The sequence below is a fragment of the Chenopodium quinoa genome, unplaced genomic scaffold (genome assembly GCF_001683475.1).
Source record: "Chenopodium quinoa cultivar QQ74 unplaced genomic scaffold, ASM168347v1, whole genome shotgun sequence".
Classification (NCBI taxonomy): domain Eukaryota; kingdom Viridiplantae; phylum Streptophyta; class Magnoliopsida; order Caryophyllales; family Amaranthaceae; genus Chenopodium; species Chenopodium quinoa.
Genome location: NW_018745684.1, coordinates 4,591,793 through 4,663,208, shown reverse-complemented (window position 1 = coordinate 4,663,208; position 71,416 = coordinate 4,591,793). Strand labels below are relative to the sequence as shown.

The 71,416-nt window shown below is 37.9% G+C and overlaps 6 protein-coding genes across 10 annotated transcripts in view; 3 read left to right on the top strand and 3 right to left on the bottom strand.

The window, feature by feature from the left end:
- LOC110717638 overlaps positions 1-7,454 on the bottom strand; it is a 13,132-nt gene extending 5,678 nt beyond the window's left edge. Inside the window, exons 1-6 of one of the 4 annotated variants that reach the window (XM_021896386.1) lie at positions 7,192-7,454; positions 6,063-6,227; positions 3,468-3,972; positions 2,930-3,077; positions 1,655-1,765; positions 1-520 (exon numbers count right to left, since the gene is read on the bottom strand). The exon at positions 1-520 is cut by the window's left edge and continues 399 nt beyond it. In XM_021896386.1, the coding sequence (XP_021752078.1) occupies positions 1-520; positions 1,655-1,765; positions 2,930-3,077; positions 3,468-3,972; positions 6,063-6,215 (1,437 nt within the window). In that variant the 5' untranslated portion in view covers positions 6,216-6,227; positions 7,192-7,454. The other 3 variants (XM_021896389.1, XM_021896388.1, XM_021896387.1) reach the window with 3 other exon arrangements.
- Positions 7,455-15,354: 7,900 nt separating this feature from the next.
- On the bottom strand, positions 15,355-22,024 carry LOC110717546 (pentatricopeptide repeat-containing protein At3g59040-like). Of its 2 annotated transcripts, none has more exons than XM_021896274.1 (7): positions 21,504-22,024; positions 19,940-20,249; positions 19,181-19,471; positions 18,533-18,781; positions 17,693-17,817; positions 16,541-16,639; positions 15,355-16,089 (listed from the first exon to the last, which is right to left on the bottom strand). In XM_021896274.1, the coding sequence occupies exons 1-7, from the start codon at positions 21,626-21,628 to the stop codon at positions 15,519-15,521; spliced, it is 1,770 nt and encodes a 589-aa protein (XP_021751966.1). In that variant the 5' UTR covers positions 21,629-22,024; the 3' UTR covers positions 15,355-15,518. The 2 variants fall into 2 exon arrangements, with proteins under 2 accessions (XP_021751966.1, XP_021751965.1); XM_021896273.1 differs by having other exon boundaries at positions 19,940-20,252; positions 21,504-22,022.
- Positions 22,025-23,343: 1,319 nt separating this feature from the next.
- Positions 23,344-30,022, top strand: LOC110718299 (endonuclease III homolog 1, chloroplastic-like). The gene is made up of 11 exons (XM_021897140.1): positions 23,344-23,590; positions 23,734-23,837; positions 25,341-25,407; positions 25,564-25,629; positions 25,894-26,042; positions 26,521-26,587; positions 27,293-27,384; positions 27,570-27,707; positions 27,779-27,883; positions 28,936-29,019; positions 29,584-30,022. Exons 1-11 carry the CDS (start codon positions 23,443-23,445, stop codon positions 29,725-29,727), a joined length of 1,164 nt encoding a protein of 387 aa, XP_021752832.1. The 5' UTR covers positions 23,344-23,442; the 3' UTR covers positions 29,728-30,022.
- A 1-nt stretch (position 30,023) lies between these two features.
- LOC110718300 (protein farnesyltransferase/geranylgeranyltransferase type-1 subunit alpha-like) lies at positions 30,024-42,991 on the bottom strand. The gene is made up of 5 exons (XM_021897142.1): positions 42,671-42,991; positions 41,718-41,827; positions 41,244-41,364; positions 41,039-41,134; positions 30,024-30,617 (listed from the first exon to the last, which is right to left on the bottom strand). Exons 1-5 carry the CDS (start codon positions 42,899-42,901, stop codon positions 30,183-30,185), a joined length of 993 nt encoding a protein of 330 aa, XP_021752834.1. The 5' UTR covers positions 42,902-42,991; the 3' UTR covers positions 30,024-30,182.
- Positions 42,992-65,035: 22,044 nt separating this feature from the next.
- On the top strand, positions 65,036-66,039 carry LOC110717967. Its single transcript, XM_021896769.1, has 2 exons — positions 65,036-65,728; positions 65,815-66,039. The coding sequence occupies exons 1-2, from the start codon at positions 65,036-65,038 to the stop codon at positions 66,037-66,039; spliced, it is 918 nt and encodes a 305-aa protein (XP_021752461.1).
- Positions 66,040-66,222: 183 nt separating this feature from the next.
- LOC110717966 lies at positions 66,223-68,680 on the top strand. Its single transcript, XM_021896768.1, has 6 exons — positions 66,223-67,149; positions 67,233-67,258; positions 67,346-67,669; positions 67,760-67,859; positions 67,965-68,143; positions 68,245-68,680. Exons 1-6 carry the CDS (start codon positions 66,223-66,225, stop codon positions 68,678-68,680), a joined length of 1,992 nt encoding a protein of 663 aa, XP_021752460.1.
- The last annotated feature ends 2,736 nt before the right edge of the window (positions 68,681-71,416 follow it).

The following is a 71,416-nucleotide window of genomic DNA, read 5'->3' as shown; positions in this document are numbered from 1 at the left end:
AGAGGTGATCAGGAATGGTTCCTTATTTACTTGAAGGATGGTGCCATTTTTTGCAGAATTGCTCAGGAGTGTTTCCAGCATTGAAGAAGAGCCAGAGAGATTTTCAATTTTATTTGCTGCAATATGGTTTGAAGGATTTGATAGTTGTTCCGGCCTTATGTGAACACTTTTGCAATTTATATCATCCTTTGGCGCTTCGACATGTCGTGAAGAATTTCGGGGAATGTGTACAGGATTTGATAGTTGTTCTGGCCTTGTGTGTAAACTTTTGCAACTTCCATCATCCTTTGCTGCTTCAACATGTTGTGAAGAATTTTGGGGCATGTGTGAAGGATTTGATGGTTGTTCCGGCCTTATGTGAAAACTTTTGCAATTCCCATCATCCTTTGCTGCTTCGACATGTTGTGAAGAATTTTGGGGCATGTGTGAAGGATTTGATAGTTGTTCCGGACTTATGTTGCAAGTTCCATCATCCTTAGCCACTTCAACATGTTCTGACGAATTTTGGGACATTACCCTACTACCATGCAAAGGAATTTTTTTTTACAAACATTGAAACATATACATAATTATACCAAATACCAAGTACTAAGTACTAAGTATGATGTTCGAAGAGACAACGATAAACTGAATATTCCTACCCCATCAAAAAATTGACACACACAAACCAACATTCAGTTTGCTAAATGTGAGTTTTTCCCATATTTGATAAAAAATTAAAAACGAAAAGGGGGAAAAAAAAATAAAGGTAAACAAACCAAAATTTCTCCTCACCTATATCTGTCAGTGACTACCTCATTTATGAGTGTAAAAATGATATACGTGAGTGTGTCACCTATATAAAAATGGAGTCGGGAGTCCTACAGTCTCCATCCCAGACTCCCAAAAAATTCAAGGTATCTAAAAGCCTCAATTGTTTTAAAAGATTACTTGACCTTAAGCATTTGATGTCAAAAATTAATAGGTTCCGAAGGGAGTCAACAAAGCCATTACCCTCCAAAAGAGAAATTTTAGCACTACACTTGTCCTTGGTCTTAGCTCATAAGATTTCTCTCCCTTTTCTCCTCCACCCAAAAATCAATAAGTACTCCCTCCGTGTTTTAATAAGTGTTACACTTACAAAATGCGGTCGTGTTTTAATAAGGTTACACTTCCTTTTTTTGGCAAAAAGCTACATTTAAATATTATATCTTTATCCTCACATGGTCCTCACCCAAACCTACTAGACCACTACTACTTTTTTTATTATTATTTCTTTCCTCTCACATTTATTTTTTAATAAACTATTAACTTCACTATCTTTCTTTTACAATTTTTAATACTCCAACTACCCCACTTTACCTCTTATTTTATTTAAGTTAATTAAATTGCCTAAAATCATCTGTCGGTCAGAGTGTAACACTTATTAAAACACGGAGGGAGTAAATTAATTAATTGAAATTTAAATTAAAAAAATCGAAAACAAACTAACATTACAAGGAAAAGCTACACAAACAAATACCACCTATTCATTAATGTTTCCTCCACCTATTCAGGCATCAGAAAACATATACATCAGAAAACATATACTGCTTAAAAAAGCCAAAAAAGGAGTTTCTGGATAATCATTCATAATGCCATCACAAATGCTGACTTAAGGAATTAATAAGTATACCTTGTGAGGCAATCTGACACTTTATCGGCAAATGGAAGCAAGTGAAAATATTCGACAACAGGTGTAAATATCCAACTGATGGAATCTTTTCTAACCAATGGACCTTGCAAGCTGCATCATCAACAAAATCACTGCTCAAAAGTGGAAGTAATATATTAAGATAACTTTATTCTTTACTCCAAATCATAGCATCTTGAAGAAATTATCTATATTGACCAATAAATTCTGTTACCGCACTAAGTTATATAAATAGCTCACAGTTTCAGAGCATGGGGGGTTGGGGGGGGGGGGGGTGTTAAGACTAGCACCCCTAAATATGTAAACTAGAATAGAAGTTACCCAACGAATTAACAGGCACTAGAACTTCATCTTATAAATCATGTGATTCTTTATTTAAGGCGTTTTCAGGATATACAAGTCATAACTTATATATAATGATTGCTTCAAGCCCTAAAGAGGAATCCCAAATAGGGACAGCTAATAAAACTAAATATGATTCAAGTCCACTCTTATCACCCAAGGAGAGGAACAGATACCAGTCAATTCTTCGCACTTTACCCACAGAAAAATTAAATAAAATGATGGGATTGAGTATCACCATAGAGGTGAATGGTCAGTTAACCCTTCCACATCAGAAATGAACCACACAAACAGCATAAACTCTGCTAGCATCTTTAAGATTCCAAGTTTATGACACTCATATCCCATTATACTTGACAAGAGTCAAAGACTGCCCAGCACAAAAAGGAGGAAGACAACATCAGCCTTTAAATCTGGACTACTATTGATTGGTATGAGTCACATGACCAATTTCAATTGGCTCAAGCTTAAGTCTTTTGAAGATGTATGATATCAGGACAAATACTAATGGTGTCTTCAATAAGACCTCCCTTCTACCAGTCTCCAAGAACCTAATATTACAAATGAGGAACTTTAGTAGACATAATAGTTATTCCTCCCTACCTTTCCCTATATTCAACTTCATACACCCATCATTGAAGCTCTCTGAATTCTTCTTCCTAGGTAACCCAGAGAAACACAAATATCACCATCTACTGTTAAACATCATACCCAATGATACATAGTAAGGAATAAGAATTGTTTTCTACCATTCGACTGAATGATTTATCCCATCTCTGAGCTATGCGAACTGAGACCACAATCTGTACAATTTCCAAATTTGCTCACATATTAACCCCATATTGCATTACCTTTTCCCCAAAGAAATAGCTAGCAGAAAACCAGAAAAAGACATGTTAAGAACTAGGGCCAAACCTGTCCATGACATCATTAATTGGAACCAGGTTCGCATGCTGATTGGTTTGCGTGCATTGCATTATAAATAAGCGAACAGCTGTCTTTGGTTTGCTTGTAGAATATACCAAGTGGGTCTCCAAGATTTTAAGATCACACTGATTAATACCTGTTCCTCGTGCAAAAGAATGACAACATAACTACATAAGAATTTAAAAGATAATACCGAAAAAGATGCACTCCTAGGTTGGCCCATGTAGTAACAAGAAAAGGATGGAAACCTATTATAAAGCTGGTATAGTATATTTAAGATGAATATGAATTAAACCACAAATCATGAAGGAAAAACCTACCCCCTGATATATACACTTGACTAAACCAGCATGTATCCTTCAAAAGGTCCAAAATTTCAAAAGGAAGTATATATGATAATGCGATATACTTTTTAAAGCAAGATAGAGTCACTAACACAGGAATCGGACACACACACCCAACACCAAGAAAAAAATATATCATATAAACTTCTTAAATGAAAAGCCATGCAAACATAATAGCGTACCACATGTTTCTTTGACAGCTAAGTAGGCAAGCTGCTGAAGACCAGTAACATCAGCAGTTTGATTCTCTTTCGAAGCCTTTTTAATGACTCGTTTCTTTTTATTTACAGCTTCTGATCCTTGACTAGGACCATTAACCTCTTTTTCGATTGTTGACCATACTCCCTGTGTGATGGAACCATGGAACAAATAGCAGTTTTCTTTTCTGTAATCAATTAAGAAAACAGCAACTTTGGCAACAGGCCAACCTTCAATGATCGGGTAGTTGCTAGATGCATCTAAACTTTTGGAAATGTCACAAGCATTCATGATCGCTTTCTCGGTCAATGAAAGATGTTCATCTATATGTTCCAGCTCAGCATCTGTCCTTTGCATGAGCTTAAAGTATAATTGCAGACTTGGTTTCAGAACCACAGCCAGCTTGCAAAAAGACTGAAAATCCAAAAATTTCAGATCTGGATGTTGTATTCTGTGGTGGTAATTGTACAGCACTACTACTGCATGCACCTATGTCAGCATTAAAGATGGCAATTAGCAAAAACAGAAACCATATAAAATTCAGTACTGCTAATACATGTACTCGTATATCGAGCTTAGACTATTCATATAAAGTATCTAACTAGAAATCTATCTTAAGCAGCATAATGACAGCCTCCATTTCCCAACTACCAAAAAAAGGGAATAGACTGAGTGGGAAGGGTTTTCTTCTCTTATTATTCTGTGTGTATGTGTGTGCATACACACCCTGAAGTACTCTAGCTTCACTCCAGGCGTCTGATCACTTAAAGTCAAGAAACAGAAACTAGTATCATTTAAGCAACCAATTTATCCGCACGGAAATCTTGAATACAGTAACAACCATAATGCTAATACTCTAAAATATTGTCAACTCATCCATGAGGACAAAGTTCATTACTGTAGTCAACCAAATGAGAATTATTATAGATACTAAGAGTCTAATTATCTAAGATGTTGGCTTTCAAATTAATGTACAGATTACAGAATCATTGGTACAGAGAAAGAAATTTGTTCCACAAGATATACAAGCCAAAAATATCGAAGTAATAATGATCCATCATGAATTACTTTAATCACTTAAACAACCATTTGTGAACTTTGTTAAATTGCAGAATGCAATAGAATGTACATGAGAATTATAAAAACAGGTTTCTTTTGTTTTTTCATTTGTAATAAATAAGGCCCAAACTATACTTTAAATGTATAATTTCATCTGGAAACTCATCCAATACTTTTGGCATTATTGCAGCCACAATATTAAGAATGTTAAGTATTAATTTTTGCAATTCAGAATTGACACGCTCGACACTTTAAAGAGAGCGAAAGTGCAGGAAAATTAATGCAGACTTGATACTGAACCAAAAGTTTCCCTGTTTCTTCCAGATTTTTGGCAATTTAAAGAGTAAAACATAATATTTCCTTTGAAATGTTGGCTTGGAATTAACAATTTAAGTCAACCATTAAAGTCCTACCTTAATTGAAACAGCCATAAATGAAGCTCCTAGTAGCACAAGCTTTACCTCGTTCCAAAATTCAGGAGCTAATTATAATTCACCTTTATTTCATTTATTATTTTTCCTCTTACAAAAAAACATACAAATTTATCAAATCTTGGCAAGTTAACAAGTAGGCATCATCTTTTTGCTACAATAAAATTAAGAAAAGCCTGAACTGATTGAACATAAATCAAGAGGAGCCAGATTATGGTTTTGTCTTATCCTATTATTATGTGACCATGCCTTGCAGGAGATCTATAAACGCAATCTATATAGTTTACTACTTAACTACAAAAATTTGTAGTAATCAGGAAGGCCCCATCACATCCCAACTTTTGAATTATATAATGAAAAGAATTATATGCAAGCTTGATTAATAGTCAATATAGGTTATCATGTTATAAGCCTCCATCCTAACCAATAACATTATTCAGGTTTTTCGATACTTCTTATAGTATACGATATCATTCATTTAGACGGAATCTATTTAATCAAAACTTCTACAGAGTATAATTCACGAGTGATGATCTTCAACTTCTTTTTACCAATCCTTGATTTACTTATAAAATGTACTTGTAGCAAAATCTAACCACAGATTCTCAAAAGTTGCTTTTGCATTTCTATCTTTAAAGACAAACAGACATTACTCAGAGTAGAAACACTATGAGATCTACCTACGCCATGATTCAAATCCTTCTAAAGAAGGACAAAATATTAGGTTGTCATACAGCATTACATGTACAAGGCTCAAATTAACAACTACAAAGAAGAATATCCATATGGATCCTACAAAACAACTGACTACCTACTACACCTCCTTCATGAGTGAACAACAAGAAAAAATTGCAAATTTAAAAAAAGAGAAGTTTCTCTTAATCATGTCCATTCAACAACAGACCCTTAATAACCAAGAGATTATAATTGCTCTAATGCTGATTCCGAGGACGATCAAAACCCTTTACCAGCATTAAAAGAAATCACATCCAAAATTACAAACCAAAATTCCAAAAAAATAATACACCAGACAAACAACCCAAAAAGAAGTACTAAATAAACAAAATTAGCCAATAAAAGATGATCAACCTGTTTAGCAACCAAAACTTCCTCAGAGAGAGTTATAGTCTCTCTTGAAGTTGTTCTGGCAGGAAGCAATGGATCAACCAGGAAATCCAGCAAAGCCAGAACAGCACCCTCAGTGGGACCCATTTCCTCTGATGCTGAATCCATTCCAAGCATCAAACCTACACACTACAATGCAGATACAACAAACATCAAAATTCACCCAAAATAATCCATAAAACTAGGATTATAGCATCAATTTAGTAAATGGGGACACAGTAAAATAAGCAAAATCAGGCAAAAATAATTATGGGTCTCTTACATTAGTAGCAAAAAAAAAAAATCAACCCCAATGCCCAAGTCAAAAACTTTTGGAAAAAGGGAGAATTGGGAAATGCAATTCTCTAGATTTTCAGCAAATCATTTAAAAAAAAAAACACATCAAAATAATTCTGGTATAGCAAAACAAAGCAACCCAAATGCCTAAATCAAAGAATTCAATAAAAGAAAACAATCAACAAAAAAAAAATATTTAAATAGAGAATTGGGTGATGCAATTTTCTGGTCTTTCAGCAAGCCATTATGAAGGAGACAATAGCAAAACAAAGCAACCCAAATGCCCAAATCAAAGAATTAAATAAAAGAAAAAAAAAATTAACAAAAAAACTAATATAAATAGAGAATTGGGTGATGCAATTTTTCTTGTCTTTCAGCAAGCCATTATGAAGGACACATCAAAATATGCAAAATTAGGCAAACATGATTACTGGGTCTTACCTGTAGTAGCAAAACAAAACAACCCAATTCTATCAAAATAAAAAATAAAACAAAATGAAGTAAAATAAAAATAAAAACAAACCAAAATCCCAACTCTATCAAAGAATTCTGTAAGAAACAGATAATTGAGCAATGAAATCTTCTACCCTTAAGCAAAACATTTTAAAGAACACATTTTTAAAATAAAATTAAAAAGAAGACACCAAAATAGGCAAAAATAATTCTGGGTCTTACATAAAACACCAAAACACAACCCAAATGCCCAAATCAAAGAATTTGTAAACAATTTAGAGAATTGGGCACTGAAATCTTCAATTTTTTCAGCAAAATAACGATTTTTTACAGTTTCAAAGTAGCAAAATTGCTTGAAATTTACCCCCAAAGATCAGTCTACTAGTAACAGCAATGAATAGGAGTGGTTGAGTGAAGTGGGGTAACAGAAGAAGAAGAGATACTGAAAGAGACAAGTGAGTAAGAGTGCTTTGGAATTCGTACCAACAAAAAAAATTAGAGTAAATTTGGTAGGCAGAATTTTGGGAGTGTGAAAAAAAAAAGTGATGGGACGTTTTTATTTGTAAGAACTCTAAGAAGCTTTAGAAGAAGAGCGCGAAGTTTACACTTGTCATTGTCCTAAAAACATGAATTGCTTAAATTAATTATTGAAATGGGGAATCATGGAAAGAGGAAAGTATCCATCTTGCATCTTATCCAATCTCCTATGTGAGCTATCTAGTGATTGTTTTGGCCGATGTCCTGCAGAAATTACGATATCTTAATATTATATGTGAATTGATTAATGATGTCTTTTAGGAACACAGTATCTTATTATATGCGAATTAATTAGTGATGTTTTTTATGGATACGGTATCTTATTATGCGAATTGATTAAAAATGGTTATTCAGTGTGAGACCTTAAGTTTATTAGATGTCGGTATTATTGCTAAATTTTTGTACTTCGTAATTACTATAAAAGTAGGATAGATATTATTATCTAAGTATGAGGTTTAAAATTGGGTGTTAATTGAAAATTGCCGGTTCATCTCCTTTTTGATTGAATTATTTCTCAGACTTAATTGTGCAATTATGTAATCTCTATTATTAGAGGGAATCAACATATTATGGTAACTCATCAAAAGTGATAATGGATAAATTGGTAACTCATCAAAAGTGATAATGGATAAATTAATGTAATGATTTACCAAATCGAAATTATTTGTTGAAATTCATGTAATCTCTAATGTTAGAAAGAATCAACAGGTTATGATAATTGATCAAATATGATAGGAGCAATAATTTGCCAATTGATATGGAAATGGATCATAATCAATTACTTCATCTGTTTTCTATTAAATGCAACACACCTTTTTGACACACTTTTTTAGGAGTTGATTAGAGTAGGTAAATGAGCGAATTTAACAAAATAATTTAAACACTATGATTAGAGAAGGGTAATGTACTACGTGTATAAATTATTTTGATTAATTTGTTCGTTTACATTGTTTAATCTCTTCCTTAAAGTGTGTGCCGATAAGGTGTGTTGCATTTAAAAGAAAACGGAGGAAGTATAAGAGAAAGGATAGATACCTCATTTATTAATTTTAAAAATATCTATAATATTATTAAAACTCAAAGGAACAACATGCTACCGCCACGTGTCACCATCCTCAATATGATTTGGCGCCACGTGAGCGCTATGTGTCACCTTATGTGTCATCACTCATCACCCTAAAAATCTTTATATGTGTAATCTTCGTATTTTATTTATAAGACATTAATCACACACTAATGGTTGTTGATTCCTTGGATACTAATTCTCTAGATTTAATACAAATTAAGCAATTATATAAAGTAATCTTACATAAGTTATCATTTTATTATGTAATATAAAATTAATATAAAATGAATATAAACTAGCAACCATTAATCTTAAATTATTATTATACTTTTAATCACTTATAAATATTGTTGAACACTAACCTTCCAATTTTAATTTTTATCAAACTTACAAATTTATAGTGATTCGGGGCATCGCCCGAGCCAATTACTAGTTTTCTACTATATCCAATGATAAACCATAGTTATGAATTATGATTGATCAATAAGACTCATTACAGAGTAAAAAAAATTTAAGTTAAAAAACATACTTTTAGGAAAATACAATAATTTTAATTAATGAAGATTAGTAGTATGAAAATAATATTCAATAACTTTATATAATGAAAATAATATTTTCACACTAAGGACAAATGGTAAGCCAAGATTTAATACTAACAAATTTTGACATTTTAAATTGTTACTTTAAATGACTTCAACCAACTAAGTTAGCTAACATTTACGACTAAAGTCAAACATTAAATAATTACGCGTACTTATTGGTAGAAAATAGAGTAAGTATCATCTGGTTGACCACATGAAGTACGATCTTCTTGGATACTCGTATATGTTTGTCAATGGATTTTCATTTCCTATAAAATTCACCAATTTGCTTAATTGGTCATAAAAAAAAGGGTTCAACTTTCATGGAAAATACCACTTTACTAAGTTGCTTAGGTAAATAAAGCTCTTCCATTTGGGTAGCGGGACCTTATAGAAAGTACATGTTCTTATGTTTCAGACTTCAGTCAAACAAACTTCATTGTTCAATTTTTTATGCTTTTATCAACCAAATAACACAGAGTAGTATAATTATTTTCAAATATTTGAAGTTTTTGTGATTTGTACTATAGTTAAAGATATTAATAGTCAAATGACTCGAACTCATGCATTGGCAAGTATATTAATGATGCATCCACTAAGAAATGGAGTACATATGGTTCCCAATTTGTAACTAATTAACTACGAAGCTGGAAATAATTACTCCATACTATAATTATATTGCTATGTGTTGTGCGACAGCGGAAGCAAAGGTCGTAAACAAACAAGAAAACAATAAAGAAATTCAATGCAAACAATAAGAACAACACCAAGAATTTACGTGGTTCACTATCGATGTGATAGCTACGTCCACGGGCACCGAGATCGAATGATTTCACTATAAACTGGCAAAGATTACAAAGATTACAATGAAGAACTTAATCACTCAAAGTATTCTCTCTCTTGTGTTTCTCTCTCCGTTACCCTAATAATGATAATAGGAAGTTTATATAGTAGTGATTCCTAATTAAGATATACTTAGGTTACAATATCACAATATGATAAATATTAAATTCGTAATCGCTGAAAAAACCCAGATCGCCCGGTCGGGCGAAGGCCCGCCCGATCGGGCGCGAGAACACGTCTTTTCCAACAACCGAAGTACTCCAAAAAACCCCTTCCGCCCGGTCAGACCGGGCAATGTCCGCCCGGTCGGGCGAAGGCTCGCCCGGTCGGGCGAAAGCTCGCCCGATCGGGCGCGCGAGAGCAGCTTCTTCAACGAATTTGCCAGGCACCTCTTCTTCTTCCGCCCGGTCAGACCGGGCAATGTCCGCCCGATCGGGCGGACAAAGCTACGAAGTACGAGTCACCTAATATACTTATCAACAATCTCCACCTTGACGAGAACTCGTAGTCAGCAAACGACCCCATCAAGACATAGTGAAAAAACATCTCAAGCCAAACCCGATGCAAGACTCATGCATAAGCCATACATCCCGATAAGTCTTCAACCAAGACCCATCACATACTCGTCTCCAAGTATAACAACTCATAATGCTCCACCTGCATCACAAGCCCCGGGCAAGCTCCACCTTAATGCCAACACACCTACACCAGGAGCTCCCCAACTTCGCCCCTCAGGGCCTACTACATCACGTAGTAATCAATATTTAACAAGTCTAAGCAATGTTTAAACTTGCTAAACGGAACAGGCTTAGTGAAGAAATCAGCCGGGTTGTCAGCAGTCCCAATCTTCTTCACCTTAATCCTCTTGTCAGTACGCAAGAAATGATACCTGACATCAATGTGCTTCGTCCGATCATGGTGTACTTGATCTTTAGCTAAGCAAATCGCACTTAGACTATCACAATACACTGTAGCAAAATCCTGTGCAATACCCAGTTCACCTACTAGGCCTTTGAGCCAAATAGACTCCTTAGCTGCAGATGTTAAAGCCATATACTCAGCTTCAGTAGTTGACAACGTAACTGATGACTGCAATGTAGACTTCCAACTAACCACAGAACCACCCAAAGTGAACACATAACCAGTCACAGACCTCCTGGTATCCACATCAGCTGCATAATCAGAATCACTGTACCCAGTGACCAAGCATTCCCTACCATTCCCGTACACAAGACCAATATCAGTTGTCCCTCTCAGGTAGCGAAAAATCCTTTTCACCCCTTGCCAGTGTTCCCTCCCAGGTTGAGCCATAAACCTGCTTACAACACTAACAGCATGCGCAATATCCGGCCTAGTACAGACCATAGCATACATCAAACAACCAACCGCGTTTGCATATGGAACTCTAGACATATAAGACAACTCCTCCTCTGATTGAGGTGACATAGACAAAGACAACTTACAACTAACAGTAGTTGGCGTACTTATAGGCTTCGATTTTTCCATCCCAAAACGAGACAAAATCTTTTCAATGTAGCTTTTCTGAGTCAAGAAAAGCTTACCTCTAGCCCGATCCCTGTAGATCTCCATACCCAAAATCTTCCTAGCTGCACCCAAGTCTTTCATGTCAAACTCCGAGTTAAGCATCTCCTTTAATCTAGCAATATCAGATTTATTCTTTGTGGCAACCAACATGTCATCAACATATAACAAAAGATAAATCATGGAACCATTATCCAGCTTACTATGATACACACAGCAATCATATGAATTCCTGTCAAAACCTTGTGAAACCATAAAAGAATCAAACCTTTTGTACCACTGTCGGGGGGATTGCTTAAGTCCATACAATGACTTTAGCAATCTGCAGGCATAGTGTTCCTTTCCAGGAACTTCGAATCCTTCGGGCTGCTTCATCAGAATCTCCTCCTCCAAATCGCCATGAAGGAAAGCCGTTTTAACATCCAACTGCTCCAGCTCAAGATCAAAATGTGCTACAATTGACAATAACACACGGATAGAAGTATGTCGAACCACAGGTGAGAATATCTCAACAAAATCAACCCCTTCTACCTGACTGAACCCCTTAGCAACTAGCCTAGCCTTAAAACGTATTTGCTCAGTTTCCGACAACCCTTCTTTCTTCTTGTAAATCCATTTACAACCCACAAGCTTCCTCCCTTCCGGTACCTTTACCAGTTCCCACACTCTGTTCTTGTAAAGAGACTGCATCTCTTCACCCATTGCGGCAAGCCATTGCGCAGACTCACTACAACTAATTGCTTGTTTATATGTGGCAGGTTCAAATGACTCTACATCATCAGCTACACTCAATGCATAACCTGTCATCGCATCAACACAGCAATTTCTTCCCTCCATCTCTTCAATCAATCTAACAGGCTTCTTGATAACTCGTTTAGGCATCTCAAGAATGGTGTCAGGTTGACTAGATGACCCCTGATTAGATTGCTCCACCTCACCCCCAGAGTTAGAATGAGTAGGAGTAATCTCAGGTTCAGGAGTACCCGGCACTGGAACATCAGCATCATCATCAATATATTGTACCCGAGGTAAATCAGCAATGGTAGACTGATGTACCTCAAGTACCCCATCTGTCTGTAATAAATTGTCTCCTTCCCTTCTCAAATCTGAAATCTCTGCATTTTTAATTGAATACATGGTGTTTTCATCGAAAGTAACATCCCTACTAAGAATGACCCGACCCTCCGAAGGTGAAAAAATTCTAAACCCCTTCACACCATCCCTGTACCCAACAAAACACCCCTTCTTGGCTCGTGGATCCAGCTTACCCTCAATAACATGATAATAAGCAACACAACCAAAAATCTTCAAATTCGAAAAATTAGGCAACTTACCACTCCAGATCTCAAACGGAATTTTGGAATCAATTCCAGAATGAGGACCCCTATTAATGACATAACAAGCTGTTAACACAGCTTCACTCCAGTACCTCCTCCCAAGCCCTGCATTAGAGAGCATGCATCGAACTCTCTCTAGCAGTGTCTGATTAACCCGTTCTGCTACACCGTTCTGCTGTGGTGTCTTCCTGACAGTATGATGCCGACCTATACCCTCATCCGCACAGAACTGATTAAACTCGTCTTTGCAAAACTCTAGCCCATTGTCCGTTCGTAGCTTCTTGATCTTCCTTCCTTGTCGATTTTCCACCAAAGCTTTCCATTGCTTGAAAACTTTGAAGGCCTCATCCTTTGACTTAAGCAACCTAAGCCATGTGTATCGGGACTTGTCATCAACAAATGACACAAAATAGTGGTAACCTCCCATACCTTCAACTCTAGATGGACCCCAGCAATCTGAATGGATGTAATCGAGCACTGCATCAGTAATGTGAGCACCCTTGCTGAACTTTGACCTGTGTTTCTTACCAAACACACAATGCTCACAAAATTCAAGGTTGGCAACCTTGACCCCGGATAGAAGACCCCTCTTGGACAATAGCTGCATCCCCTTCTCCCCCATATGACCAAGCCTCATGTGCCAAATCTTAGTCATCTCCTGGTGAGATACAGATGCGCAAACCGCAGAACTAGGCAGTGTAACACCCTCAAAAACATAGAGGGTGTTCCTTTTGATACCCTTAAGTACCAACTCAGAACCTCTGAAAATACACAACTCCCCATCTGAAAACACACCATTGTACCCCAATTCATCCAGGGTACCCAATGAAATCAGATTCTTTCCTAAAGCAGGAACATGCCGTACATTAGTCAAAGTTAACCTCCGCCCATCAACAGTCCTCAACCTCATGGAACCAATACCTGTGACCTTACATGGAGCATTGTTACCGACTATAACCATACCCCCATTGCGAGGTTCATATGTATCAAACCAATCTCGACGTGGACACATATGGAACGAACACCCTGAATCTAGAACCCAGTTATCAGATAAATCATCAGACCTAGCAGAACTGACTAATGCTAAATCTTCCTCTGAATTATAGCTCTCATTCGGTTTCTCTTCAACTACAGCAGCCTGGGACTTGTTTTTCCTCACCGGACAATTATTCCTAAAGTGACCCGGTTCTTTACAGTAATAACATGTTTTAGTAGTAGTTTTACTAGATCCATCCTTGCCGTTTCCAGCACCCGACCCAGCATTGTTCCCCTTGTTAAACCCCTTATTCTTTTTAGACTTTCCGGACTTAACAAACAACCCACTACCATTATCCCCATTATCACTCGTAGCTTTCATTCTGAGTTCCCTAGTATGAAGTGCTGCCTTCACTTCTTCTAAGGTTATAGAATCCTTACCAACAACAAAAGACTCTACAAAATTCTCAAAGCTAGACGGTAGAGATACAAGTAAAATCAACGCAGCATCCTCATCATCAATTTTAACATCTAAATTACGTAAATCAAGCAAAATAGAGTTAAGTTTTTCTAGATGTTCCCGTAAGGAAGTACCTGACTGCATCCGGAGGCTAAACAACCGCTGTTTCAGTAATAATTTGTTGGTCAACGACTTAGTCATATACAATGACTCCAGCTTCAGCCACAATCCAGCCGCCGTTTCCTGATCAGCCACCTCCGTGATGATTTGATCATCAAGACTAAGTAATATGGTAGAGTGTGCCTTCTCTTCCATAACTTCTAACTGCGAGTCAGTCGGTCCCTCTCCTGACTCCGAAGTAGTACTCTTTGGAGCCAACGGACGCCATATCTGCTGTTGTTTTAACAGAGCCTTCATCTTAATTTGCCATAGCCCGAAACTATTTTTCTCGGTAAACTTCTCAATTCTTATTGTTGAATCTCCTGCCATTGTTATCTTCAAGAAACTCTCCAAGGATTGAACCTGAGCTCTTGATACCAATTGTTGTGCGACAGCGGAAGCAAAGGTCGTAAACAAACAAGAAAACAATAAAGAAATTCAATGCAAACAATAAGAACAACACCAAGAATTTACGTGGTTCACTATCGATGTGATAGCTACGTCCACGGGCACCGAGATCGAATGATTTCACTATAAACTGGCAAAGATTACAAAGATTACAATGAAGAACTTAATCACTCAAAGTATTCTCTCTCTTGTGTTTCTCTCTCCGTTACCCTAATAATGATAATAGGAAGTTTATATAGTAGTGATTCCTAATTAAGATATACTTAGGTTACAATATCACAATATGATAAATATTAAATTCGTAATCGCTGAAAAAACCCAGATCGCCCGGTCGGGCGAAGGCCCGCCCGATCGGGCGCGAGAACACGTCTTTTCCAACAACCGAAGTACTCCAAAAAACCCCTTCCGCCCGGTCAGACCGGGCAATGTCCGCCCGGTCGGGCGAAGGCTCGCCCGGTCGGGCGAAAGCTCGCCCGATCGGGCGCGCGAGAGCAGCTTCTTCAACGAATTTGCCAGGCACCTCTTCTTCTTCCGCCCGGTCAGACCGGGCAATGTCCGCCCGATCGGGCGGACAAAGCTACGAAGTACGAGTCACCTAATATACTTATCAACACTATGTGTAACAATTCTTTCACTATCTGAATACATTCCTGGAAATGGTTCCTTCTGAACCAAACTAAAATATGGGTTGGTAATGTACAAACAAAATTGTTGACACTGATTTATATGTTATCACATACAGCTGAGACTGTGTTATAACTTCAGCATCAGCATGCCTCAATGTCATGAACTTTTGTTAGCTATCAACTCATCCTGTATTTCAGAAGAGTCAGAGTTAATATACAGTTCTGTTTCGTCATCAGAATAGTCATCATCAGACTCATCACTGACTTCATTTATATCGTCACTGCTGTAATTAGAGAACCGGGGGGTTTGATAGCTTGCATTACTTCCCACAAGTTGATTAGCTTCCTCTTGTTCTTCTTCTGTTTTAGCCAGTGACAGGAGGATGTTCTTTGCCTTTTGATCAGGAGGACATCCACGATTGTCCATCTCCTTATACCAATGCACAGCACTAGCAAAATCTTTATTCTTTCCATACCCATCCATCATTGTGGTCAAAATTGTTTGGTTTGCTTTGATCCCATGTGTTATCATATCTTCATATGTTTCCATCATCTTCTCAAGATTATTTACTTTAGCATAGCCTTTCAACAATGTCCCATAAGTAACTACGTTGGGCTGAAGTTTATCGACTCGCAGTCTCTTAAAAAATTTCTCAGCGCCATCCATGTCAGAGGCGTTTATATATGCTGAAAGCATACTTGTATAGGAGCATAGATCAGGGGTAAACCTGTAGTCATATGAGAGAAAAGTGGACACACAAACTTCGTTAGTAGCTGCAACATGTAAGTTATACTGACTAAAGGGCAAACAGAAGATGCACCATATTAACAACAAATCCATGCACAACTCACTGTTAATATGAGCTAAAACTGAAGAGGCAATATGAAAGTGTATTCCAGGTACATATAGCTGAACCAGAACGTAGTACATATGCAAAATTGTTTCAAGAACTCGATGCTTTACTAACAATGATTTTTTTCTTTTTTTTTTTCTTTATTTTGGTGGAGATAGAGCTCTTCTATTTTGAAGCTAATAAAATATAATACGAGGCAATGGGGCATAAAGGTAATGTTTCTGTTTGCATGAAGGCAAAACAAAACCACAAAATCCTATCTAATGGCTGAAAAGATATGTGGCACAATCAGATATGGGTATCCAAAATCAGAAATTGAACCAACCTATCTCGCCTCATGCACTTAAAGACATTTCGAGCTTGCTCCACCATCCCGGAGATAGCAAAAGCATCAAGCAATATATTGTAAGCTTTATGAGTCGGCCTGGGAAAAGAAGGAAAAAAAAAAAAGACAGCAGGAGAATGTGATAAAACAGAAAGACTGGCATTCAGCATCAATGAACAGAACCAAAAAAAAAATTAATATTACTTATTATAGAACTCCAGTGTCTCGAATTCCACCTAGATATCTTCCCTTTTTAAGGGCATTCTTTACATTTATAAGGTTTCAGCTTACTTTCCCTTTCAACTTTTATCACTAGCAGAGTTATATGATCCTAAATCTTTAAATTCTGGTACCGCTTTGATTATGAAACAAGACAAGTAATATGTAGGGCTACGGAAAAGTTACACAAAGTATTATCAAAGAACCACTTGGAGCTCATTAGACCATCCACTTATGGTCAGACAAAGCTCTGCATGGCTGTATGCACCTCCTCAAAGTTATGTGGAACCGATTATTGCAGTAATGTTGCGCCACTGGGCATGAAGAAGCCCATTTTAGCACTTTTTCTATTTTTTTTTTTTTTTAATTTTAACTACTTCTAGCCTAATTTTGAGGAGAAAAAGCATAGTTACAGTTACAGGCTCTTGTCCATGTGCTTAGACTTTCCAATTTGAACTATTGTCACAAGTTAGAGCTAATTTTGCAAATGTAAGTCAATTTTCACGGAATATATGAGAAAGCGTCCAGGATTCCCAGGTAGACATTGAACAGAGAGCGAGAGAGAAGGTGCAATTTAGTGAATTGAAAAGTAAGATATGGTTGTGAATCTGAGGTTGATGCTCGATTTATTAGACTAATAGCTCAACCAAACTGTTATTTAAACAATGGAAAATGGATCCCTTCCTCTCCCCAAACTACCCTCCAAAGTCCAAATCCTTCATTCCAAGGAACCCTAGAATCAGACTACACTTCAAGTGACAAAGAAGAAATTAAATCCCACTGAAGATAGATACCTCCCCTTCCTTCCCCAACCTTTAAGGGAACTTGTTCTTCTTCCTATCCCTTACCTCCCATCCTCTCTATATCCTCTTATCCAAACAAAGTGTAAATTTGCTGACAGAAGCCAAAAGATGATTTCATTTGTCACAATACCTGACACCAGCATCCAGCATTTCCTCAAAAACAGCTGAAGCTTCCTCCTCACGTCTAGCTTTCCCATAGGCATGGATGAGTAAAGCATAGCTAACAACATCAGGTCTGAGACCTGCCTTTTGCATCTATTTACCACCAAAAAAATTTAAAATTATTATTTAACGAAAAATAAGAAACACCATTGTTAAGAAAAAAAAAAAACAAAAGCAAAATCCTGCAGGGAAAAAATGTGGGACATACATCAGATAAATCTACTTCTCAATTTTTATCATGCAAGTATTGTCTTCAGTTCTTTTTAAGCGTGATACGGATACTTCAAAAGAATTCTCTTCACCAAACAAAACTGAAAACCTCACTTTTAAAAATATTTATTTGAAAAATCTCTATAATGCCTCATAAGATTTTGATTTTTGACACATCGCCACCTAAGGCATACTTGTATATTTTGATAAGTTGCCATCAGAGGCCCGGGTATAATCATCAACTAAAAAACGAGAGGAACAGGAAGAGAAAAGAAAAGTGGAGGAACCCCATCACCCCAAGGGGCCAAGACCATTTTTTTTTTGGGTGCAAAATTACCCCAAGACCATATGATATTGTGCCCCATATCCCTCTAGTTATCCTATATTATTAGACATAATCCAATTTGATGCACGCCCTAGGAAAGATAACAGGGAAGCAAAGGACGCGAAACAATAAGAATGTATCTGACAGACTGACGCATGCACAGCAAAAAATTTGAAGACTGAGAAGAATGCAAAACACGAACACAATATACTTAGTAACAACTCAAAAAAAGATATCTAACGAACACTATGATGACTAGTTCTTCAACTTTACCTGGTCATAAATACGGGAAACTTCCTTATAGTTGGTTTCAAACGACATAAGACTATTAAATGTAACTGTGGATCGTTGAATCCCCCGTTCAGCCATCAGACAGAAGAGTTTATGGGCCTTCTCATAGCTTCCAGCCTTCTTATGCATGTAAATCATCATATGGAACATCTTCTGATCCGGTTTCAAAGGAGATTTCTCATCATTTGTCAAATTCTCAAAAATTTGTTCAGCTTCCTCGAACTTGTTTCCCTGTATACATAAATATGAACAGGAACAGGAACGCTTTTAGATCTAAAGATACACTAAAAAATCTTCATCAAGCACCAGAAACACTATAATATAATACAAAATACCAAGCAGAATGCAAACAAGCCCCTCTTTAGATCCTATTATTTTTCTAAATTAACCAAAGAAATTTAACTGATCGTAAGCCTAAAATGACTTGATATGATGGGAAGATTTGACAGCACAAGCATAGTCTTCCATTTGAGAACCATTTGGCATAGTTTTGCATGCTAATCTAATACTACATCGATCAGCAGGCTTATACTGCAGTGTTATCTTTCTCAAATCAAGACACAAAAGATCACGCAATAAGCCAACAGGCAGGGATAAACAAAGATTCATTACTTTAGAAGCATGCATTACCTCAACAAATATCTTGAGGATTATTTGATATGTCAAAGCAGAGGGTTCGGGACCTGAAGTCTGCATTCTCCGAAACACAGACTCGGCTTTACTGTATTGGCCTCCTTTTCCATATGCTTCCATAAGAGCAGTGTAGGATACCACATTTGGAGTGTAGCCCTTCTTATTCATGAAGCTAAATATGTTCTCAGCTTTTACAAAGTCCCCTTGCTTCCCATAAGCCGTGATAAGCATCACAAAATCCATCTCATTGAAGTCCCACCACTGCTGAGTCCTTAGCCATTCAAGAATCTTGAAAACAGAAGGGATGCTAAATTGTAAGTCGCAACATAACGCACATTTACTTTTAAAGCATATTAAGTTAAGATTTTACAAGCAAGCAACTTTGACAGAGAAAGCGAAGGATTATAAGCTTTTAACCAAATAAAGAAGACTCCCCCCCCCCCCCAACTCGCACACGCACACACACCAACACACACGGTAAGACAGAGCTCTATTGGTATACCCAACTTTAGGTTACCATGTGGACATAAAATGTGTACGAGAGATTGAATGCTTCAATCGAGAGTTCATTTTCATTTGAAGTACATAACTTATTCAGGATGTTCACTGAAGTCCACAATTTTTAATCACTCTCCAGTTAGCAAGTTATGATAGAAAGTTCAGGTCATTGTAGTATAATTTAGTATTTCCAACTGAACTTCTGGCAAAAGGCCAGGTGAATAAGAACACAGGGTGGAGGACAGGAGGATAAATCACCTCACTAACAAGATTCCATTTCTTTAACTGCTTCAATCTAACCAAAGTCCCAAGTACAAGATCTTTAGGAAGAGAATCATTGGAAGCCTTTCGACTTCTCAGAACAGGAACTGCAGAACCAGTTTCATCAATTTCCAGCATCAATTTCCTCCAGTTTTTTTGATCTGCTTCATGGGCTGCATCTTTGAATAATTCTATTTTTTTCCTCTTTTGCATGAACTTTCTTGGTGATAACATACCAAAACAAACAACCTCCAGTCTTCTATGGTTATTAAAGTTGATATAACACAAGTTTGAAAGTGTCATCTGTCTTCTGAAGCAGAAACATCAAAAGCACGTATATGTCAAGTATTGCAAAACCCCCATACACCACACAAAACAAGAACAACAAATAAAGAAGAATTCCAATCTTAAAGAGCAAAGGTTATAGTCTTACAGCCAATAGTAAAGTGTTACATTTTTCATATTATTTATACTTTTTCCATTAACTTTTACTTGCAACACACCCCTTCACCGATAAGAGAAGAGGATCGGATTATTATGGTTAAACTTATATTAAATAATGTTTGTTTACCTTCTCTAATCACTTCCTTATGGTGTGTTCTATTCACTTGGTTTTACTAATTTGAACTTATCTAATCCCAACTTAACTGAACTAATTAGACATCATTAAAACTTACTTTAGTTGTAATTTGAACATGGGTAACTTTATCAGAACTTATTTTTGTTGAACTAATATTATTTGAACTTAATTGAACCTATTAGACTTGAAATAAGTGAAAATAAGGTAAACTATTCAAGCCCTTATACAGGATGCTAAAGAGGTGTGTTGCAAGTATTAAAAAATTAAACAAAGTATATTTTTACCCTTCTCCATTATACATGGAGATGACAAATAAATGGATAATTTCCTAGCACACCCCAAAAAGCATTAAAGGAAACGAACGGAAACTAAGTCCTCTTTAACGGCCTACAAATTATTGTACTGTATTGTGGACTCCATTGCAATCCGGGCATTACTTCAACTCATGTATCATAAACCCCAGACGGGGATGTACATCCAGGTCCATAAGTATACTAGTCATTAATCATTATTGTGCCTACATGTTCTTCTACTACATCACTATATCCTTTTACCATACCTTCACGGTACCAGAACAAGGATATAAATTTCATTTTTCGCCTACCGGCTACCTCTACAGCAACAACTAACAGTTATTACAACAACTAGTATCACCAAGCAGACCCTTTAAGTGAAGTTTATGCCACTCCCAATTTCTCACTCTTATCTAACTAACCTAATCATGAAAACCTTGTCTGACTACAATTTGTTTAATTGTAAGTTCATAATGTCACTAATATACATATAATAAAAAAATAAAAAATAAAAAAAAGCATAACCCACAAAAATTAAGTACAATTAAACATAAAATTCATCTCCTACGTTTGTTCTCTATCATCAAATAAGTTCACTAGTAGCAGTTTAACAGTAAAATACTTTAAAGCAAGCAAAAAATTTGGGAAACTCAGGAATAAAAAAAATGGGAATTAAAATTACACTTACTGGGAGGTGGGTGTAGCCTGAAAAGCTTGACAAGCGGCAACGTCGGAAGGAGGAGGAGGACGCGCGTGAGAAAGAAACGACGGCGCGTGAGTATGGATTAGGTGGCGCGTTGGCATCCCCGTCATGTAGCTGAAATGGGGGTGGTTATGTTTAGTAGTGAAAGCAGTGTTTGGAAGAAGAACAAGATGAAGAGAGATAGTGTTGGACTGTTGGGTAGTTGTTAAAGATTTTTTTTTTTTTTTTTTTTTTTTTTTTTTTTTTTTTTTATTGTATTTTGATATTTCAAATGGGGTTTTATGGATTAATTGTGTTTCTTTATGTGCTATTTACTAGTTGAGCTTTTTTACTTCTGGCTTGTGGGTGTACTCGGGGGAGCAGGGAGATAAGTTAAATAGGGACTAGGAGGGGTGAGCAAATTGGGTACTCGGTCAAAATTTTAGGATCCGGATCTGAAATTAGTTGGGATTGAGTCCTAAAATTCGGAACCGGAATTGAAATTGATTCAACCGGGTCCTAAAATTTAGGATTTGAAATTGAAATCACCGGGTACCGGTTCCGGTTCCGGGTACCTACTTATGTATATAATTGTAAAAATATAATATAAATTATAGTACTTATTTTAGTCTATTTACATTTTTAGCATTTAACACTTGTATTTATATATACATTAAGCTATTTTATTTATGTTAGGTATTAATAATATTTTTTTTTATTTTATTAACTAGATACATTTAACATAATTTTATTTTTAAAAACTTCTTTGGTGTAACATATATTGGATAACCAGGTACCCAACCGGTTTCGAATCCAAAAAATCGAGAATTGGAATTGGAACCGGTTGCAACCGGTTCCTTAATTTATTACCCGAAATTGGAACCACCGGGTCCAATTCCGGTTCCGGACCCGCCGGTTTCTAACCGATTCCGGTTCCAATTCCGGGTACCCGAAATTTTTGCTCACCCCTAGGGACTAGGGAGTAATGAAATATATAGTACTTGTAAAATTAGTTCAATAACCTGTCAAAAAAAAAAAAAATTCAATATCTCTTGTGAGATTTGATTTGCAATATGTACCTAAGATGAAAGTCGGATATGCAACATATACCTAAGATGAAAGTCGAATAAATGTGTGTCACATTCTTTGAAAATAAGTTGGATAATTGTGTCACATCCATTGAAAAGTGTGTGCAACCAATGTTAATTGTTGTTCATTTGATGATTAAACAAACAATAATATTTAAGGCAAAGTTAACAAACGCTCCGGAGGCGTTTGATAAGATAGCTAAAACTAGATTTATTAAATTAAAATGAACATTAATTACAAATCGACGTGTGATTTTGACATACATTCCTAAATTAATACCATTTTAGGATGTATTTTAAATACTTAGGGGTGTTCGCTAGCAAAATCCTAATCATAAAAATGACATTGAGTTAACAGTTTACTAGTTAATAACACGACACGACACGAAAGTACGAGACACACATGACACAACGCAAAACAATGGACTGACAAGTAGACTTAGGTCATACTTGAGCCATTGTTTTGAATATTGTGGCATGACACGTACGGAGTAGCTAGTAAACCAAAGACACTCGAGTTTGACATAAAATACAACATGGTACAAAACCATCTTTAATTTTACAAGAAAACAACATAAAATCATAAATGGTGTTAGGATAATTACTCGTTGAAATAAAATATACTCCATAATACTAGTATCAGTTGTATGAGATATCCTATTCATTTACGCATTACTCGGATTCTAAGAAACCCAACATTGATTAAATTGAACAACATAGGTTATAAGACGTGGTGCATTCAACAACATAACTAAAGAGCGATCACCAAATAAACACCAATTTAGTGTACACTGTCTTCTCTTATACCCAAAAATTATGGTGCTCCAAAAAATTAAACAAGTAATAAATCCCCAAAAATGTTGGTTAAATTCCCAATTGGGCAGCTAAATCCTCTTCGTTACGCAGAAATCGGTTTGAAAATGCCCATCACTCGATTCTCTTCAAAGGCTCTTGCCCTCAATGTTAAGCAAGAGCCCCAAAATTTAGAGGCAGTCCCAAATCAAGGTATGACCTTTTGAGTTATGACAAACAAAATTACAAGAAATATGAGCAAATATTTACATACCCTTTTGAATTTTCTGCACACTTTTTTTTTGCATTTTATCTGTTTGTTTCTGAATTTTATTGGGTTCATGATTTGTGTACAGGTTCTGAGTTAAAAACCGCAGTTTCTGGTTCAGAAATTCAAGTTTTTGTTAGGAAAAAGAGGGTGAAAAGAGAAGCAGATGAAGAACATAGTCATAGTGATACAGTGAGTATGAATACCCTTTAAAGATTATGTCTTTTGGTTTTAATTTTGTGTTTGATATAATAGTTAAAGTGGGTGATTTTGGGCATGCCTTTATTATACCCAATCTGTTTGTTTTGTAGGTAGTATTTCCTTCGTGTCTAAAAGTTATCTCAAAAATTCAAAACATGAAGAAGTTTAAGAGGCGGGGGGAGTATTAATTAATGTTAATCTAAAAGGTTGAATTAGTTAGTTTAAGAGGTGCTATATTGTTGCTGATATAATGTGCATATATGGTTCCAAGTTTGGTAATTATTACCTATTAGGGTAATATGGAACAATATGAGTAGAATCAAAAGTGTAATTTTAGGATATTCGGTCTTGTTTATACTTCACTCATCGCTAGGCTATGTTTTTAATACACATTGTGCTTTTATGAGTTCTAAGTAGGTTACATGCAAATTCAACCTTATATAGTTTTATCACTTATATGTGTTTTAATGGACTATGTCTTGAATTAATGGCGTTTTCTCATTCAAAGCATTATGCATCTAAGGCTTTTTATCAATTACTTTGTATCATGTTTAAGCTTTTGGTTTATGATGCTAACACGTTCTTTAATATTTTTCATTTGATTCTTAGGGAATGTTATTATGTTTACCAAGGATTATTATTATGCTTGTTACATGTTTTCACTAATGTTAAAATATATAGTATGCAAGCTTGTCTTCAACACATCATTGATGTACCTTGCTGAGGCTCAGGGTTTAAACTGCAATATATACTAAGAAACTGAGACTCTAGATTACAATAGGTGCCCCTCGTCAAGGTTTTAAGGTCCTTTTTTGGGCTTATGTAAAATTGGAGTTAAGTATTAGGTTCTGAGCGATACTTGAAGTTTCTTGTTTTGTATATAAATTGCTTCAAGATAGATCAAGGGTATGCGAATTTTTTCATCCCTAGCACATCTATTTGTATATGGGTGGCACCCCCTTAGTGTCTTTGTAATATATTGCTTTACTGCTTACCTAAATAAAATAAATAAAAAAGGGGCTTCCCCATTTTTGAAGCACTCTCTGTGAAGTTTGAATTGATATCATGTCACTGTACTGTTATCAGCATTTGGTGCAAACATAAAATTTATATTTGATTTTTTTTTTTTTTTTTTTTTTTTTTTTTTTTTTTTTTTTTTTTGCAATTTATATAAGTTACATGCCATATTCTGTGCTGTGCCACCAATCAAATGCACCAGCTAAAAACTTTCCAATATAGTTCTGAATTAGCTAGTGGGTTAAAGTTATTGTCTCGTACTTTCACTCAATTACTTGATGCTATTTATAGGACATTAAATTTATAGCCACTGAGGACTGAAGGCTTTCAATTTTTTAACCCCTTTGGTTGAGAGTATTAGATTGCATTTTCTTGTTATTCTGATCTGAATAGAGCAGTGTTTGAATCATATTTTCTGATAATTTCCTGTCCTGCATAGCAAAGACATTCTATTCTAATTCACTCCTCATGATGTAGAATTCTGGCCTGCCTGATATTGAAGATTTCACCTTTCAAAAGTGCAATGCACAATCATCTACAAAAGGCAAGTGCTTAAGTGCTATATATAAGAGCTGTTTGTTGCTAGAATTTCATAATTTTCAAACTTTTTCACATCAGTTATTTGTCACGATTCGTGACTTCTATAAACTGATTTTTTTTTTTTTTTTTCCAAATTTATAATGACTACATTTGTTTTCAGGAAAGTCAAAGCCTATGCCTCAAACACATCCTACAAGAACTGGTGTTGTTTCTACTTTAAAGCGTGGTAGGTGTGTCATCATGGATTCATAAAATATTGAAGGAATGATTGTAGTGATGATTGACATGAAAATTGCCTAATTATAACTTAGTATTTGAGTTTTTCTGAATAGACTAATCATAAATTTTCTCTCTGAAACATGTCTCTATCCATCTTCCTCTGTGTTTAAGTTTCTGTGTTTGTTAGACCGTCTATAACAAGTAGGAAACTTTTGCTTACAGATGAATTTTTTTTCAAGGTTGTTTTGTTTATAAAGTCCATTTTCAACAGAAAGTGTTACTCTGGGATCATTTGCTTCAAGTGAATCTCCAGAAAACTGGGAGAAAGTTCTTGAAGGAATCCGTCACATGAGATCGTCTGAAGATGCACCAGTAGACTCTGTTGGATGTGAGAAGGCTGGTAGTTCTCTTCCCCCAAAGGTATAACGCCTTCAATTCTGATGTTCTTTACTTTGGAAACCTACAGTGATATGCTTTCAATTTTCATTCCCAGATTTTATCTAATTTAGATGACCAACATACTGGTGATGCTGCCTGTTCATCTGCAATATCACAATTTTTGGACGATTGTTTTATTAATTCAGATGCATTTTCATCTTATCACCCACTACTTTCTGAGTGATGAGTTGAAGATTAAAAGTTAGTTGTTACAAATTTCTGGAGAGCTGATAACCTATTATAGTATGTCAAAATTATGTTCCATTGACTTGCTAATTTGTACTCCCTTCATTTCTCATGATGGTCATAGTTGACTTATCACTTATAGTAAGAACATTGAAATTCTTTTATAGCAATAAGTATTAATGGATTAGTGATTTACTGGAGATAGAATGATAATCATGACAAGCATGTTGAAATGTGGAGCTTTAAAAGACTGATTATATTGCTTTTCTTCCAGGAAAGAAGATTTGCTGTACTAGCTGGTACACTTCTTTCAAGCCAAACCAAAGATCATGTTACTCATGGCAAGTTCTTGTTCCTATCTAAAAACTTACCTGTTTGTTTTCATGATAGTGAAGGCATTATGAGTGGTTGAAGATGTCAAAGTTTCACATACAAAAAAAAAAGGTTTTTAAATCTTTATTTTAATCTTATGCTCTTAAAAAGAGTCTTCTCTTTGCTACTCTGGAGGAAAAAAAGATGTGATCAGAGTATTCTCCAGTGAACACCTCTTCTTGTAGTAACTTGCTTGTTTTCATTCTAAAATGTAAATTTGACTATCGAGTGTTGGAAGCACAGACACTCCAAAGCCTGCATCCTGGTTGTCTTATTATTCTTCTAATATACATCGTTTTAATACCTCATGTTGTGTATTGAGGATTTGAGGCCATTAGCAATACATCTATTTATGGTTTTTTGTGATGTTAAACAATTTATAATGTACATTAATGTACTCCTTGTTTATAGTCTTTATACCTTGGCTTGCTCATTTATTCTTCTGCACGTGTGAACAAATTTTCATTTGTTTTCCAAATAGAAATTTTTAGGTATGGAATCGATGTGAAATTTATGTGGTTTCCCAGCTGGCATGGTGAGAATGCTGTGAGATCATATTTCTCACAGAGATTTTGTTTGATCTAATGTTGTAAGCCAGTTTACCTAGTATATTGGGTTTACCCATATTACCTTACTCCTTTCTTTTTTAAATGTATGGCTCCTTGGCATTCCAGGAGCAGTGCAGCGTCTCTTGGAAAATGGACTTCTTGATCCCTACTCCATTGAGAAGGCTGATGAGGATACAATCAAGAACTTGATCTACCCGGTAGGTTGATGAATAAGATAAATATTCTTGCTTTTATACTGTAATGTTGCATTGCTATTGGTCTGGTGGTATCTGGGGCATGGGAACTTGGGAAGTTTTCATAAGATTCTTAGATCACTTTAACCAATGCTATTTTATATGTAGTTACATGAACAAGCTTTTATATATCACTAGATTCATTGTAGGTGGGGTTCTACACCAGGAAGGCCAGTAACTTGAAAAAAGTTGCAAACATCTGTATTTTGAAGTATAATGGAGATATTCCCAGTTCCCTGGAACAATTACTTGAACTCCCTGGGATAGGTCCTAAAATTGCTCATCTGGTGCGTCTTTGAACTTTGAATAATTTCGTTTCAAAAGTTGCTTTGATTGCTAAATTCATGTCACAATGTAGGTTTTGCACATTGCCTGGAATGATGTCCAAGGAATATGTGTTGACACTCATGTCCATCGCATCTGCAACAGACTAGGATGGGTGACACGACCTGGCACTAATCAGGTAAACTCTTCATATATACTGCAATAGCAACACTGGCTATTTCCTCTCCCCCTTTTTCATCCTTTTTCTGCTTTGCTTTTATTTATTTATTTTATGTATATAAATCCATTAAATTTTCCTTTTTTGTCATATTATATCACATTGTCAGACTGAACTTACGTTTAGTTGGAGCAATGTTATTATTTATTCACCTTATTTAGATTTTTTTGTTTAGAAGGCTTTATGTCTGGGATTTCAATTTTAGTTATGGACAAATCAGATGATATGTTTATGTAAGATTCCTGTGTGATTCCAGGGCTTACTGGGGGCATCTTGAACTTAATGTGTTTATGAAACAAGAAAAAAAAAACAAGAATATTGTGCATATATATATTTATATATATATATATATATATATATATATATATATATATATATATATATATATATATATATATATATATATATATATATATATATATATATATTGCTTAAAGCCTTTTTTTCCTTTGCAACTTTAGACTGATATGTAACATGAATTTGGGAAATCCATTTTTGCCCTCTTTCTAAATTCCATTGAATCCGGTTTGATGTTGTACCTTAGGGTAGGCCTAGAAGAATATGGGAAAAGGTAATAAACTTTTGAGAAGCAACACCACCACCCCCCCCCCCCCTCTCTCTCCCCCCCAAACCAAAAATGTTGCATAGTGGCTTGCCTACACGTCACACCTATTCAGAGTTTTCAGTGTTATTCTGTGCTCCTTGAAGGTTGTTTTGTGATTATTAGTTTCAGATACATAATTGATGCACACAACCTTTTCATTGTTGACCACTGTTTCCACCTTCAGCTATTTTGAACTAAATCTGAAAGCCAGGCATTGTAAATGTGATACTTTAAGAAGTTAAGATGATATAAGATATTTATATTGCATTTGTAGTCTATTACACAGTTGGACCCTTCTTTCCTTGTCCCCTGAAAAGCCAACAGTAGTGAATTTAGTATGATAAACTTTTTTCGTCTAACCATTATATGTATGCAAATATGTATTTTAATATTTTTGTTCATGTTATAGAAAACTAAATCACCGGAGGAAACTAGGGAGGCACTGCAGAAATGGCTTCCCAAGGAAGAATGGGTTTCCATAAATCCACTTTTGGTATGACTGCATCTCACATATATACTTTTCAATCATGAATGTATTTTAATCAAATATTTGTTGTATATTGTTTAAAAAGATCCTTCACATGTCCCGGGAGACCTTTTTTTATATGTAATGTTTTATAATTTCTAATGAGGCGTCATATATTTTCTATACCAGGTCTTGAAATCATACATTAAAACTTATTTGCCATCTAGTACTTTTTATGGAAAATCAATAACATGCTTATTTCAAGACTCAAGACTCTTCTCATGCTCCTGAGTATGTCGTCTGAATTTGCAAATGAGATGTCATATAATTATGTTATTTACCAAGCTTGCCTTTGTCATGTCAAGGATCTGAGATGTCTGATACGTGATATGTTTGTGGAAAATTTGAACCTATATGCATTGAGATTATTCCTGGATATGTGTTGTATACAGTATATTTCTTCACTGTACTTGATATCCTAAAATTACCCTGTTTCAAGATATTATCATTCGGTTTAGTGCCTAAATTGTGTACCCAAGTGAATTATTCTAACCAATTCACATTTTGTTATTTTTGGTTGATGTTCAACAGGTAGGGTTTGGGCAGACCATATGTGCACCGTTAAGACCGCGATGTGGTGTCTGTCAGATTAATAGCCTCTGCCCATCTGCTTTCAAGGAGGCACCTAGGCCATCATCTAAATCGAAGAAATCAGTACGTGAAAAGCTAGAGTAACAGAAGAATTTCATTGTGGATGTCCAGATTCTTGTAAATTTGCTACCAATTGTTAGGCCTGAAAGACTCAAGCAGTCTGCACTCTGCTGCCATTTACTTTGTGGCTTCATTCTGATGTTTTTTGCTGTCGAAACAAAGTTTGACAGCCCCCTACTTGTTGCTATTTTTGCTTTTGAGGGGAAGAATCATTGCAAACTGTAATTTGAGTGTGATTTGTGACTTTCGTGAGATACAAGGATGTAATGTACTAATTAGCTGCATTTAGTAGAGATTGATATTGATTTATGCAAAAAAAGTCCAAAAATCTATCTCTTTATAATATCCATCTCTTTATAATATCTATTGATGTTCAATCAAATCCACAACATTTTTAATCTTTCATGGGTAAAAGTAAAATGCCTAATCAAATGGTTCAATCCACAACATACATAAGATGAAAAAGTTAAATATTGACGTTAAGGTGTTAAAGCAGGGATGTGTTCCTTGCGCCAACTCCAATAATTCACTCTCAAGGGATCCATGCTTTCCAAAACTGAGCATATTGTTTCCGCTAAGCCAGAACTGCTTGATTCTACATTTGAACTCTTCAGAGCATCAACTGCTTCTTTAAACTCAGAGCTTGGTTGAAGACCTTGGCAGATGAGGTCCAAAAGAGTACTTAAGGCAAAAATACATCTACCTTTGGCGCTCAAGATCTTTAAGCATACAGACGAAACTCGAGGATCATTTACCCAAGACTTCAAGTCGTTTTTGTAAAGGCCACGAAGGTATCTCCATGAGCTTTCATTCTCGGGATGTTTTACAATGGCTTCAATTGTGTAATCCACTTCAGAGTCTCTCATGGCATCTAGGCCTCCTAGCAAAGGAGATCTTGTGACAACAAAATGCCTCTGTATCACATATGTAACAGAGGAGTGAGTTAGAATAGTATAGTAGCAAAATAAAGAGTAAAGCATATAAGTGCACTTATTGGATAAATCTACATCACGGACATTATTAGCATCAGAAGAAGAATTTTTCATAATGAACTGCACAATTTAAGATCTCACCACCCTTTGATAATATGAACATCTAGAAAGAAAGTTTTTAAGCACATCCAACTATACAACAATCTTTTGTAAGTCCCATAGCAAATAAGAAAAGCCATAACGTGACGACACCCTGGATTCAGAATAATGCATACATAGAGGAAGTACTTAAAGATTATAAGAATATAGCTTTGTAAGATAAATGAGAAAAATATAAAGTGGAGATACCCTCGAATCAGAAGAATGCATACACAGACAAGGATGTACTTGAGATGTATAAGAAAATCACTTTGTAAGATGAAGCAAGTAGAATATGATGGAGCTCAGTAAAGGTAAAAAATTTCAGCAATATGATTTATGGACTTCCTTTTTTTTTTTTTTTTTTTTTTTTTTTTAGAAAAGGTAAGAAAAATTAAACATTAGGATGCCCTCCTCACAAGGGAATTCTTAATGTAATTTATGGACTTCCATGTGCTGTGTCGAATATACAAACTATAGCGGCCTCCTTATCTCACATGAAGCTGCAATGATCAGTGCAGAAGGGAAATCGATCTGTCTCCTGTGCTTTCAATTAAAGTGCCAAGCATACAAGTACTTAGCTCCTGAAGCAACTTAGACAACTGCAGCTACATACAGTAGCTGGAAGAAGGAAAGTCATCGATCAGTTTATACATAGTGGCAGTTACCAGGTTGCTGATTTTTACTCCAAATTCTTTGAACACTTTGCTCTCCGCATATTTATTATGCCCCCTTAGCAAACACAATTACGTCCCAATTTTTATTTTTATTTTTATTTTTTATTTTTTATTTTTTTACACAATTACATCCAAATTCGTTAATTTTTTTCTTTTAAAAATAAACAGAAAAAGAAACATCACATACACAGAGGTATGGACCTTTTTTTTTTTTGGGGGGTGGGGGGGGGGTGGTTGGGGGCGTATAGAATTAACGGTTCCAACCTGGAAATCGGACTTCACCTACGATCTCAGAAGTCAAGACTAGTGGGCATTGGGCAAAGATAATTACAGTATCATTTTCAACATTCCAGCACGTAAATCAATGTACTTTTATTACCATTATGCCACGAGATAAACAATGCTTGTTTATCACGGAGATAAACTTGGATTTTCTCTTTTGGAGCCGGCCCAAGTTAATCTCTTTGTTTATCTCAGGGCAAAGTCGTCATTTCGCGTTTAAAAGTAGGGGTGATAATATCCAAAGCAAATGGACGGATTTCTGCAGTTAAATTGCCGTCAAGTTCGGAAAAATTACCAAAGTGAGTTTCGCTAAGAAACTATTCTCCAAAGTAGACGAGTGGCAAAATTATTTACCAAACTAAGCTTTCAGGGTAAAACGTGCCATCCAGGGTGGCGTGGCGTTTTTACCCTGACCATTTTTTTACAAAAATTTCAGTCTAGGGAAAAATGCCGTTGGCGTTTTAACTTTGGCCCAAGCGTTTTACCGTTGTACCAAAAACGCCAACCTGGTTGTCGTTATTGTATCGGGTATTTGAGGCAGTATACTGTTATTTTTTTCATTATTCTTCAACAAAACGCAAAACCCCCAAATTCGAAACCCTAACCCGCGCCTCATTGCTCGCCCAATCATCCATATTTGCAGCAAATTCATCACATCCCATTGCTTAGATCTTCATCATAGTCACTAAAAATTATACCTCCTTCTTTGTTCAACACTTTTACACACACATTGATCGAATTTGAGGTATGTATTGAATAAAACTATTTTACTTGTTTATGATGTTTTTTGGGAATTTATGTTTGTAATTTACAATGTATGTACTATATTGTTGTTCAAGCATGCGAAATAAGTATAACTACATAATACATTGTTGTTTAATTATTGAAATTAAGTATATTTATATGTATGTTGTTTAATTTTAAATCATGTATATGAAGCATACATTATTCTTCATACTTAGTGTGTAAATTTCAAGTATGTTTACGAACTACATTGTTGAATTAGGTACATTTAAATATATACTACATTGTTGATTAACTAGGTAAATAAGTACATTGTTGAACACTACGTTGTATATACGCTTAGCTTGAGGATTTAATGGAACCATTGTGGTTTTAGTTGTGTTGTGTATTTGTGTCATCTAATATGTATTCCGATTGTTATGTAGAACATGGCTTCACAATTGATTGTTTTGTAATGCCGTTGGAAAGGTGAAATTTTATGTGTCGGATCAAACGTCGAGTATAGAGGAGGAAAAATGGAACCGTTGGCATTGAAAACTTGCATGACTTACAATGATTTGTTGAAGAAGGTTTATACTATAACTGGTTCAAACCCAACGAATGTTGAATTGAACATTAAAATGAGGTTTGAGAGTGTCAGTGGGGTTCAAATCTTACTTGTTTTGAATGACGACCATTTGGAGGTTTTGACGGGTGTCGTTGCAATGAGGTCTCTTCCCACTGATTTGTATGTGGAAATGGTGCCTATATGTACTCAACAGACTATTTGCTTGACACAACAACAACCTACATATCTTCCCTCATACAAGACAAGCTCGTTACAAATGCCCTCATACAACATTCCGTCATTTGAATATGGAATGGGATCTTTCAGTAGAATGTTACACAACGATCAATTTGACATTCCATTCAGTTCACATTTTACTGCACATGTACATGAAGGGGCGTCGGTGTCAATGTTGCAGCAACCCGGTCCATCTACCTCAAACAATGACATTTCATCACCGATACAGTTGCATAGTTACTCTCCTACGCAAGAACATGTTCAAGCAACACCGTCTCAAACTTTGGTGAATGCTGAACCTGTTGTAAACAACGAATTGTCTGTTCTTGATATGTATGATGATACAAACGACGAGGGTGAAGGCGGAGATGAGAAAGATGTTATAAACAACGAATTGTCTGTTGATGATGCTGTCGCTAGAACTTCATTGTCTTGGTTCACTCAATTAAACGAGAACTATGAGGCGGACATGTATTGGGTTGATTCGGGGAGCCAGACTTCGTTTGTTGTCGGAGGAGAATTTGAGAAGAGCATGATTTTCGACAGTAAGAAAGTGCTCCAGGAAATGGTGAAATTGTATTCCATAGAACGGAATCAGTTCTACACCACGGCGACGTCGAATGAGAATGTCCTTCATCTTAAATGCAAGAGGGAGTGTGGTTGGTCGCTACGTGGTATAAAAACAATCTGACCACACATGCCTTTAAGATCGTATCTTACAAGGGCCCACATCGTGAGAACTGCATGAATGAAGTTCCGCCCAGAGATCACCGACACTTGGACTCCTCCATAATCTGTGACTATGTGAAGTCATTTGTGCAGAAAGATCCATGTTTGAGGGTTGAATTCATACAACATCTCATCTCCAACAAATTTCAATTCAATATTCCCTATCAAAGAGCATGATATGCCAAATAAAAAGCTATTGCGGAAAGTTTTGGGGATTGGGAGAATTCGTACAACAAACTTCCTTTTTTCATGCAAACCTTCCAAGAGTCAAACCCGGGTACCGTAGTTTTATGGAAATACAAAGCTTTTGTTGAAGGCTTTTACTACGGCAACATGGAGGTGTTTGAACGAGTGTTTTGGGCCTTCAAGCCTTGCATCGATGGGTTTAAACATTGCATGCCTATTTTCTCTATCGATGGGACACACTTGTAAGGGAAATATAAAGGCACACTTTTGGTTGCTACAAGCGTTGATGCTAATCTTCAGGTATTTCCTCTAACATTTGCAATAGTTGAAGGGGAAAACACCTCAAGTTGGTCTTGGTTTCTAAGCTGCATTCGGGTTCACGTTACTGATCGAGATGGCCTATGTGCTAAATCTGACCGACATGCTGGGATTATTGCTGCAATGACTGACCCGAATGTTGGATTTCATGAGCCACGGGCCTTTCACAGGTTTTGCGTTCGACACATGGCCTCTAACTTGAGGACTCATGTGAAGAACAACATGAAAGATAGGTCTGCTTACCAACGCCGAGAAAAAAAATTTGATGAAGATATACGTTCTATCGGTGAATCTTGTGTCAAGTCCCTAGAGTACATTATGGATGTGCCGTTTCACAAGGTGGTCCTTGTTTCATGACACTGGTCGTAAGTATGGTATATGTACTACAAATTTCTCAGAAACATTTAACAATGTGTTGAAGGGAGCTCGTTTTCTGCCAATCATGTCCCTTGTCGAGTTAACTTTCCATAGAGTTAACAAGTATTTTAATACAAGAAGGGATAGTTCACTTGCTAGGCATGCCGACGGATATGCATACTCACCTAAGGTCACTTCCATTTTGGAGAAGAATAACGGAAAGGCAAAATACCATACAGTGGACGTTTGTAGCCGTTAACTTAGTAAAAACACACCGAAAAGGGGGTCATAAGCATACCGTTAACTTCAATTTGAGAACATGTACATGCAACGAGCCGATGATATTTCACCTACCGTGTTCTCATGTTCTAGCTGTGTATCTTATGTATCCATCTGAGGAACCATGGGTGGACAATTTTCTACGATCAAAGGCGTATGCGAATACTTATGCCCCACAGTTCTGGCCTATTCCTTGCCTATTCCTTGTGAGACGACGTGGAGGACATACAAAGGGCCTAAAATCATTCCTGATGAGAGCATGGTCTGAGGACATGGTCGGCCAAAGTCGAAGCGTATATGAAATGAAATGGATGAGACTAACCGTCCACCAAGCAAATGTAGTCGTTGTCGTCGGGAAGGACACAATAAAAGATCTTGTCCGTTTCGAACGGGCGGTGACTGGTATTGGTCTTAGTTTATGTCTTATTTTAATACCATGTTGTGTGTATGTTTTCAATTAGGATGTAGCTGATTTCTTATTTTACATTGTGCAATGAACAGAGATCATGGAGGGACAGGATCAGGGACCATGCCACGAGCTGACACAGGACCAACTGACCTTTCTGACGCTTCAGGGCATCCATCGGAGCCGTGACATATGGGAGCAGTCAGTAAGTTTTCATCTACCTAATCTATGATGTTTTTGGCAATTTTTATGTTAATTGATCCAACATTGTATTTTTTATTGTTGTACAGGTTGATCCAACACGGTGCTTGCTTTACAGGTACCACGTTGCAGGATGGTGGAAGATTGTGTCGTCGACCCGCGTGTGCTACATTACATCGATTTTGTGGGTTTTGGCGGATTTCATAGGATGGCCTTCACACCTATAGATCGAGCGCTAATTACTGCACTCGTTGAGAAATGGAGACAGGAGACTCACTTCTTCCATCTACCAGTTAAGGAGGCCACCGTCACGCTCCGAGATGCACCTATAGATCGAGCGCTAATTACTGCACTCGTTGAGAGATGGAGACAGGAGACTCACTTCTTCCATCTACCAGTTGGGGAGGCCACCGTCACACTCCGAGATGTGGCGATACTGACACGACTCCCAATACGTGTAGGGCAGTGATATAGCCCATTATATAGGACCCTCGTGGCCTTGTTGAGAGGGTGTTAGGGGTGAGGCCTTAGGTCACCGATATTAGAGGCACGAGACACATATGGTTACGAGAGACATTTGGGGTGTTAACTCGTTATTTAGTAACAAGAGTGGTAGTCACATACAGTTGATCTCCTACGGCTGATACGTGACTACAGCTGCGGTAGTGTGTGTCTAGCGACCTTGTATCGCCATCTTTGCAGAGCATCCCAGCGAGATAGATGGGAGATCGGCGGTCCTTTGATTGTGCTTCAGCTAGCCCTTTAATTTTATACCATTTTTTAACTATTACGTACTTAACGGTGGCTAAACTTAACCGGTGTTTTTTATTACAGTTATGGGCGTGGGAGCACATCCAAGTTGGTAGGCCAGCTAGGAGGAGGAAGACGATCAGGAGCATGCATATGAGGCTCCGCCACTCCCTGTACCAGACGGTTGCAGGTATGTTATGACTTATTGTTAAGTTTTCCACATACCGCTTTATTTTGCTAATAACTTCTCATGAACGATGTTATTATATATAATTAGGTGGCTGGTGCGGAGACTTACTCGTGTGCATGCAGCGAGGGGTTTACCGTATTACAGAAACGCATTTAACACCCCGTTCGCTATAAAAACTAATTTAACACCCCGTTCATTGTTTCAATAAGTTAATTATAATGTTAATGACGGCGTGTTAATGCAGATGACGTGGGATCCATACGTCCCTGACCTAGTCGATGTCATGCCCTCATATCTTCGTGATCATCAGATGGAGTGGCGTGCCATGACAATCCTCATCTGTTTTGAGGTAGTGGAGGCCCACCTCCCCGATAGAGTCATTTTATCCAGCGGCATCACGTCCCCGGTTGCAGCACGTCGCGGATGGTGCGCCTTTCCAAGGATGGAGTATCACGATCCATACATGGTATGGTACAGGAGCATTACCCGGCGCTTCATCAACCCTAACTACACCCCACCCTCAACTTATTATCAGCCAGCTTTTGGGGCCATCAGTGGATATGTGAGTTTTAGATGGATTTTTGTTTTTTTTTTATCAATTTATAATTTCTGGTATATTAAACTGAGTGATTGTTGACTAACGTAGGCGTTTGATATGCTTGCTATACTTACCGGAGATAGATGAAATTTAGGCAATGACTGTGAGTAGCTTACAGAGACATGGTCATGGTCATCTTATCCAGGAGCGGGACCAATCACACCAGCATTCACACCGTGAGGTAGGCGAGAGTAGTAAGGGACAGACTCACACGTCCCCTACAGCGTCCCTGCAGTTTTTTGACAATCAGGAGGATTTCGCCATACCCATGTCTGCGCCATACTCATCATAGGAGGGACCATCGTCCTGCTAATAGACTTCTCCCCAGACTTTTGCCCCAGATCCTTTCACAACAGTATCTCAGTACTAACGTTGTAGGAGACCGCGAGTTGATAGACAACAATTACATCGAATAGATGAATCAGGATCTTAGAACTTCTTTTGTTAGTTTGTTGTAATCGGATTCTCTAGTACGTTGTATCCAAACAAATATTATCAATTTTACTGACTTTTTTAATTGATTTTCTGTCCATTATCAACTTCACCATACGCATTCATTCTTTTCATTGAAAAGGTTATTGTTGTTACTGATGTTGTTGTTGTGGTGCCTGCTTTTGTTGTGGTTGATGTTGTTGCTGTTAATGGGTGTTGCAGGTAAAAACGCCAACCAAGCTAGCGCTTTATGGCTGAGAGTAAAACGCCAACCAGGCTAGCGTTTTTACCTTGGCCAATTTTTTAAGAAATTTCAGTGAGGGTAAAAACGCCACCCACCCTGAATGGCGCTTTTGCCTTGACTGAAATTTAAAAAAAATAAATGGCCAGGATAAAAACGCCAGCCTGAATGGTGTTTTACCCTTTTACCCTGGAAGCTTAGTTTGGTAAATAGTTTTGCCACGCATCTACTTTGGGAAATTGTTTCCATTAAAGGCTTACTTTGGGAAATTTTCCGTCAAGTTCTAATAACTAACCATGGTTAGTTACTGTCACCTACCCAAACCCAACAACATTGAATTCAGCATTTCTTCTTCTTCAATTTGACTGGTTCTTCTTCAATTGACGCCATTTTTTTTGTTCTTCTATCGAGCGAAAATTTGAATGTTACTTCTTGAATTCAGCTAAAATTTTGTGTTTCTTCTCTAATTTAATTGGTTTAGTTGCGAATCTCGTGGGTGTAGTGTAGCCTTGTCGTCGGCGGTTCGTCCTCCTTATTACTTCATTACTAGGTTGACTCCAATTCTCCATGGCTCCATGCTTGAATGCTTGACATTACCTGGTAACTTGCTGTCCCCTATCTTCTTCACCCTCTTTCACCTTTCGGCGGCGGATTTCCGAAAAACCCTAGGAAAATTAGAGAAGGGGCATGGTTAACCCTTAAGGGAAAGCTTTGTCTTCCTTCTCCATTGAAGTTGTTCGTGCTTTTCAACTTCTTCTTTAAAGGTCTGCTAATGGAGGTGAGAGAATGGAGGAAGAAGAATTGGCCATGAACCATGGGTTACCACCGTGGGTTAAGGTGGGTTAAGTTGGGTTCAGCTAGACGGATCGTTCAATAACGGTGTGAAGTTCACTTTTTGAAGCCAACGTGCACTTTTTTTTGAGAAAACATTTGTTTATTGCTCCAGCACATAAATCAATGTACTTTTATTACCATTATGCCACTAGATAAACAATGCTCGTTTATCACGGAGATTAACTTGGATTTTCTCTTTTGATAGTGTATAGTAATTTTAATGAATGACATCAAAAGAATTTCTTAACCTACTTCGTGAACACTATGTTTTCTCGTCTATAAGTTCCACTTTTAATACATCAACTAGTCTTTAGGCCCGGGCGATGCCCCCGAGTTACTGCATTATTTCCATGATAGAATTCCCTATTAATATTTAATTTTTATAGAATGACAAGTAACATGGTTATAGCTTAGTGGCTAGCATGTTAGAATTTAAGCTTAAGGTTGGTTCAAATCTTGTAAGATCCATGTTTTTGAACATATGGAATGAAAAACTCGGTTAAATTAAATGAGAGAGCACCATGTGGCATCTAAACTTGCTTACAAACGCCTTTTAATATATACTTCTTCCGTTTTTAATTAGTTGACACCGTCTGACTTTTACACTATTTACAAACTGCACTTTGACTAGCTTTTGTGATTTATAGCTACTATAAAACATAGTCAAGTTGGATCTTATTTGAATCGTTTCAGTGTATATTTTATTAATATCCACTTTTTATAATTTTACAATGTCAAGAATTAGAGATATTAATCGTTAAAATAGTGCATTGGTAAGTGTGATAATAGAATGGTGTCAACTAAATAAAAACGGAGGTAGTAGTATAGATGATAAGTTAGACAGCAGTTTAGGCAATCCAGTAAATTTTAGAATCAAATATAACATTCAAGTTATGTAGTGGTTGTGTGAATGGTAACTGAATTTTTCTTTCTGTTCCTACTAGCATAAAGTCAAATGTGTAAACTATACCCAACTTTTAGACACCACAATTATCCAAGTAATAGATCAACAGGCTTCAGACATGTCAAAGGTCCATTTCAATTACCCTTGTGAACTGCAAAGCTCAAAAGAAAATAACAAGATCTCAGTCTCACAATGATTACATCTGATAGATTTTATAAGCAGTACCAAAACATTACTCCAATGTAGATTTTTTTTTTTCAAACATTTAAATTAGACATAATGTTGGGCTTCTAAGAAGGAGCACATTAAAAAGATGGAGGTTACAGAACTGAGCATGTTAAGGTGGATGGGCGGGAACACTCTAAGAGATAGAATCAGAAATGAAGTTATTCGCAAGAAAGTAGGTGTGGCAGGCATTGCAGACAAACTAAGGGAAAATCGCTAGCGTTGATTTGGGCATGTAAGACGGAGACCCGATGATGTACCGGTACGAAGAGTGGAAGAGTGGGACCATGGAGGGGGTTAAACGAGGGAGAGGGGGACCGAAAATGAATTGGTTGGAAGGAGTTAGGAAAGATATGAAGTATATGGATTTGCATGAGGATGAGGCATTGGATCGTAAGGGGTGGAGGAGGAGGATCTTTGTCGATGATTACACGGAATAATCAAATTGGTTCATGTAGCCGACCCCACGTATGAGATTAAGGCTTTGATTGATTGATTGAAACAATAAAATTAGAGAATGGTCCTAGAGGGGAAAAAGCCCTAAATGCAAAAAGAGTGATTGGATGAAAGGAGTTGGAGGGAGTAAGATGATAAAAACTTAAGAAGAGTGAGGGATCTAATTTCTTTTACTTCGGTTCCTTTTATAAGGTGATTGATTTGCACATGCTTTGTCCTGGAAAACTGATTATACAGCTAGCATTATTGTTGACTAATTTGCATAGAATAAATTCACAGCTTAATCTACAAGCTGATGGAGATCTCACATTCTCACAACAGCTACATCAACATGAACTTTATTGCATACCACTGCTGCTCCTCGATATTTGACCTAGGTATGATGTTATTGTTGGTAGCCACTAACTAATCAAATATCTATTCCACAAGTCAATTTTGTAAATTTTGTAAGCTTAAGTGTAAAAAATACAGTAATTGACGAGAGGAAAAAACATGTTAGGTATAATGGAGAAACATAAGAGCCGACAATATAAAATTTTGGACCCTAGCAAGCACATGCCTAGTAGAACAACTGATCAGTGTGATAAATTTCTCTCGGTGCCTTTTAATACGAAGTACATTTTTTGTACTTAAAAAAATAATTCTGAAAAATCTTCAAAATTAGTGGCATACCTGATTCCAAGCAGAGTTGTTGAAGATGTCATCCCTAAGAAGCTGATTACAGTACTCGAGTTCATCATCCCAACCGCCTAATGTTTTCAGAACCCACTGGACAAGAAATAATATGTGAACGTGCTTTTCCATGTAACAGCATCAAGGAATGCAATGATACGACTCATCAAAAACACCAAGTCAAACAATTGAATTATAAACTCACCTGTCTATGAGACCAGGCATGGTAATTTTTAGCATCAAGAGAAAGTATTTTCTTTGTAAATTCAAGTTCTCTAAAAGCAGCATCTGGTCCCAGTTTCTCGGCAAGCCACCGCCTATGATGCCTACACAAAACTATAATAAGATGAAACAGCCAGTACAGAGTATGGAGAATATCAACTTGGTGAAATTTTAAGACTATCAAAAACTCTTCTGCTGGACTGCAAAATGGTTACACGATAAGCCAGAACTTGTTGAGCATTAGTTTATAACAATTCCTTGTACAAGTACGAAATTGGTCCTAATCAATTTATTCTTATCTGGTTATAGCTTCTCATATAATATAGAGCAGAAAAAGAGAACCAACAGCACCAAACAATGTTGATGACAAAAGTGATTGTGGAGTAAAACAAGCCATATGAAATGGATCGTCACTTCACAAAGGTTAAAATTAAAAATAAATAATAACACCACTTACCATATCTGGTAATTCTTTGAATTCTTCTTTGCAACATTTTCTACATAATCCAGTTCCTCATGCAAGTCAGCATTCAGGGACTCGAGAATAAGCCGCCTGAAATGCCAAACCTGTAAAAAAGAGCAAAGCATATAACTACATCAGTAGCTAAGTACTACCCTTTCGAATGTAATATAAATAAAATAAAAAACAGCAAAGTATATCTCAAAGAAAACTTAATTCCAATGTGCAATGCATACTACATAGAGAGAAGAATATAGAAGGTGCAATCAAGAGCTATGTCAGACTCTCTAAACCACCTCAAGTACCCATGTTATATCCTCGACACTATGACATGGGTAGGGCACTTTCACACTTCATTTTGGGACAATATGGAAAATCGATTACACACAAAAACAGCAAAACACCTTAAACAGATCAAGAGTGATTATTCAGCAAATACAAAAAACTGATTTTAGGCAAATTAATCATTTTTCTCAACCCTTAAACTTATTCATCCAACAACCCCAACAAAATCATCAAAATACTTTCTCCAATCAACTAATCCTAGACACAAAAACAGCAAAACACCAACCAATATCAAAATCATTACTAAACTGGAGAATCACAATCGAAATACAGAGTAATTACACACCAAATTAAAAAAATTCAAGCAAAGCTACTGCTATCAAACTATCAAAACCCATTTCATACATTTTACATAGACCCATATTCCAATAAAAGCAGAATTCAATCAACAAGTAAACTAAATAATCAATACCCACATAATAAAACATCAACCCCAAATGCAACTTAATGTCAACTAACACAGTACTCAAGACCTTGGATCAAATCCCGTCTACATCACTACCCATCAGCAGCCCCTTATACACCAAAATCAAACAACAGCAACAAAAATATACAAATAAAAATACCCATTAAAGCAAAATAGAAGTAGGGTTTCAAAAAATTACAGTGTAATTGCCGGCGTTCAATTTGATAGCTTCAGAAGTAAGTTGAAGTGAACGAGAAGAACGCTCATCAGAGAGATAAACAGCTCGAAAATAATCCATTGTTTCTCTGAATTCGTCAGTGTATGCGATCGGAACAACCGGGTTCGGGCCGTCATTTTGGGGTACCGGATTAACGTCGGACCATTCGGGTCTTTGGCTCAGTGGAATGGTTTGATCGTCGTCGGAATCCATGTTCGAATGAAGCTCAACAGCAATGGAGAAAAGAGTGATGGCTGATGGGGTTTCAGCTTTTTTCCAATATTTTTGAGCTGCTTTTAAAAAATTGAAGGTTTTTTTTTTTTTTTTTAAGGTAAAAAAAAAAAAAAAAAAACATTGGAAAATTCTCCTCACGAGTGGAATTCCTAATGCGTGTGAGGAAAAAATAGAATTAAAATCAGAGTTATTACAAGGGATAATATCCATATTATCGCTAATTGAATGACCCACATTTGCTATATAATCTACTCTATTCGCCTCTTGATAGATATGGTGAATGTTCCAACTGTGAAAGTGGGAAAGAAGAGCTCTAATATCGAAGATAATGTGCTCGATGTCCCATGGGATGGACCTGATACCTTGGCCTGCGTTGATAACTAAAAGGTTGTCGCCCTCAATTTGAATATTGTGAATATCTTGTTGATGAGTTATGAGAATGCCTTTGTGGAGCGTCGTGGCTTCTACAATGAAGACTTTGGTACTGCCCAAGTTGAAGGTGGTAGCCTTGATAACTTGATAAGTAGACCGCTGCTATATCTGATGATGACTCATGCCGCCGCCGAGTTGTTGTAGACAAACCCATCGAAGTTGAGTTTAAAGAAATTTGAAGGAGGTAGCTTCTAAGAAATGAGGAGGTAGGGTTGGGGAGTGGAAGGTTAGGAATAACAATTTTGTTGTGAAAAAACAAAAAGTTAGGAATAACAATTTTGTAATCAACAAAAGTTAGTTCAAGTGGTAAGCAACTTGATGTTAAAACGCATGAAGTATTGTACAGCTTTTATCATCTGATAAATAAAAAAGTTTTCCTTGTAAGGTTATAATTTTATAATGCGTCGAATATAATTTTTTAAAATTATTAGAGGGTATTTGTTTAAAAAGTATAAACAAATCGTGCATAAATTTATCTAGCTAGTATAAAAAAAAGGAGAGATTCTCTAGGGAATAACTCCATGTAACTTTAATAAATGTTTAAAAAAAAAAAGGGAGAGAGAAGAAGAAGGAATAGGTAGGCGAGATTCCAATGCATTTAGGAGGGAAAAATAGATTTCACTTTAAATAGTACTTTAGTATGGATACATTTTACTATTTCTTCTAAAACACTGTGTCAGGATAAATTGAGCAAGTACACTGTTATGGGCGTAATTCCCACGACACAAAGTGAAGTCCCAAGGGTTGTCCTATTACCAAGACGATCACGTGTTAGACGAGTCTTGGTGTTCAAGGTTGAATCAGATGGAGAATGCCAAGGAGACTAATGTCCATGTCCAAGCAACGACTAACGTCAATGACGCATCTTAGTGACAACGCATCTCAGTGACGAATGTCAATACTTGACGTCTGACAACTATAGTGACATCTAAAGGCCTCCAGTGACCTCCGTCAACCTACAATGACCTATGTCGACCTCTAGTGGCCTCCGACGACCTTCAGTGACCTCTGACGCGACATCATCAGACGGCACTAGAAGATGACGCACGACGCCGACGCCCGACGTCCAAACAAGACGTGTCTTGTAGTGCGACGCTAGAAAGCTGCGAAACAAGTCAAGGTTGTTACTAGTGGTTCCTTTAAATAAGGAGAGCATTTCTACCAGCCTTTAACCAGTCAAGGAGGTTGTTATCATGAATATGAAGCCTAAATCAGTCTACATTCATCAAGGGACCAAGTGTTGAAGTCAACCAACTATTTCCTAAAATCAAGGAAGTCACCCTTATCTTCCTCAACCGATTTTTACCACTTACAACTCTATAAAAGGAGGGCAATGACCAACAAAAAGGACATCTTATACACAGCTTATTCCAAGTATAAACACCCACACAAATAATACACTACAAAATATATCACCATAAGATACATCACGAGGCTCCGTTCGATGATCTAAGCAATGACATGTGTCATCCGATTGTTCTACAAGCTACAATGATCGACTCAACGTTAATACATCTTCTCAATAGCTTTAATGTATACGTAATATCTTCTTATGTATTTCCTTACTATCTATGGCCTTAAACGCCCTAATAATCATTGTATTTGTATCAACAATGGCTATAACGCCTGTATCATAGTGAATTGGTGGACAAGTAGCCACTCGCGGTTTTTACCCACCTTCATTGGGGTTTTTCTGCGTCACCATATCATGTCTATCTTCTTTCTATTTCCACCGTTTACATTTCGCAATCTCTTTTAATCTAGTTATCAACATCCCAAACAAAGGTCGTCTCTTTAAGCGATTTTTAGCATAAACATACACCTAAGGGTATTTTCTCCCTATTAAATACTTACCTCCGTTTTTTTTAGTTGACACATATTTGTTTTTAGGAAGTTTTTTTTTAGTTGACACGTTTCCTTTTGGGGTAAGTTAAGTTTTTTTTACTTTGCATTTACTACCCTGCCCATTTTTTTTTTATTTTTTTTTTAGGAAACCTACCCCATTTACTTCATCATTATCTCTCACCTCTCCTTAATATGTGTGCCTAAACTGAATGCATCAGCTAAATAGAAACGGAGGAAGTATATTTATCCTCATTTTAAAATATATCTATAATTCTTAAAAGCCAAAAGTGGGAAATAAGGATTCCCCATATGAATATGAATTATTATTATTATTATTATTATGGTTCCTACACCCAAGTGCACCATGCTTGGTACACCTGCAAAGAATAAAGGCAAAATGAAAAGAACGTGTTATTTACAGAGGGAATATTTCAAATGTAGTAAAGATAACTACTGAATATATTTTTACCCCAAAAGTAATGTATAGATTTCAAAATATTTACTTTCATCCCAATCAAGTCCTTTCTTTCCCAAAAAAATCAGTTCCTCATTAGAATAATTATCAATCCCGAAAGTTATTTTCTATTAAATATAATTTAAGATTTCATGTTTAAAATTCAAAATTCAAAATTCAAAATTTTATTTTCATGTGGTCATATGTATTATTACTTGTGATGTTCTTTATATGATTTAATATTGTTCTGTATCTGAAAATATAATGTACTTATATTTGTTTGTAACGTATAATTAATTATTAACATTATGTTATTTCATATGTCTATTTTGATATTATAATGATCTTTGTTATATCTTTGTAATAAACTTTTTTATATGTTAATGTTCTTTATAGTCACATGTTCATTGCTTACAGTGAAATGTTCTTTAAATTTTGTATCTGTATCATGTTCAACTTTCATGATGTACTTTTTTCGTCACATAATGTTCATTGTCTATTGTGAAATGTTTTTTGAATTTTGTCTTTGAATCAAAATGGGTAAATATACATAATGTTCATTACATAATATAATCATGTTCTTCATCAATATTATGAATGCTCTTTATCACTGGAGGAGGTCCCAAAAGAATATCGATCCTGATTTCAAAAAAAAAAAAACAATTAGATGATAATAGATATACAAAATAATACATAATTGATAAATGATTTCAAAATAAGTATCGTAATAATTAAAAACGTCATCTAAATCATATGAATATAAGGGTCAAGTTCAAATAACATAAGTTATAAATTCAAAGAACGTAGGCCTTGAACAATATAATTTGTAATATATTTTTATCAAAAGAGTATTTTTAATCTACATACCTTGAATAATATAATTTGTTATGTAAGAACATATACCTTAGACCCATGAACATATTGATCAAACATAAAGAACATATTTATTAAAATGATAAAAATTAAGTATGTATCCAAAAAAAGTGAAAAAGAACATTCATCATAATCCGAAGAACATTGTCTTCAACCTCCGAAAAGTAACACAAATTCACAAAAAAATAAATGCAAAACCTAGTAATAGTTGAAAATTAATTATTGATTATCAAAACTAAAATCAATATAGATTTCACATGATCTAAATTTTGGAAAAAACAAAAATAAAAAAACAATAATAATCGCCATCATCATCAAACTGAACAAAATCACCATCATCATCAAAAAATTCTTCCTCGTGATCATCCACTGCAAATCGACGATCTGAATCATGACGAAATTTGTCCCGTACCGCCAATTTTGCTATTAACCTTACTTCTCTCTCTAAATATTCAATTTCTCTCTCTACAATTTTTCCTCTCTATTTTTAAAATTAAAAAATGAATGAATGTAGAGAAAATCTAATTTAGAAAGGTATAAATATGGAAGAGAATAACATAATGCTTTAGTTAAGGAATTAGTTACATTTTTTAATAAAAAAAAACTGCTGAAGATTTACACAGGGTGTACCAAACATGATACATCCTGGTGTATGATAGAATTTTCATATTACAAAGCCTAAGGGTATTCTCTTTCCTTCTCCTCTCTCTAGAATTTTAAAAGGACTTCCATCGATTTTTACCGGTGAAAAACCCCAATATTTATTTTTTGTGTGCCTCTTCTCTTTATTTTTGTTTGTTTTAGGTTTATAATAACTCTTCCTCTTCTAGCTAGGAAGAACGTTTCTCCCTCAAAAGAAATGATTTTTCTCTTTTTAAGAAGGATTTTTCTCCTTAGAAAGAAAAGATTTTCCTTCTATTTTTTGAGGGGAGATTTGATTTTTTGTTTGATGGATTGATGTAAAGTATTTTCATGGGTAAAGATTTGTGTAAGATTGATAAAAAGGTTAATCTTTCAATTACAACCAGTCGAATCAGGCAAGATTTTTCTTCACGACTACAACAGATTGATAGACCCACTCGTCGAAGAAGATTGTAAATCACAGCGATGCGAAAAATGCTGTAAAGAATGTTCGATTTGCGACAACGATCGTGCTGAAAAAATGTTTTTATTTGATTCAATGGTCACTTGCTCCCTCGGTTTTTAACTTAAGTGTCCCATTATCAGACTTTGAAATTTAGAAACCTCACTCACACATTACTATGTTATTTCTCGCTCTACCTTTGACCCACCATCATTTTATAATATTTCTTTTTATTACATTATATCTAATGATTCCCCACTTATATTATACTACCTCCGTTACATATTATTTGCAACTTTTGCCATTTAGGGGTGTTACACATTAGTTGCAACTTTTCAGTTTTTTCCCTTTTTAGTAAGTTTTTTTCAATAAAAGTACAAGAATACCCTTACTAAAGAGTTCATAAACACAATTAGCTACCTAAATCAGATTTCAATAAATTCCTAATCTAACTTATTTAACATAATATAGTCACCCAATTAAATCAACAATCATCAAAAATCATTATCTCTCATCTTCATCTCCCACGAACAAATCAGACCACCGCAACACCCACCTTTACCGTCGTCGTCGCTACATCTAGCCACCGTAATTAAGACGACCACAACACCCATGTTCAACGTCGTCGATGCTCATCACCACCGTCTTGATACCTAAATCAGAAATAACATATGTGAAATCCTCTTTCACAAGACTTTGAAATCACTTTATGAGAGACATCTTGATACTAGCTTGAATTTTGTCACCCTATAATATAAAATTTATACACGTAAGTATATAGAAGTTATAAAGGAAGTTGTTGATGCTAATAAGATAAAATCAACATAAAAACTTTACTACATGAATTTACCTTTTCATCAACCCAAACTAACTCAATTGATTTAGTTATGTTTGGCTTGTAGTAATCGGGTTTACTCCAGAGTCTCACAATCCTGATGACCCTAATTTTCCAACTCTGTTTTAGTGGGGTAATATCTCTTATCATAGTGAATGTCATTGTTAATATAGATGTTAAACACAAATACTGCATACTGTAAATTATGTGCATATATATATAATGGTATTTTAACATTAATTATGTTAAACATCATACATGGTAAATATTTTAATTATATTTTAAGAAAATATATATACTATACTTACAAGATATATACCTATAATTTCTTAGCTTGTTAGTTTAAGAAAATATATTTTATCTTAAAAGATATTTTTAGTGATTTTCTTTATAAGATCAAATATTTATATATTGAGTAGATATTTGCATGGGTACTGTACTATGCCTATTTCGGATATAAGCATGAACAATAATCTACTGAACATGACAATATTATTTGATGATCAATCTTGTTAAAAAATACATTTTCTCTTAAAAGATATTTTTAGTGATTTTCTTTATAAGATAAAATATTTATATATTGACTTATTGAGTAGATATTTGCATGGGTACTACACTATGCCTATTTTTGTATACACGCATGAGCAATAATCTTGACAATATTATTTGATAATCAATCAATGATATAATACTAAAACAGACACCAAGAATGACACGTGTCATTTTTTGGTTCTGTTTTTTCCCTCCAAAACTTATTTTTCCTTTTTTTGCAAACATCAATTACTTACTATAAAATATGTATAAATACTCATTAAATTATATAATTGTGATTCACTTCCCAAAAAAAAATTTATTCCCCAAATCATATAATTGTGATTCACTTCCTAAAAAAAATATTCACAGATTTTCTTTTATTGTATTAAATATTATTATATATCTTTTACTTTGTATAAGTATCATACTGAATACATATTATTTCATTTATTTAAAATATGATAAAAGGGAAAAAAAATAAAATTATTTATTAAAATGAGGATGTAGAAATATTTTTTGTAAATAAAACTATGAATAATATTTTTATCAATAATTATTGACAAAATTTTACTAATAATTAATCAATATCAGTAAATATGAATGACATATATATGAAATGAGATGTTTTGGTCAAAATATATTAATTTACATAATATACTTTTGAAAAAAACTTCAAGATCACAAGAGACATACAATGCAATTAATTGTGACTAGATACATGGCTAGTGAGTGATTTACACACAGCCTTCAATCTAATGATCTAAATATATAAACCGCAATTATTATTCTTGCCCATAGTGCTTAATATACACTATAAAAATGCATAAATATTTAAAGTGATACCAAATTATGTTTACAACACTCACTCTTTCATTATAGTTCATGTTTCATTTCATTGTATGCCTTTTTATAAGAAGAAAAAAAAAATATATATTATGGTTATACTTTGTCAACAATTTTTTTATAAAATATTTTTCATCTTTATTTACAAATATAATGTAGAATATAGAATAATAGTGAAATTATCATGCATGACACGGGACCTAATCTAGTATATAAAATATTTAAGCATAAAACTATATAAGAATATACTATGAACAATATTATTTGATGTTATGTCCAAAGTGGGCGGATAGTAAATTTATTGTTTTGATAAAGAAGAATATTCTTTACATACTTTTTACTAAAATTATATAAGAATATAATATGAATAATATTATTTGATGATCAATCTTACCATAATAAACACAATTACACATAATTATTTTTTTTAAAAAATAAAATAAAAAGCTAAGATAGGGACACGTGACAGCTTTTTGGGTAAAAATACCCATGATGCGTGGCCCAATAAAATGGTGACACGTGTCACCCCAAGAGAGGTTCAGAATGAACCAATACTCTGCTGACACGTGGCATCCCCAATCATTGGGAAAAAGATGGCCTTCTTGGCCCAATTCCCGAGATAACTCATCATTCCTAGGTTTCCGTAACCTAGGATGACGGCGCACATCCCAAGACCCTATAAATAGGGAGATGTTCCCACCTGGGGACACATTCACATTCATTCATAAATATTCACAAAAACTAAAGCAATCATCAATTGCAGATAATTAATACTCCCGATCTCGGAATCCGAGAGGATATTTTACTTTCCGCACTTTTCACTTCGTCCGTACACGTTCTAACTTGATTGTCGGAGGCGACTCCACCCAACCGGAGTCTTCGTTGTTTTGCAGGTACAAGCGCCCCTAATCCAATCTTGGAATTGTAACTCTCCCGAGGGACACGGAAAACCCCGAAACATTTGGCGCCGTCTGTAGGGAGAGTACTTCTAAAATGGCTTCCAATGAGTCTGTACCACCTGCTAATGAGAAACGGCCTACGGCCGACGTTGAGTTCTATACAGACCCAGACAGTGGTGATGACTTCGATGTTGACACCTATGTGGCCCCAGACGGGTCACTAACCAGGTGCACCCGTCCCATGGAAACAAGGGAACAGGGCGATGATCAAGCCGGTCCAAGCAAGCTATCCGGAAAGCCGGCTGGACAACCCCAGGCGGCAGAAGGTGCAGCCCCAGTTACAAGAGACGAACTCATGAAATTCATGACAAGTTTCAAAGGGGAAATCAAAGACCTAATCAACAAGAAGACGGCTGGCACCAACAGGGGTCAGTCGACCAAGAAACCTTCTCCCTCCGGGAAGAAGAAGCCTATCAAAGATCGTGTGCCTAATCCTCATCCTAAACCAAAGGAGAGGGACTGGCCCATGGTTGATCTGTCCAAAATCCGATTTCCTAAAATAGGGAAGAGGAAGGTCATCCGGCAAATTCAGCCGAACGGATCAAAGAAGACTTATTCGGATGCCCGGATGTTAATCTAGCAGGAGAAAAGTCAACAGCTGTCTGAGTCGGCTTCAACGTCGACTTACCCAGACAACTTCCAGAATACCTCAATGAGGTATTCACAATCAAACCGAGAGAGTCAGTCAGGCAGCTTGTCCGTCCGTACTGGCCCTTAGATTATCCATTCGGCTCCGTATGTGCCTGCCATATGGACAACCATACATGCAGTCGACCCTCTTTGGGGTCAGGCGGCACCGAATGTCCAACCATTGGACTGGCAGCTTCGTCTGCTCAAACTTGGGGAACAACCTTCTGCATTCTCCCAGGAGATAACCGAGGAGGCACAGCCGGCCAAGGTTAAGAATGTGTTGGTAGGTATTTATGATGGTACCACCAACCCAAAAGACCACCTAATGGCTTACCCCAACCTCATGTACTTACAGGGGTTGGATGATGCCACCTGGTGACGATGCTTCCCGGCTACATTGAAGGGCATCGCCCAACGATGGTTTGGCAACCTGCCAGCCGACTGCATCAATAGCTTCAAGACGCTTGCGTACTTGTTTACTTCTAACTTCTCTATGAACATCCCTGCTAAGAAAACAAGTCTGGACTTAGGTGCTATACAGCAGGGAGATAGAGAAGGGCTAAGGTCCTACGTCAGGCGGTTCAATCTGATGAGAATTCAGATTCAAGGGCTGCCTGACGAAGTGGCTTACACAGACTTCTTTAAAGGGCTAAAGGACGGGTCGACTTTCAAGTTCGACCTTGTCAAAAAGAGGGTTGCTACCCTTCAGGAGGCTCTAATGGAGGCGGAAGCCTATATACAGGCTACTGAGCTTTGCGCCATCAGTAAGCCATCGGACCCTAAAAAGTCTGACAAAAAAGAGAGTCGGTCTGCTCGGCTAAAAAAGAAGAGAGCAAGAAGAGAAAAGAAGTCTGGGTGGTAGATGACACTGATCAACCATCCCAGAAGAAGAAGAAAGAGTTAAAACCGTAGGTCCCCAAGTACGAGTTTAATAAGGACTGCTACTCTATCCTCATGGAGATTAAATGCCGGGTGATAATTGAGAAACCGACTGCAATGAAAGGTTCCGTCAAGAATCGGAACAAGAACAAATACTGTCATTTCCCTGAGGACATAGGCCATGACACCAACGACTGTTATAGCCTTAAACGGTTATTGGACCGTCTGGCTGATAAAGGGGTGCTTAAGTCCTACATCTTGAAGTCCAAGGTGACCCTGAAAACAAAAGTGGACAGCTGTCCAAAAAGGCAGCCCAACTTGCTATTAGTTCGGACACTGATGAAGAGCCGATCTATACAATAGCAGGCGACTTTGTTGGAGGGGGTCCAACCATCCGGGACACCAAGGACTATATCAGGCGGCTGGATGTCAACTTAGTTGATGAGGGCCAGGCGACAAAAGACACCTTTCCTGAGGTCATTATCACTGAGAAGGACAGGGGCAAGGTCAGGCGGCCGCATGATGACCCCATAGTCATTGAATGCAAGGTGGCTAACCAAGGGGTAGGCCAAAGCGACACCGGCACCTTGTTTGACCTTATCAGCTACAAGTGCTTGGCAAAGCTTAAGTGCAAGCCTAGCAGTATGCACAAAGTTTCTCACCCCTTAGTCGGTTTTTGGGGTGGAGTAGTGCATCCGATGGGGAGGATTGACCTACCCATCCGGCTAGGGGAGAAAGGGGAAGGATGCCACATGGCCGTTAAGTTCTTGGTTGTTGAAGAATTGACCGCCTATAATATGATATTGGGTCGTCCAACCTTCAACGAATCCAAGGCTGTTATTATTCCATCCCTCATGCTCCTAAAATTTGAGAGGGATGACGGGTCTGTAGGCTCACTGAATGAGGATCAGAAGACGGCACAGGAGTGTTATCTCTCAGACGTCAAGCCTACTGTGGCCGCATCTGGCCAAGGGGAAGAGCCCATAGACCTTGATGAACTCAAGGAAGCCGCACCTGCTCCAAAAGCAGCCGACAAAAAGAGGAAGGCGGACCAGTTGATGGCCGTAAAAAAAGAGAAGCAATAGCAATCACTGATCGGAGAACGGTCAGATGATCTCCGTCCCCAGCCGGCTGTTGAACACATTGACATCGTTCTGGACGATACACGTCCGGAGCAAACTGTTAAGGTTGGGACGGTTGCGTTTGCAAAGTTGGACGTAGACTTACACCATCTGCCGAAAGAATTCAAGGACATTTTTGCCTTTGAAGTGGAAGAGATGTCAGGCATCAGCCCGGATCTCGATGTCCACAAGCTCGCCGTAGATCCAAAAAAGAAGCTTGTTAGGAAAAAGAAAAGAAATCACGGTGATAACTTGCTATTTGTTATGATTTTAGGGTGTTTTTGAACCTAGTTTGCTTGATAAATTTGTGTTTTGGTTCACTTTTACTCTATTATTATTATGCAATTTTTGTGTATCCTATGCTTCACGGGTTATTAGTATTTTTGTTGAGATTCTAGGTCCAAAGACAACCAAATGAAGCCCATGGATGCTAAACCGAGGTTAGAAGCAAGAATATGGTAGAAAGAATTTAAGGAAAGGAGCAATATCGAAGAAAAGATGAAGAGAAGGGCTTAGAAGAGCCTGCACGGTCGTTCCAGGCCTTGCACGTCAGTGCAGGAGTGCTCCAGCAACATAAGAGCTTCTGCCTTGCCCTGCATGTCCGTGAAAGATACCCAGCACGTCCGTGCATATGTCTGCACGTCCGTGCAAAAGAGGTTGCACGTCTGTGTCATAATTGGCACGCCCGTGCATGATTTCCTGCCCAAATAGTAGCTTCTTCCCTACCCTGCATGTCCGTGCATAGGGTGGCACGTTGACAAGCGGTATTTTAGGTCGTTACTAAGATACCTCTATCAAATGATATTTGTAATCCTAAACATGCAACTAAACGAGTATAGGAGCAAGTCAAGGGTCGAACACAGGGAAACGATTAAGCACCGCTATTTATCTCCTAATGTCAATCTAGTTTGATCAAGAAATATGGTGGGTAAAGTATTGACTAAAGGGAGTGAGATATCAATTAAAACAAGTACTAGGGGGAAGGATCAAACATGCTATGAACTCAGCAAAGTTAGGCATCGGAAAATAGGTTTACATGCAACCCAAGCAACTCATACAAGGCAATATCAAGAATACTCTCTAATCACCTATCGGGATTAAGAGTTATCCTAGCTAGAATACACTTACACTATCGTCATAAGGCACACAATCTAGGGTCATGCAATAATCAATCACCTAATGACTATTCCTAAATCACACTATCGTCATGATTTAGTTCAAGTCACTCAACCAAAACATGCATATGGCCATAAACATGGGGTAGCCAATAAGTATAAGCACCAGGAAGGTTTAATCGCAAATACGCCAAATTAACCTAGCCTAACATACATCAAACTCAAAGCATGCCTTCACCAAACCCCTAGCAACAAGAGAACTACTCACAATCCATAACCCTAACTACAATTATACTAATCAACATAGTAACTAAGGAATTAATGAGAAAGATGATAACTATATCAACTAAACCAACAAAGATAGGAACTTTAAGCATTAAAACAAGAGAATAAGTAGAAGAATACCAATAACTTCATTGAATACCAAGTGGGAGGACAAACACCATTCAAGCTCCAAAAAACTTCTTCAAAAATACCCAAAAATAACTAAGTTTGAGGAAATAGAAAACTACACTAAGATCTATTGAGGATTTCCAATACCAATTGGCTAAAACTAAATCTAAGAGTTTTCTCCCTAAAAGAACTTCTAGTACAAGCCTTTTTTTTTTCCTCTAAACTATGCTAAATTTTTAGAAATAAAAATTGCTGCCTTTCTCTTTCTCTTTGCTGTTTTAATCTGATTTCGGGTTTCGGATTGTCGCAAGGAGGCGCGGCCGCGCCAAAAAGTAGCGCGCCCGCTCCAAATATGGGTCTCACGGGATTGGGCCAGCTCAGTGCGCGCCCGCGCTCATGGTGGCGCGCCCGCGCTCATAGTGGCGCAATGTCTTCAATCCTTGCTCTAGTTCCTTTCCCAATCCGAACCACCGGCAATAATCTGCAATTACAAAATAGGAAGGCAAAGCAAAGCGTAATACAACGAAGGGGAAGGGGAGTAAAGACTACCTAAACCATATAAAAAAAACACATTACGCAACACATAGGTAGACTACTCAAATTAGGCAAAACATAACAAAAGCACACTAGAATGAACCAAATTATTACTAAAACTACTAGAAAAGACTACCCTAGGAGTGACATAAATGTCACTCATCACACGTCCGTGCAGCTTAGTCTGCACGTCCGTGCCAAACCTGGCACGTTCGTGCCGACCTGCAGTCGAGCCCGATTCTTGTTTTCTCCGTCCTTTTTATTTGGGGGTCTTATAAATACCCCTTTTGAGCTCATTTGTACGGGCTATCAAGATTTTTAGTGCTTTTCTCTTAGTTTGTAATCTTAGAATATTAAATTCTCAAATCATTAGTTAGATTCCAATTATTAGCGTGGAAATATTCATATTCAATCATTGTAGAAGACAAGTTCCACCATTATTGCTCACCTTGAAGCTTCATAGTAACTATTCCTTACTCTTCTCTTCCATTTCTCTTTACTTTGTTGATAATTATTTGCTTATTTCTTGCATGCTTAGATTGTTAATTAGCTTAATCCTTAGTTTGAACTTGTTCATGAATTGCTTGAAATGTTTAATTGCTTTAACTTCCATGGATTGTGAGTAGTCTAATTTCTAGGGTTTGGGTAAAACCCTCAATGTAGTCACTAATTACTTGTTGCATGTAATAATTGGGTAATTATTGGGTGTTAATTAATGGGTGTTAATTTCTTTAACTTAGTTCTTGTATATGGTCTAATTTCTCAACGAAGGATCGAGAGAGGAACTTGAGTTAGCTCCCTTATGCTAATTGACTTGAAATGCCATGAGAATAGGAATTTCCAGTCAAGGGAATGTTTATGTCATTGTGATTATGCTTTAACACTTGTTTTATGCTTTGTAACCACGAGAGTAGGTTGTATTCATGATTCAAGTAATCCCTCTAGCTTGAGAGAGTAGTTGGGTGCCTTAGATGACTTCCCCTAATTTATCCCCTTAATTTACCTTAATTGTTGCATGCTAATCATGATTTGTGATGAAGTTGAGTGGTATAACCCGAGCCTTAGATTCCTCTAAATATTGTTAATCTCCTCTTAGCTTTAGTTGAATTGAATTAGTAGAAGTTACTCAAACCAAACCGATTTTGACTTCATTTAGCTTTTTTAAACGGTAGTACCTCGGTGGTTGATTCAACGCCTCTCTTGGGTTTGACCCTTTCTTACCCTTACTATTAGTTAATGAGACCAAGATAGGAATTTATATTTTGGTAGGCTCGACGACGGCCTATCACACGGCGAGGAGAGATCTTAGGCGGCAGCCGCCGAGGTTAAGAAGTTGTTGGATGCTCGGTTCATTCGGCAATGTTACTTCCCGGATTGGGTTGTAAATGTTGTTCTTGTTACCCCTTCCAAAGATCAACAGTCTGGTCAACTCTACAGCCGGTCATGCCTTTGATGAGCTTTATAGACGCCTACTCAGGTTTTCATCAGATACCCTTGTGGAAAAAAGATCAAGAGAAGATGACATTCGTCACTGATCAAGGGTTATTCTGTTATACTGTGATGCCGTTTGGGCTGAAAAATGCGCCTGCTACTTTCCAACGAATGATTAATACAGTCTTCATTAATCAAATTGGGAGGAATGTAGAGGCGTATATTGATGACATGATAGTCAAATCCAAGCTACAGACGGATCACCTTGCTGACCTCCGAGAAACATTCACCACTCTCAGGCGGCACAAGGTCATGCTTAATCCCAAGAAGTGTGTCTTTGGTGTTGAGTCTGGGAAGTTCTTAGATTTCTGATTGATCAAAGGGGGATAGAGGCCAATCCACAGAAGGTATAGGCGGTAATTGACATGAAGTCACCCCGCACTGTCAAAGAAGTCCAAAAATTAACCGGTTGTCTGGCGGCATTGGGGAGATTCCTCAGCCGGTCAGACGACAAGTGCCTCTATTTTTTCCAAGCAATAAAAAAGAAGACTAGATTTGAATAGGGGGAGGATGCTGAGGCGGCCTTTTAGAAGTTGAAAGAACACTTGCACTAATTGCCAAGGCTTGTCATCCCATTGCCACAGGAGGTGCTTTACATGTATTTTTCGTCTCAGACCATGCCCTCAGTGTTGTTCTCTTGGCTGATAGAGACGGCATACAGCTCCCGGTCTATTTCATTAGCCATGTTCTCCAAAATGCTAAACTACGATACCCCATGGTTGAAAAATTTGGCCTTGCTCTTTTCATGGCAGTCAAGAAGTTGAAACCTTACTTGGCACATCCGGTTGTGATCTACACAGATCAACCCCTCAAGCGGCCAATGACAACTTTGGAGTCATCCGGCAGGATGCTCAAATGGGCTATTGAAATGCAAAGTCTTGAAATCACTTTTGAACCAAGGAAGGCAATGAAGGGTCAGGCGTTTGTCGACTTCATTGTCGAAATGACAAGGCCGGCTGAGTCGGAGAATCTTAAACAAGTTTGGAAAGTGTATGTAGACGGGAGCTCTACTATGAACGGCTGTGGTGCAGGGATTATATGTCAGTCTCTTGAAGAGGATAAGTATGAATATGCCCTACGGTTCAAGTTTCAAGCCTCAAATAATGAGGCGGAATATGAAGCTCTGCTAGCCGGTATCCGCATGTGTAAGGCAGCAGGGGCAAGAAAAGTTGACGGCTGCTCTAATTCACAACTAAGTATTAGCCAATACCATGGTGACTATGAGGCCACCCATCCGGCTATGATCAAATACCTACAAGCGATCAAAGATGAGGCCGGGACACTTGATGAATTTCATCTAAGTCAAGTGCCCAGGTCAGAAAACAATCAGGCGAATGAGCTCTCTAAGCTGGCATCCTCCGCCTCCTGTGATACCCCTAGGTCATTCTTTTTGGAAGTTATGGAAAAAAGAAGCATTGAACAAGATCCCATTGGAATTCTGGACCGAAGCTCGACCTGGATGGACGGCATCCGGGCTTACCTAGCAGACGACACTCTGTCGGATGCATACTCAGAAGCGGTTGCAATGAAAAAACGCGCCGCAAGATTTGACATTCATTAGGGAGAACTTTTCAAGAGGGGTTATCTACAGCCGCTATTGAAATGTGTCACCCCAGAAAGGGGGAAAGAGTTTCTAGAGGATCTGCACTCGGGTTTTTGTGCATCACATATAAGCGGTTGGACTCTAGCAAAAAGGGCCAGGCGGCAAGGCTACTTTTGGCCCACTCTTGAGGTAGATGCCATGGAAATGGTGAAGAAGTGTGACAAGTGTTAAAAATTTGGCAAACTCATACACCGTCCGGCTACTGATTTGACGGCTATTCACAGCCCATTGTCATTCGCTAAATGGGGCATGGACATCCTAGGTCCATATACGCCTGCAACAGGCGGACGGAGGTATATTCTAGTTGTCGTTGATTACTTCACCAAATGGGTAGAAGCAGAGGCGGTCAAAGGCATAAAGACAAAGGATGTCATCTCCTTCATTTGGAGGAATATTATCACCTGGTTTGGGGTACCTATGTCTATGGTCTTTGACAATGACCCTCAGTTTGAAACGCCTACCCTCAAGAATTGGTTGGGAGATCAAGGGATCTCACATTGCTTTGCATCAGTCGGCTGTCCCTAAGCAAACGGCCAGCTTAAAGCCTTCAACAAGCTCATCTCAAACGACATTAAGAAGAAAATTGAAAAGGCTGGCAGTCTATGGGCAGATGAGCTGCCTCATGTCCTATGGGCCATCAGAAAAACTGAAAAAAGGGTAATCGGTAAAACCCCGTTTCTTATGACATACGGTGCAGAAGCCGTCCTGCCTATTAAGCATTATGAGCCAACTCTTCGAGCCATTATCTATGATGAAGAGGCTAATTGGGAGGCCATGCAGCTAGCATTGGACTCACTCCCAGAGTGCAGGGGCAATGCCGCCTTGCGTCATGAAATCTATTGTCTGAGAATGACAAGAGCCTACAACAAAAGAGTACACAAATGGCCCTTGAAAGTGGGGGACTTTGTGTTACGGAAAATGGAGGTAACTGATAGGGCCAATGAGCAACAAAAGTTGACTCCCAATTGGGAAGGCCCCTACCGGATCTATGAAGAAGTGAGAGGCGGCACTTATCGCCTGGAAACTCCAAACGGCAGGCAACTAGCCAGAATTTGGAATGTAGATAACTTAAAAAAGTACTACTTCTAAATAAAGTTTATCAATGAAAAGATGCTTTATTTTTACATATTTATTGCTTTCTGTATGAATACCGTCTGTGCAATGTACAAACGGACTTGTAAATTTTTTTACGTCTGCTCCAACATGATTAGATATAATACTTAGCAGCTATTGATGAGGCCAATGGCCAGATAACCTTAAAACCATCGCCTGCTCTAACATGAGTAAGCAACTGGCGACGCCCATCCGGGTGAATTCGTCGCAGAGGGCATCTCCCATTTGGGTGGTACATTGTTCTATAAACTTAAAAACAAGCGGCCGTACCGATTGTCTGGATTCAGATAACTCGTAGCCGTTTGAATGATCAATTGAGACCCGGATAACTTTGATTACCGCCTGTTCTATATCAGTCGGTAACTAGTATCTTGGTTGGATATAACCGATTACGATTACAATTGAAGACCTTAGCTAAGTCAAAACCTTAGCAGCTAAAACATTCCTTGTTTAAAACAACTACACACGGCCAATGGCCGCTTGCTACTAAACGATTGGCAAAGATTGATTATCCCAAGGGCTAATTCACAGCCGGTTGACTTGAATAATCTAAGTTGGAACCTAGATGCCATAGCAAAAACCGCCTGTCATTCCAACTTAGAATTAAATCCTGAAAATTGAATCAGATGTGGTCAACAACCGTCTGACGTTCAAACCAGATATTTAGTGGACGATTTTCCGCTTGGGTTGGGGCAATCACCAAGCGCACATCCGTCCAAAGGCAAATAAGCCTGGTACATCCGGCAAACCGCATGTATTAGGTTACTAAGCAAAAATACGTGCATATTGAAGAATTGCAAAAATTGAAAAATTGAAGCAAAATTGGCAAAACCGACACTGTCGGTAAATCATATTATAAAAATTGACCAAAAGGCTGGGAGAGTAATTGTTAACCGGATCTACATCCGGGAAAAGAAGTTGAACAAATGCAAGAAATACACGGCACGCAGGCCGGAAGTACAGGCAGCTACCATAAGCTAATTACTGAGGGGGCGCATTCTTAGCAAGCGGAGTTGGGGCAGTGTTCACTTGGGCTTCAGCCTTATGGTGCTCTCCTTCCGCATTCTCCTCAGCATCATCATCATCCACCTTGCCGTCTACGAGCTCCCTCTTGACCCACTCTTGGAAAGACTCAAGTTCCGGCTCCCCTCCAGCCCTTGTTGAGAGAACAGCATCAGAGTATCTGTAAGCCAGGTCCCAGACGTTGTACTTAGCCTCCGGATACACCAGTTCCCAAGCCATCCTCATCCAGTCTTGCTCTTTCTTCTCAATGAGCCGATTCTGCTCAGCCTCTAGAGTGGCCTTGAAGTTGCTCTAAGAGGTGGCCTTCACCTTCTGCAGTTGCTCAACGTCTGCTTTGAGAGTGGCATTCTCCTACTTGGTCTCCTCCAAAGACTTCAGACCCGCCTTAGTATTTTTTAGCTCCAACTCAGCATTTTCGAGCTCTGCCTCCAAATTTGAGACCTTCAGATTAGCCTCATTGAGAGCAGCTTTGAGCTGCTTGATGGAGTCCTCCTATGACAAGAGCTCAGCTTTAGTCTCAAGATCATGAATTAGCATTTGATACTGAGCAACGTCAGTGGTATCAGATGCATCTTTTTTGGCCCGCCTTACCTCCTCCTGCTTCCGAGCATACGACTTTTTGAGCCCCTCGACTCTCAGCATCGTCTGTGTATATGCAAACGGTGTTAGAAAAGCAGCCGGCAATGTACTTGGAAAAATGTGAGAAAAGCTATCTTACCTCCAATAGACTGTCAGCTGCATAAGCGGAAAATGTGAGAAAAGCTATCTTACCTCCAATAGACAAAACCAGATATATGGTGAGAAAGCTACATAAGCACCTCCAATAGACTGTCAGCTGCCTGAAGATCCCTCTGATTGAAACTGAGAATGTGATTTGACCCGCATGGGCCAACCCAGCTTAAAGGGAGAGGCGAAGGGGTCAGCCGTACCTTGAGGATAAGGTTGTGGGTCAATATTGCCTACAACCGCTACAGAACCCCTGCAGCTTTGGGTGGCTGGCCACCCTTCGGCGCCTCAGGGGCATCCGGCTGGGAAGAAAGGTCTATCCCCACTTTAACATTCTAGAGACTTTTTCCCCCAACAGTCAGACGGGTCTTCTCAAGCGAAAGCCTCGAAGCCGTCTGAGTAGAAGTTTTCCTAGACTTGTTGAAGATGGAGACCTCCTCACCCGGCCTCGGTCTGATTAACTCGGAGAAGGATCTAGGAGCCGCCTTGTCTCCATCCTGAAACGAACTAGATATTAAGCATACAGTCGGAGCCAGGCTTTAACCATACAGCTGGTTACAAACCGTCTGTATAAACAAATAAGGAAATGGGAAAGAAATAGGGGCAGGCGGGTTATACCTGGCCTTTAGCCGCTAGTGCGGCCTTCTTCTACTCCGCATTCTCCTTGCGGATGTCTGCTGCTGAGCGAGCAGGCGTTTTGTCATCTAGAAGCATCCTTCTGCCGGTTTCTGCAAAAGAAAACCGTCTGTCAGATTATCAAACAAGAAAATTACGAGTTAAAAACAATACAAACAACATAATATTGCCGGATGCATGATCTACATACGTCTGTCAATTCGTGTGCTCAAACCACTGGCGGACAAGTACCCCTCATCTCTCAGAAACTCATGCTTGGGTACCCAGTTCTTGGGTACACTGATTAGTTCCCCGGATGAGAGAGTGGTGGTTGTCAGTTCAAAAAACCCTAACTCTATTATTTTTTCATATTCCTCATCCGGGACTTGTGGAAGCTTGCATTTCTTCCCCAATAGATTCGACTTCTTGTTATAAGTACGAAATTCAAAGTTCTCTCGCCGCTTGGGGGCTGAAACCAAATAAAACCGGTTCTTCCAATCAGACCACTTAGACGGTTTGTCTAGGGTCATTAAGTAGTTGGGATAGGTGGTTAAGGTGTACCACGCTCTCCAGCCGCCTAGGCTACGGCTCAGATAGTGCATGTGAGCAAAAGCCTCCCAGCCGGGATGGAGACCCTGCATCTCACAGGCGGCGATATAACTCAAAATGGCAAAATGTTAACCCAAGAATTTGGGGTTAATTGCCACACTCCCAGGCCGTATCCTCGTAGGATAGCCCTAACGGCATCATGGAGGGGGAAGCGGAGATCGGCTAGGAAAGCTGCCTCATAGCAGCCAAAATAATTGTTGGCATTCCGCTGGTCATCTCCCCAGGCAATGGTTCCTAATTCAGGCGGCACCCGGATGGCATATCCCTCGCCTAAAGGACGTTTAGATGTAAAGACCTCGAGGTGCTTTGTCATGTTTGCCCTGTCTCTGGCAGAAACATGGATCCGTAATGGATCCCCCTCATTGCTCCAGTTTACCCGTTCCTCTGCCTCACTATCCTCAACTAGTGATAGTGAGCTGCTGTTCTCTTCAGAGCTAGACCTAGAGGCGGACCCACTCCCGTCTCTCTCAGCGGCAACCTCATCCGCCTCCTCAGCACCAGATGCAGAGGCGGCTTCTTCACCGTCTCCATTTTCAGATTCAAGGATCTCATCATTAGGAGTGCTGGGTGCACCAGGAGGGGATCCTCTTGCCTCTTCAACCTGTTCTAACTCAGGCGGCACACCTTCTGCGCTTTCTTCCCTATACTCTGGATCTACAGCCGTCTTTCTAGTCCGAGCCATAGTGTCTTGCACAGACACGAAGACGGTCGGATTTGGGGATGAACAAGAGTCACTACTAGAAATAGGCTGAATTCCGAGGGACTTTTTCCGACGGACCCAATTTTCGTCGGAAATTTTGAATTTTCCGACGGAATTTCGATTTGTCGGAAAATTTCTGACGGAATTCTTTTTCCTCGGAAACTAATATTTCCGACGGAAATTTCCACCGGAAAAATATTTCCGACGGAAATTTCCGTCGGAAAATAAATTTCCGAGGAAATAAATTCCGTTAGAAGTGTTTTAAAAAAGTCAAACAATTTCCCAAGTCCTTCCGTCGGAATTTCTTTTCCGGCGGAAAATTCTGTCGGAAAGTCTTTTCCGAGGTAAATAATTTTCGTCGGAAGTTTTTTAATTCAAATCGTGTTTCAGATCCAGAAATCCGCCATTTGAGTCTGAAACAGAAAAATAGAGAGAGAGAAAGAGGAAGAGAGAAAGAGGAAGAGATAAAGAGAAAGAGAGGGAAGTGCCCTGCTGCTCGCCGCCACAGTAATTCGCATTTCCCCCTTTTTTTTCATGAAACCCTAAGCTGCACTTCCCTCAAATGCGCAGCCACCACTGGGAAGCCGACGCACCCCCCTTCCACCAGGACCACCTCCACTACCACCGCAAGCCGGATTTCGGTAAGTTTTATGTGGCATTTATTTCGTTTTGTTTTTTTTTTTTTTATTTTGTTAATAACCGCCCCCCTCCTTCCACCAGGACCACCACCCTCCCGCCGACCTCCGACCAGAACCACCATTTCTGTCGTGCTGTGCCGTCGTCGTCTTGCTTAATTTCGGTTAGTGTTCCTCAATTTTTTTTTTTTTGGGTGTATAAAAATTGCAATGTTCAAGTTAGTTTAGTTTAGTTTAATTTAGTTTACTTAAGTTAGTTTTAATATAATAATGTAGTTTAGTTTTAAAAGTTGTGCATAAAAATTTTAATATAATATTTGAAATGAATGTGTTGTAGTATGATTTGTTAGTTTAGTTTAGTTTAGTTTATTTAAGTTTAGTTGTTAATTGTTGTATTATAATATGTTAGTTTAGTTTGGTTTATTTTAATATAATAATGTATGTTAGTTTAGATTAGTTTAATATAGTGTATGTTAGTTTAATAATTTTGTTTGGTATAATGTACAATATAATATTTAATAATTGTGCTCATTGTTAAACTAGTTCAATTTAATTATGATATAAATTTGTTTAGTATAATTCATGTGTCCTTTACTTTATATATTTTGTACATGAATCATTTGCATAATCATATGCCTAGATACCCGTTCAAGGCATACACATTAGGAGTATGTCTTGAATAGTCCCCGGTTGGGACTGTCCTTGTACGCTATTTCTAACTTAGGTGGTGAATGTATGCCTTGTTATTGATTCTAGGGAATATCCTGCCCTGTCATTTCTCTACAATGTTCTCTAGGTACATATGAAGGTGTGTTTATTCGCCTACATCGTGTACTTGGAGAACTGCAGGGAAATGCTGGCGGATTTTCCATAGAATTGAAAACCTGGCTTACATTCACTAGTGAGATTAAACGTACAAGGATGGGTTAGGTTGGAGTGATAAGGACCTTTGGAAGCATTTCAAATCTCATTGCATTTCCATAACACTTTGGTGGAAAATGACTAGGAAATATGCTTTATGACTAACGTGATTATACATATGCGTGAGTTGTGTAGAAGTTGTAATCATGAAACGAACAGAACGTAGTTGGATGTATGAAAGGAGGGTTGGGCAAAGTATTAATCCAGAGTTCGTGAAAGGGGTTGATGAATTCATTCAATACGTCAAAGATAATCACGAGAGTAGTAACCCGAACGAAGTTAGGTGTCCATGTGCTAAATGTAAGAACAAACGACTTTGGGATCCAGAAACGGTAAAAATTCCTCTGTTTCGCACGGGTTTTATACCTAATTACTATGAGTGGATGTGTCACGGGGAAAGGTTTCCGAGAGTTCCTGAACGGCGGTCCAACGAATACCGTGACATGGTTTTCGATGCTTTTCGTCATAGTCAGGATCAAGGGCATTCAGAGCAAGCTAGTGTTTCATCAGAGGAGGAGCCTAATGCACAAGCTAAGCATTTTTTGGATTTGTTGAAGGCTTCTGAACGGCCATTATACGAAGGGAGTTCGTTGTCTATGCTAGAGATGGCCGCTAGAATCACTAGTCTAAAGTGCGAGTATAACTTGCCCCACAGATGTGTTGATGGGTTTGTTTCTTTGCTCAGTGAAGCAATTCCTAACAAAAACCATATGGCCGACACATTCTATGAGGTGAAGAAGATTGTGAAGGGCTTGGAACTGCCTCATGAAAGGATTCACGCATGCCCGAAAGGATGTATGTTGTTTTGGAAGGCTGATGCTCAGCTGTCGACATGTAGGGTGTGCGGCAGCGACCGATACAAGCAGACTTCCAAGGGTAGTGACATGCCTTTGAACGTTTTGTTTTACTTCCCGATCACACCCAGGTTGCAAAGGCTCTTTACAACCAAGAACATTTCGGAGGAAATGACATGGCATTCCAAAAATCCCCGAGTTCAAGGCACAATGCACACCTTAATGATAGTGAAGCTTGGAAACACCTCGACAGTTGCTTTCCAGAGTTTGCCTCCGAGCCTCATAATGTTCGGCTTGGCTTGTGTACAGATGGTTTTGCTCCTCATGGCAAGTTTGGGGGACAATATTCTTGTTAGCCTGTCATTTTGACCCCTTACAACCTGCCTCCTTCAATGTGTATGAAAATACAATTTATGTTCCTTTCGTTGCTCGTTCCTGGTCCTAAAAACCCTAAGGGCAACTTGGATGTGTACATGCAACCGTTGATTGAGGAGTTGAAATAGTTATGGGAAGTAGGCGCGCATACGTACGATATAGCAATGAAACAGAATTTCACTCTTCGAGCAGCCATCCTATGGACTATTAGTGACTTCCCAGCTTATGGTATACTGTCCGGTTGGGCCACATCTGGTAAAAAGGCTTGTCCATATCGCATGGAGAAAAGTAAAGCATTCTGGCTCGAACATGGTTGTAAGGTTTCTTGGTTTGATTGCCACCGCCAGTTCCTTTCGACTGATCACCCATTTCGGAATAGTAGGACTGCATTCTGCAAAAACAAAGTCGAAAAGGGTGCACCTCCACACATTATGTCAGGGGAGGAGTTGTGGGAATGTGTGAAAGATCTTCCGAAGGCTACAGATGGGCCCGAGTCACTTCAACGCCTCAAAAAAGAAAAGAAGGGGTGGTTCAAGCAAAGCATCCTGTGGGAGCTTCCGTATTGGAAGCATCTGCGTATTTGTCACAACTTAGATGTCATGCATATTGAAAAGAACTTCTTTGATCAGTTAATTCACACTATAATGGATGTGAAAAAGCATACGTGTGACACGACATCTGCTCGAAATGACATTGCCAGATATTGTAAACGTCCGCAGCTTCATCTTCAGGAGGATGACAGAGGAAAAGAGGTCATGCCTAGGGCTCCATTCGCTCTTGACAAGGCTCAGAGGAAAATTTTGTGTGAGTGGGTAAAAGAGCTGCGATTTCTCGATGGTTATGCCTCTAATCTGAGCAGATGCGTAGACATGCAAGCATGTAAGCTACACGGAATGAAAAGCCATTACTGTCACGTGTTCATGGAGAGGTTGTTGCCAACTGCTCTGAGGGAATTGCTCCCAAGCCATATTTGGAATGCAATAACAGAGATCAGACAATTCTTTCGCGATTTGTGTTGCTATACAACATCAGTTGGTGACATGGAGCGATTGGAGAAAAACATAGCTGAGATTCTGTGCAAGCTTGAGAAGGTCTTCCCCCTGCATTCTTTAACTCCATGGAGCATTTACCTATTCATTTGCCATATGAGGGGAATTTATGTGGTTCTGTTCAGTATAGATGGATGTATCCCTTCGAAAGGTAAATCAAACACCCATGCACATCCTATTTCTTACATCAGATTCAATGTCATGTCGTGTTTATACAATTACATAACTATGATTGTAGGTTCCTCAATCATTTGAAACGAAAAATTGGAAACAAGGCTCGAGTTGAAGGATCCATTTGCAATGCTTATATCACCGAAGAGATAGCAAACTTCTGCAGTAACTACTTTGAGGCGACGGTTGACACTACAACACGAGATCTCGGTCGTAATGTGAATGCCGACGTGGACTCCATAGTGGACGACTCTGAAATTCCAGAGTTGTTCACGGAGGATAGCGGTCGTGTGTCTAATGAGGGAAAAACTTGGTTTTTAGATGAAAAAGAACTCGAGTGCGCTCATTTGTTCGTGTTACGGAACACCGGGATTCTTGGTGAATACGAAAGGTAGAAAATGTTGGTCTTTGAACTGTGTTCAAAGTTGTGAACAACTTAAATGATAACAATGTTGATTTACTTTTTTTTTTGGCCTTGTAGGAAGTTCAAGGACTACATTCTTAGTAGTCGACCTTATCTGCGTAGAGAAGAAGTAATGGAGAAATGCAAAGCTGAATTCTCCGATTGGTTTCATCGCAAGGTGATATAAATTGTCTAAATATGACATACATTATGATTTAATATTCCTTGCTATTCAATTTACTCAATTAGGGAATTGTGACTGTTATATTCTAAACGTGGATAGGTTGTTGAGGAGGACACAAATTCTGATGTGCTGCGAGCGTTGTGCATGCGCTCTTTCAAGCGTGTTCGAACTTGGAAGCAGATTTTTGTCGGTGGCTTTAATTTCCATACACATGCCCATGGCAAGCACAAATCTACGATGAATTATGGCGTGTGCGTATCAAGTGAGGATGGTGGAGAGTACTTCGGCATTCTAGACGACATTATTGAACTGGTTACACTGGTCCCGAAAAAGAGTACAAGACTATTTTATTTAAGTGTAGTTGGATGGATTGTGGTAGGGGAATGAACATACATGAACTGTACAAGCTTGTCGAAGTGAATCATACTAAGAAATACCCCAAGTATGATCCCTTTGTTTTATCTTACCAAGTGACTCAAGTGTACTATGCATCATACCCTAGCCTGAAACGGGATCGAGTTCAATGGTGGGCTGTGTTTAAAACACAAGCAAGGTCAGTGGTGGATGCTCCGGTGGACTTAGAGTTTTTGCAGGCACCATCTCCACAAGTACATGCAACGCTTTGCCCGCCGAATGATATTCCAGACTATGTCGTGGATGACGATGATGACATTGGTTTTATTGTCTCAAGCGATGAAGATGATGAATTTAGCATCAACTCTAGTGATAGTGACGAGGATGATGATATCGATGTATTATTAGATGATAGTAGTGATGATTCCAGTAGTGATAGTAGTGATGACATTAATGAATAGGAGGATATGTTACTTTCCTTCTTTCAATTTGGTTGTTATTGTAAAATAGACAATGGTCTTTTAATAAATCATTACTTTTACGCTGAAATTTTATTTCATTGTATTACACTTGTAACTTTTAATATGATGTCATGTTATTAACAACTATTTCAGGTGAACACGGCTAGCGGTACAGACAAAGGTAAACGGGCAATGGAGCCCGACTACTCGGATGAGGACATGGCGGATGTGGATGCACATGATTTGGGTACTACTCAGGTACGTATGCTCTCTATATTGATTATATCTTTATTTGTGTTAAGCCTTATTTCAGCCTTAGTCCAATCTGTACATTTATGCACCAATATTTCAAGCTTGTTCCTAATTAGCTAATGTTTAATAATGATACTCAGGTGCCCACTTCCAGCTCACCACGAGATCAGACGCAGGAGCATTCTACGAAGCCGGTTTTAGACCCTACTGTGCTCTGGTACGTACATACATTCAATGAATTGGTTTTATATACTTAATGTTATTACCTGTTAACGAGTTTTATACAACTTTTTTGATGGTGTTCATCTAACCCTGTTGTTTAAATGTAGGTTTGACGACAACAAGGTGAGGAGTGCGGTATCCGGGGCGCTGACCGGGTACTACCGCGAGCCTTGGCGGAATTACGGAGAGGTGGATGAAGCAACGAAACAACACTGGTGGAGCCTATTCAGCGTAAGCTATTTCAAACTTAGTTAACACGTTTTATGAAAAGTATGAGATAATGAAGTTGCGTATATGACTAACCAAGTTCATCATTTGTAGAAAGAATTCACCTGGGCACCTGAGCTGACCCAGGATGTAAAGAAAACTTTTGAAAAGAAGTTTGCTACTCGGCTGCGTGACATGTTCTACACAGTCACGCACAAGATGAGAGGCGCCAAGCCAGGGTGGCTAAATGAGGACGTCCACAAGAAAATGATGGAAGTTGTTTCCAGTGATCCAACTTTCAAGAAGCGATCGGCCCAAAACAGGAAGAACAGGAGGGGCGGCTCAATGGAAAATCCGGTTAAAGCTACCCACTATCAAGGGTCGATATCTGCTGTACAACATGCAAAACGGATGGTAAGTTTGTTGAAAAGGCAGATAAAATAAAATAGAATTGTGTATTACTGTGTGTAAAGGTGCTTTAACATTGAATCTTAATCATTTTCTGCATGTTCAACCAAAGGCGGCGAAGAACAAAGGCTAGCTCCTGACATCTCTTGAGCTATTTTTGATGACGCACTTCAAGGAAGTGCCCGGGAAAGGCACAGTTCCAGCCAACACCAAAGCACAGCAAATTGCGGTAATAACTTCAATTACACTTTGGATTTGAACTTGTTTGATTTTTTATGTGAATTCAATGCATGTACACCTAGAAGGGCCTATAATAGACATGTTATGAGAAAGAAATGGTTCATTTGGTTAGAAATGTAGGAAATAGGCAAGGAATAGGTCGTATAGGTCTCAGTTGGTCCTATTTCGGTCCAAATCGTTCCCAAAGCTTGGTTCTATGATTGTTTTTGTGTTTTCAATGCATTTACACCTACAACTACCTATAATAGACATGTTAAGAGAAAGAAATGGTTCATTTGTAATAAATGTAGGAAATAGGCAAGGAATAGGTCACATAGGCCTCAGTTGGTCCTATTTCGGTCCATTTCGTTCCCAAAACTTGGTTCTATGATTGTTTTTGTGTTTTCAATGCATGTACACCTAAAACTACCTATAATAGACATGTTATGAGAAAGAAATGGTTCATTTGGTAAGAAATGTAGGAAATAGGCGAGGAATAGGTCGTATAGGCCTCAGTTGGTCCTATTTCGGTCCAATTCGTTCCCAAAACTTGGTTCTATGATTGTTTTTGTGTTTTCAATGCATGTACACCTAGAACTACCTATAATAGACATGTTATGAGAAAGAAATGGTTCATTTGGTTAGAAATGTAGGAAATAGGCAAGGAATAGGTCGTATAGGCCTCAGTTGGTCCTATTTCGGTCCAATTCGTTCCCAAAACTTGGTTCTATGATTGTTTTTGTGAATTCAATGCATGTACACCTAGAACTACCTATAATAGACATGTAATGAGAAAGAAATGTTTCATTTGGTAAGAAATGTAGGAAATAGTCAAGGAATAGGTCGTATAGGCATTACTTGGTTCTATTTTGTTCAGAAAGCAGAATTTAACTTACATCTTTGTGCACCTTTTCAAATGTGTATTTTTTAGGAGGCTTTGCCGAAGAAATCCGAAGAAGCAAGCACCCAAGGGATTCAGAAGACTCCAAATGAGCTGTATTGGGAAACTGTAAGTGGTCGCAACAAGAAGGGTCGTGTGAAGGGACTTGGCGAAGGTTCTGAGCTGTATTATGCCAACAGGAAGGGTACAGGTTCCAAGTCTTCCGAGCATTGCACGCCTTCCCTTCTTTCCCAGATGTAGGATCAGGTGGAGTAGAGGGTGGAGCAAAGGGTGCAAGCTAGGCTCAGTAAAATAGAACTCGAGATGGAGGCTCGATTGGCTGAAATAGAAAGGAAAAACCAAGAGAGGCTTGAAGAGATGATGCGTCGATTCTCTAACACCTACCAATGTTCCAACATTCCGCATTAGCCTCGAGACCCCGACCCGGATAGCAACGGTGCAAGGCAAGGTACTCCGGCTGTAGCTTAGGATTTGTTTATATTGTATGTAGATGTATTTAGATTATGTTGTATAGTAGGACACTAGGA

What these genes read in the sequence shown, in the direction of transcription:
- LOC110717967 (XM_021896769.1), top strand. Translation starts at nt 65,036, where the DNA reads ATGAAACGAACAGAACGTAGTTGGATGTATGAAAGGAGGGTTGGGCAA. An exon ending in CTCAGCTGTCGACATGTAGG is followed by an intron (nt 65,729 to 65,814) that starts GTGTGCGGCAGC and finishes GATCACACCCAG; the next exon opens with GTTGCAAAGGCTCTTTACAA.
- LOC110718300 (XM_021897142.1), bottom strand. Translation starts at nt 42,901, where the DNA reads ATGGATTCCGACGACGATCAAACCATTCCACTGAGCCAAAGACCCGAA. An exon ending in TGAACGCCGGCAATTACACT is followed by an intron (nt 41,828 to 42,670) that starts GTAATTTTTTGA and finishes TCTTTTTTACAG; the next exon opens with GTTTGGCATTTCAGGCGGCT. An exon ending in ATGCCTGGTCTCATAGACAG is followed by an intron (nt 41,135 to 41,243) that starts GTGAGTTTATAA and finishes TTTCTTGTCCAG; the next exon opens with TGGGTTCTGAAAACATTAGG.
- LOC110718299 (XM_021897140.1), top strand. Translation starts at nt 23,443, where the DNA reads ATGTTGGTTAAATTCCCAATTGGGCAGCTAAATCCTCTTCGTTACGCA. An exon ending in TGCACAATCATCTACAAAAG is followed by an intron (nt 25,408 to 25,563) that starts GCAAGTGCTTAA and finishes ATTTGTTTTCAG; the next exon opens with GAAAGTCAAAGCCTATGCCT. An exon ending in CACGACCTGGCACTAATCAG is followed by an intron (nt 27,884 to 28,935) that starts GTAAACTCTTCA and finishes TTCATGTTATAG; the next exon opens with AAAACTAAATCACCGGAGGA.
- LOC110717546 (XM_021896273.1), bottom strand. Translation starts at nt 21,628, where the DNA reads ATGACGGGGATGCCAACGCGCCACCTAATCCATACTCACGCGCCGTCG. An exon ending in TCCTCAAGATATTTGTTGAG is followed by an intron (nt 18,782 to 19,180) that starts GTAATGCATGCT and finishes TTATGTATACAG; the next exon opens with GGAAACAAGTTCGAGGAAGC. An exon ending in AAGTGCATGAGGCGAGATAG is followed by an intron (nt 16,090 to 16,540) that starts GTTGGTTCAATT and finishes ATATGACTACAG; the next exon opens with GTTTACCCCTGATCTATGCT.
- LOC110717966 (XM_021896768.1), top strand. Translation starts at nt 66,223, where the DNA reads ATGAAACAGAATTTCACTCTTCGAGCAGCCATCCTATGGACTATTAGT. An exon ending in TGGATGTATCCCTTCGAAAG is followed by an intron (nt 67,259 to 67,345) that starts GTAAATCAAACA and finishes CTATGATTGTAG; the next exon opens with GTTCCTCAATCATTTGAAAC. An exon ending in TCAAGTGAGGATGGTGGAGA is followed by an intron (nt 68,144 to 68,244) that starts GTACTTCGGCAT and finishes GGATTGTGGTAG; the next exon opens with GGGAATGAACATACATGAAC.